Source organism: Pecten maximus, chromosome 1, assembly GCF_902652985.1.
Source record: "Pecten maximus chromosome 1, xPecMax1.1, whole genome shotgun sequence".
NCBI lineage: Eukaryota > Metazoa > Mollusca > Bivalvia > Pectinida > Pectinidae > Pecten > Pecten maximus.
In genome coordinates, this window is record NC_047015.1 from 56,699,212 (window position 1) to 56,771,300 (window position 72,089).

General features: G+C 35.1%; 1 protein-coding gene across 1 annotated transcript; it reads left to right on the forward strand.

The window, feature by feature from the left end:
• The first annotated feature begins 13,689 nt into the window (after nt 1-13,689).
• LOC117338949 (Golgi-specific brefeldin A-resistance guanine nucleotide exchange factor 1-like) lies at nt 13,690-56,572 on the forward strand. Its single transcript, XM_033900316.1, is given in 38 exon segments — nt 13,690-13,939; nt 15,271-15,450; nt 16,686-16,817; nt 17,276-17,394; nt 17,725-17,833; nt 19,153-19,262; nt 19,362-19,598; nt 20,596-20,778; nt 21,689-21,863; nt 22,444-22,664; nt 23,696-23,794; nt 24,185-24,379; nt 25,359-25,521; nt 26,101-26,235; nt 27,017-27,144; nt 27,654-27,856; nt 28,567-28,690; nt 28,891-29,016; nt 29,520-29,602; nt 30,597-30,660; nt 31,257-31,429; nt 32,421-32,520; nt 34,170-34,346; nt 35,115-35,182; nt 35,643-35,832; nt 37,124-37,239; nt 37,949-38,340; nt 39,234-39,400; nt 40,482-40,541; nt 40,543-40,723; nt 40,963-41,307; nt 42,072-42,202; nt 42,763-42,864; nt 43,194-43,307; nt 43,869-44,037; nt 45,188-45,340; nt 48,248-48,480; nt 51,603-56,572. Coding segments are annotated over 37 exon segments (5,679 nt in total). The 5' UTR covers nt 13,690-13,939; nt 15,271-15,281; the 3' UTR covers nt 51,636-56,572.
• The last annotated feature ends 15,517 nt before the right edge of the window (nt 56,573-72,089 follow it).

Genomic DNA, 72,089 nt, shown 5'->3' on the forward strand with positions numbered 1-72,089 from the left:
AGTCAAACATTGTTAACTCGATGTCGTCTGGATCGTGATAAAAAAAACTTCGACTTATCCGAGTCTTCGAGTTAACCGAGTTTCAAGGTGGAGATTTTGGTATATATAGATAGTAAGAAAAAAATCTGTAACATAAACGTATTTGATTTCAAATACTAACTGCAACAGAATTGTATTTATTATTAGTACTTATAACGATATTTTCATACATGAATATGTTCATATTTTACCTTAGTTTGTCGATTTTGACTTGTAATTACGGTTTCGTTAATATGCCCGTATTCTCTGCTGTTTTCATACCCAGACAAAAGTTGAATTACCAGTGAAATGGTAATTGTTACAACATTATCTAATTTGATCTAAAAAAAAGTATCCATTTACAGAAAGCGCGATAGAATTTGTTTTGCGGCAAATGAAGAAAAGCTATCAAAATAGATATAGATCGATCTGCATAGCGATGGAATCAGAAATCTTTTATGTCTTGAAAAAATAGGGATTGTCTTTCGGAAAATGGGGTTGAAATCACAGGGACCTGAGAATATATTACAGTCTATGTGTATTTGGACCTTCCCTATTGTGTATAGCACATTTTAAGATGTTTTTCGGGGGCTAGATTAAAATTTGGTGAAAATGACGCCCTCGAAGTTCATTATATGGACTTGAATTTTAATTTGAACTCCCCAAAACGTCTGAAAATTCGCTATACACACCAGGGGCGGTCCAAATACATGTATACTGTAACAACTTCCCAAGTCCCTGTGTTACACACCAGGGGCGGTCCAAATACATGTATACTGTAACAACTTCCCAAGTCCCTGTGTTACACACCAGGGGCGGTCCAAATACATGTTTACTGTAACAACTTCCCAAGTCCCTGTGTTACACACTAGGGGAGATCCAAATACACGTAGACTGTAACAAAATCTCAGGTCCCCGTGTTACACACTAGAGGAGATCCAAATACACGTAGACTGTAACAAAATCTCAGGTCCCTGTGTTACACACTAGGAAATATCCAAATACATGTAGACTGTAACAAAAGCTCAGGTCCCTGTGTTACACACTAGGGGAGGTTTAAATACACGTAGACTGTAACAAAATCTCAGGTCCCTGTGTTACACACTAGGAAATATCCAAATACATGTAGACTGTAACAAAAGCTCAGGTCCCTGTGTTACACCCTAGAGGAGATCCAAATACACGTAGACTGTAACAAAATCTCAGGTCCCTGTGTTACACACTAGAGGAGATCCAAATACACGTAGACTGTAACAAAATCTCAGGTCCCTGTGTAACACACTAGAGGAGGTCAAAATACACGTAGACTGTAACAAATTCGCAGGTCCCTGTGTAACACACTAGGGGAGGTCCAAATACAGTAGACTGTAACAAAATCCCAGGTCCCTGTGTTTGAAACTTGATTTATGAGAATATGGTTGATACATTTAGTTGACGACCATCAGTGACATTTAGATATGTATGTTTATATATGATAAACTTCCAACAAAGAACCCATTTTAACAATCAAGGATTGGAAATTGGGCTGTTATATGTTCTTATATAATGCCAAAACTTAAAAACTGCGCTATGCAATGACCACCCTCTTAAATGTTTAGTTTCTGTTTTTATCTTTTGATTTTAAAATAAGTAATTAATTGCGTCCCGAAGAAAGTATATCGGCTACACGTCCAGTATAATCGATTATTTTTAGGGCGCTGTTACTGTTTTTGGTCATTTATTGGAGTTACTAAGGTAAAATTTTCTACCATGGATGTCATTTTCTCACTTTCTGCGATATATCATCTATAACAGAATATCTAGATAGTAGAATTACTACTCGCTGCGTACTGGGGTTTGTGTCTTGTTTTCTGGGATAGTAGAACTGAAGTCGTCACTGTAGCTCTGTTAGAGCGCCGACGACATAACCGTAGGTGAAGGTCCGAGGTGCATGGTTCGAAACTCCCTACCCACGTCGGTTTGTTTTTCTAAGGAAGCTGGGAAACGGGCCGGTCTGTACCATCGTGGTTGTATCCTTGGGCAATACATTTTATCCTTATTTCTCTGGATTGCATACAACGGTCCTCTCGTATGTTGTTTAGTGAGGTAGTCACCAACTACTACAAGCATGATGTTTATTGTGGTTGCCACCAGCTACTACTGCAAGGAGTTGTCGCTTCAAGATGAATTTGGCTACTCATGATTCTAGAAAATGCATACAATTATTAAATGGATAATAGAACTATAATTAATATTCAGCTTTATAAATATTTTGATTTTGATTTTTTTTTTATTATTATTATTTATTTACAAATGCTAGGATGAAAGCCATAATTTGATAGTAAAAAAAATGCTTTGTTGCATTCTAGATAATAATTTGTTGATGTTTAAGTCAGAATCATTCTAAGAATGTAGAGATAAGGGGCACGATAGCCCAGTTAGTTAGAGGGCCGGCCACGATCACCTCAGGTGACGATCCGAGGTGTGTGGTTCGACGCTCCCTACCCGTGCCAACGCGGTTGTGTTTCTCGGAAAGCTGACGAATGGGCCTGTCTGTGCTGTCATAGCTGTGTCTTTGGGCAAGATACAATACCCAAATTGCTCTAGATGGCATGCAACGGGCCTCCCGTATGTTTTTTCAGTGAGGTAGTCACCAGCTACTACAACGAAACACCGGCTCCGTTTGTCAGCTTTCCCAGAAACACAAACCGACTCGGGTAGGGAGAGTCGAACAGCGCACCTCGGATCTTCACCTGAGGTTACGTGGCCAACGCTCTACCAATGAGCTATCGCCCCCTCCCCTCGTTCCCCCTCCCCTCCCCTCCACCAAATCAAAACCTTTGAAGAGACAAATATGAAAATGAATAACAATCAGTTTAAGAAAACATTGAAGTAAATTTAAATCAAAATTTTCATTTGGTGTACAACCAAATCAAATTGAACATTTGGTTTTGTTTATTTTGTGTAACGTCTAATTAACAGCCAGGGTCATTTAAGGACGTGCCAGGTTTTGAAGATGGAGGAAAGCTGGAGTACCCGGAGAAAAACCACCGGCCTACGGTCAGTACATTTTTTTCTTTTACCATGCAGGCAACTGCCCCACGTAGGTTTCGAACTCGTGAACCAGAGGTGAAAGACAAGTGATAAAGTGTCAGAACAACTTAACCACTCGGCCACCGCGGCCTCAAAAAATTGTGAACACAAATCAAGTTATAATTTTGTATTAAAGCATCAAGAATAGATCAATTAAAATTGCGATAATTTTTAAACTTAATTCAAGTAAAACTACGCTTCTCGTGCAGTGTAGATTGACATGTTCAAAGTGATAAACAAAATCTGATGTTTCATCCAGTACCTTCGTCAAGATTGGGATGACATGACTCATGACGTGGCATAGCGGTAGAGTAACAAGCAAGAACTTCACTTAAGAAAAAAATATTATCCGAAGGTAGTGCAAACAATTACATGGAACAGCCTCTCCGAAAAAGTAATATCATCGGAAAGTATTAAAAATGTTAAAATCAAAGAAATAATCAAGTGTTTATATTCAATGAGCTGTAAGCATATCAAAGACATAACTGTATATCTCTGATCTGGTGCGGATAATTTCCATTCTGTATTAGAAATTAATTAAATCTTAGCTAAACAAACGATAATAGACATTTGACAGGAGATATCCTTTCATATGAACTTATTTCATGGTTGTCCGTTGTCCATAGACAATTATAATTATCGCTACTCCTCCTGAATGGATAACGATAAGGAGACACGAATTCAACTATTGACTAACTAGGGCATGGAGCATTGTTTGTCCAAAATGAAATTTTGACCTTTCAAAAAACTCAAGATGGCCGCCGCCTTGAAAATCTTTAAAATGCATCCCCTGAGCAGAAATTCTTCTTTTTGATCGAAATTCTTCTTTTGTACTACGTATTTCTGTGGAGGGAACGAAGAACATCAAACAATGGCCACTTGTAAGGTAGCCATTTCACATTAAATCGTCTTTATACCGTTAAGAAAATCATAGCACCGAGCGATTGATTTCTTCGTTCCAGATATGAACCATGTTTTTTTTTTTTTTTTTTTTTTCACCCCAGCTTGCGTTCATTAATGCTCCTGTGATAGAAAACCCCGGGCCATGGTATAACCACAAACGCTAGCAATGCTACATAAAAAAACTGAACAGACAGTTTTACTGCATCTTAAGAAAGAGGACATACTCCTTAGGAAGGGAGATGAAGGGGTAACCTTTGTCCTAGAGTTTAACGGTACGTCCGAATCGGACGATTTGGCCTCTCTAACTCTTCCTGATACTCCCGGATACAAGAAAATACCCACAGTACGCCACACATTCCTGGGAGGCGTGTCGAGTTGTAATCTACGGTCCTCCACGTCGTCTTCCTCCGATAAACAGGACATCTATTGAGGCCAAACAGACTCCGGCAAAACGCAACAGAGAGAGGAAGACAGCAGAGGGAAAGGGCAAATGGACGAAAAGTTACGCCAGAGTCCAGGCAACAATGGAGAAGAGGCCGATTAATAAGATTCTAAATCATTTATATACGATAAATAAGATCCTCAATCATTTATATACGATAAATAAGATCCTCAATCATTTATATACGATAAATAAGATCCTCAATCATTTATATACGATAAATAAGATCCTCAATCATTTATATACGATAAATAAGATTCTAAATCATTTATATACGATAAATATGATTCTAAATCATTTATATACGATAAATAAGATCCTAAATCATTTATATACGATAAATAAGATCCTAAATCATTTATATACGATAAATAATATCATAAATCATTAATATACGATAAATAAGATTCTCAATCATTAATACACCATAAATAAGATTCTAAATCATTAATATACGATAAATAAAATCCTTACTCATTGATATACGATAAATAAGATCCTAAATCATTTATATACGATAAATAAGATCCTAAAACATTTACATCTACCGGCAGCTTTTCATTTCCTTGGAGAATTAAGTTTAAATCAATGACAACCTCCAGATTTAATTTTTGTAAATTTGAGAAAAGGGTTCGTCTTTGTAAAATATAATGAGGACAGAAAAAGAAATGATAGACATTCTCACGGGAATTTCCAACTTTCAACCATTCATTTTTTGATTGGAAACAGAAAATAAAAATCTGAAAACTTAAACCTTCCGTCCTTAGGGTGCACTGCTACACTATAAAGTATACATGAATATAAACTTCGTTGTGAGATCCATGTAGTAAGCGAGGTAACTCCTGCAAAATATAATTTAAAAAAGTACACGAGAGTGTGTCCGATTGAAAAACAAAGAATGTACCATCCTTCAAATATTTGAGCTCCCGGTTTATATTTAAAATGAATGAATGATCAAGTGCATACCGAAGAATTTCCATCATGCTCTATATTTTTGGTATTTTAGGCGCAGTTTATTATTTTTTTTAATGGTCGGCTACATAATTATATGTCTATTTAAATGTGAACATCCGTAAATCGCGTAACCTTGCACTTTAATGTAAACTTTATTGAGAGAGAGAGAGAGAGAGAGAGAGAGAGAGAGAGAGAGAGAGAGATGTGATCATATAAAAACCTTAATATTAGACGTTTAATTTTCTTTTGGCCCCGGATATGACGCGACAGGTGGCGTTACTGGTCAAGATGAATTATGTGATTGGTCAATGTAGCGGTAAATGCAAAATGTAGAAATGATAAACTTCCAACAAAGAACCCATTTTAACAATCAAGGATTGGAAATTGGGCTGTTATATATTCTTATATAATGCCAAAACTTAAAAACTGCGCTATGCAATGACCACCCTCTTAAATTTTTAGTTTCTGTTTTTATCTTTTGATTTTAAAATAAGTAATTAATTGCGTCCCGAAGAAAGTATATCGGCTACACGTCCAGTATAATCGATTATTTTTAGGGCGCTGTTACTGTTTTTGGTCATTAATTGGAGTTACTAAGGTAAAATTTTCTACCATGGATGTCATTTTCTCACTTTCTGCGATATATCATCTATAACAGAATATCTAGATAGTAGAATTACTACTCGCTGCGTACTGGGGTTTGTTTCTTGTTTTCTGGGATAGTAGAACTGAAGTCGTCACGGTAGCTCTGTTAGAGCGCCGACAACGTAACCGTAGGTGAAGGTCCGAGGTGCGTGGTTCGAAACTCCCTACCCGTATCCGTTTGTGTTTCTCAGGAAGCTGGGAAACGGGCCGGTCTGTACCATCGTGGTTGTATTCTTGGGCAAAACATTTTATCCTTATTTCTCTGGATGGCATACAACGGTCCACTCGTATGTTGTTTAGTGAGGTAGTCATCAACTACTACAAGCATGATGTTTATTGTGGTTGCCACCAGCTACTACTGCAAGGAGTTGTCGCTTCAAGATGAATTTGGCTACTCATGATTCTAGAAAATGCATGCAATTATTAAATGGATAATAGAACTATAATTAATATTCAGCTTTATAAATATTTTGATTTTGATTTTTTTTTAATTATTATTTATTTACAAATGCTAGGATGAAAGCCATAATTTGATAGTAAAAAAATGCTTTGTTGCATTCTAGATAACAATTTGTTGATGTTAAAGTCAGAATTATTCTAAGAATGTAGAGGTAAGGGGCACGATAGCTCAGTTAGTTAGAGGGCCGGCCACGATCCCCTCAGGTGAAGATCCGAGGTGTGTGGTTCGACGCTCCCTACCCGTGCCAACGCGGTTGTGTTTCTCGGAAAGCTGACGAATGGGCCGGTCTGTGCTGTCATAGTTGTGTCTTTGGGCAAGATACAATACCCAAATTGCTCTAGATGGCATGCAACGGGCCTCCCGTATGTTTTTCAGTAAGGTAGTCACCAGCTACTACAACGAAGCACCGGCTCCGTTTGTCAGCTTTCCCAGAAACACAAACCGACTCGGGTAGGGAGAGTCGAACAGCGCACCTCGGATCTTCACCTGAGGTTACGTGGCCAACGCTCTACCAATGAGCTATCGCCCCCTAACCTCCCCTCCCCTCCCCTCCCCTCTCCCCTCCCCCTCCCCTCCCTCTCCCCAAATCAAAACCTTTGAAGAGACAAATATGAAAATGAATAACAATCAGTTTAAGAAAACATTGAAGTAAATTTAAATCAAAATTTTCATTTGGTGTACAACCAAATAAAATTGAACATTTGGTTTTGTTTATTTTGTGTAACGTCTAATTAACAGCCCGGGTCATTTAAGGACGTGCCAGGTTTTGAAGATGGAGGAAAGCTGGAGTACCCGGAGAAAAACCACCGGCCTACGGTCAGTACATTTTTTTTCTTTTACCATGCAGGCAACTGCCCCACGTAGGTTTCGAACTCGTGAACCAGAGGTGAAAGACAAGTGATAAAGTGTCAGAACAACTTAACCACTCGGCCACCGCGGTCCCAAAAAAATTGTGAACATAAATTAAGTTATTATTTTGTATTAAAGCATCAAGAATAAATCAATTAAAATTGCAATAATTTTTAAACTTAATTCAAGTAAAACTACGCTTCTCGTGCAGTGTCGATTGACATGTTCAAAGTGATAAACAAAATCTTATGTTTCATCCAGTACCTTCGTCAAGATTGGGATGACATGACTCATGACGTGGCATAGCGGTAGAGTAACACGCAAGAACTTCACCTAAGAAAAAAATATTATCCGAAGGTAGTGCAAACAATTAACATGGAACAGCCTCTCCGAAAAAGTAATATCATCGGAAAGTATTAAAAATGTTAAAATCAAAGAAATAATCAAGTGTTTATATTCAATGAGCTGTAAGCATATCAAAGACATCACTGTATATCTCTGATCTGGTGCGGATAATTTCCATTCTGTATTAGATATTAATTAAATCTTAGCTAAACAAACGATAATAGACATTTGACAGGAGATATCCTTTCATATGAACTTATTTCATGGTTGTCCGTTGTCCATAGACAATTATAATTATCGCTACTCCTCCTGAATGGATAACGATAAGGACACACAACTTCAACTATTGACTAACTAGGGCATGGAGCATTGTTTGTCCAAAATGAAATTTTGACCTTTCAAAAAACTCAAGATGGCCGCCGCCTTGAAAATCATTAAAATGCATCCCCTGAGCTGAAATTCTTCTTTTTGAGCGAAATTCTTCTTTTGTACTACGTATTTCTGTGGAGGGAACGAAGAACATCAAACAATGGCCACTTGTAAGGTAGCCATTTCACATTAAATCGTCTTTATACCGTTAAGAAAATCATAGCACCGAGCGATTGATTTCTTCGTTCCAGATATGAACCATGTTTTTTTTTTTTTTTTTTTTTCACCCCAGCTTGCGTTCATTAATGCTCCTGTGATAGAAAACCCCGGGCCATGGCATTACCAAAACGCTAGCAATTCTACATAAAAAAAACTGAACAGACAGTTTTACTGCATCTTAAGAAAGAGGACATACTCCTTAGGAAGGGAGATGGAGGGGTAACCTTTGTCCTAGAGTTTAACGGTACGTCCGAATCGGACGATTTGACCTCTCTAACTCTTCCTGATACTCCCGGATACAAGGAAATACCCACAGTACGCCACACATTCCTGAGGGGCGTGTCGAGTTGTAATCTACGGTCCACCACGTCGTCTTCCTCCGATAAACAGGACATCTATTGAGGCCAAACAGACTCCGGCAAAACGCAACAGAGAGAGGAAGACAGCAGAGGGAAAGGGCAAATGGACGAAAAGTTACGCCAGAGTCCAGGCAACAATGGAGAAGAGGCCGATTAATAAGATTCTAAATCATTTATATACGATAAATAAGATCCTCAATCATTTATATACGATAAATAAGATCCTCAATCATTTATATACGATAAATAAGATCCTCAATCATTTATATACGATAAATAAGATCCTCAATCATTTATATACGATAAATAAGATTCTAAATCATTTATATACGATAAATATGATTCTAAATCATTTATATACGATAAATAAGATCCTAAATCATTTATATACGATAAATAAGATCCTAAATCATTTATATACGATAAATAATATCATAAATCATTAATATACGATAAATAAGATTCTCAATCATTAATACACCATAAATAAGATTCTAAATCATTAATATACGATAAATAAAATCCTTACTCATTGATATACGATAAATAAGATCCTAAATCATTTATATACGATAAATAAGATCCTAAAACATTTACATCTACCGGCAGCTTTTCATTTCCTTGGAGAATTAAGTTTAAATCAATGACAACCTCCAGATTTAATTTTTGTAAATTTGAGAAAAGGGTTCGTCTTTGTAAAATATAATGAGGACAGAAAAAGAAATGATAGACATTCTCACGGGAATTTCCAACTTTCAACCATTCATTTTTTGATTGGAAACAGAAAATAAAAATCTGAAAACTTAAACCTTCCGTCCTTAGGGTGCACTGCTACACTATAAAGTATACATGAATATAAACTTCGTTGTGAGATCCATGTAGTAAGCGAGGTAACTCCTGCAAAATATAATTTAAAAAAGTACACGAGAGTGTGTCCGATTGAAAAACAAAGAATGTACCATCCTTCAAATATTTGAGCTCCCGGTTTATATTTAAAATGAATGAATGATCAAGTGCATACCGAAGAATTTCCATCATGCTCTATATTTTTGGTATTTTAGGCGCAGTTTATTATTTTTTTTAATGGTCGGCTACATAATTATATGTCTATTTAAATGTGAACATCCGTAAATCGCGTAACCTTGCACTTTAATGTAAACTTTATTGAGAGAGAGAGAGAGAGAGAGAGAGAGAGAGAGAGAGAGAGAGAGAGAGAGAGAGAGATGTGATCATATAAAAACCTTAATATTAGACGTTTAATTTTCTTTTGGCCCCGGATATGACGCGACAGGTGGCGTTACTGGTCAAGATGAATTATGTGATTGGTCAATGTAGCGGTAAATGCAAAATGTAGATAAACAGTTAAAAACGAAACAAAGATAAGATTGTATGCGGTAAATGCAAAATGCAGATGAACGGTTAAAAACGAAACAAAGATAAGATTGAATGCAAGATGAATAAGCAGATTATCTTTTTAAATGACACATTATTAAAATCATATTCTTGATTCAAATGCAGTCTTATTATTAACAAAAATGATTCAAACTGATATAATTTTGGTATTCGTGCTAAAACGCTTTAGTTCTTTATTTATTTCACCTTCAGTTTTACATTATAACCACCAGCATTAAAACTATGCCGTTTATCTTTTTTTAAGATATTTCTTGTTTTGATCTGACCTTGACCTTTAAAATCATGATCACCAGTTTGATGTTCATTTCACTATCGCGTTCTATAATATGAATGGTTTATCTGCTTTCGTTTTTGAATGAAAGTGTTATCAAGATCAAGATCTGTGGAAATAAGAAAAAGAATAATGATAATGAGAAATATGTACTCGTTTGGCGGCACAATATACAGAGTTCAAATGAAATATATTGTATAATGTTGATACAAATATTAACTGAAAAATTGTGTAATCACAATGTATGAGATTCCGGATGAGGATCTACCGAAGTAAGCATTTAATGCCAATAACTTTTGCAAATATAGTCTAAACAAATTGCCATTGACGGAAGTATCGGAGGGGCGCAACAACCAGACAAGGCGACAACACAACAGTTTGAAATTTGCAAAGCTTGTACAGAATGTGTTGTAAAAATGGCATGTTGTACTTAAGAATGTGACCCCGTACGGGAGGTTGTCAGAACATGACGATCGTACTTTATAATGTTATCTTATAATCGACACGAAACTTCTGTGCCATTTGGTTTTTCAAACATAGAGAAGGTGATGAACTGTAAAAAAAAATAATATGCAGATTCGTTAGTCAAAAAGGGACCGGGTGTAGCGTATGAGAACTTCGAGAAAATTAGATGCGTTTTTACCTGAACGCTAGGAAGACTGATGAAACAGGACGAAATACGTCCCATGTGTATCAAAGGCGGCATAAAAAGGTCGGTGGTCCGAAAAAGTCATTACATGGTCTGCTTCTGACCTACTATTGAACCATAGATGGCCAGTCAAATCCCTGTGGGGCGAGATTGAGGCCCCTATACATTTTTACATGGTTCTGTAGTTGGTCAGTAGTCAATTTACCATATAAGGTAACAATGTCTGCCTGGTGTCGATGAACCTATCTACGTCAGACCAATAAAACAAAGTTGGTAAAGCGTCTAGTTCTGACTATTGACCATCAGCTATATGGAGGTCAGCTTTCAGCCAAGTCCAGTTCAAAGAATAGGTAAAAACATTCTCCTTTGTCATTTTTCCCCATGTCATTATTTGTCATGATTTGTCCTCGTTTTGTTCTCATTTGTCCTCAATTGTTCTCCATTGTCATTATTTGTCCTTCATTTGTCCTCTTTTATCATCTTTTCCTATCAATTTCAAGAAATCAAGGTTTTATCGTATCCCACTTCCCGAAAAAGTTGTATTTTCAAAAATAAAAAGAATTAAATTTTGAATGTGTTTTACCTATTTATTTATTCATTTATTTATTTTTTGTTACAAAACTTAATACATTCTAGAAAATTGTATTTTGAAACGAAGAAAGGTTATTTCGAAGCAAAGGAATCGTTTTTTGATGTGAAAAAAAATACGTTGTCCTTATTTGACCTCGTTTTGTCCTCATTTGTCCTCCTTTATCCTCATTTTTAATTTTCTGTCTTTTGTTTTCATTCTCCGTGACAGTATCTCGCTCATCAAGCCAATGAAATCGGGCGAATTACACGATTATTTTTAACTAGTAAAGATACATTAAAAAGTAAATGATAAAATAAATACTGTAATGTGCAAACATAAAAAGGCTTTTTAAGATTTGTCTCCCTTGGGAGCTGGTTACCGGGTACGACTGCGTGCATACCTCCCTGCATTTTTAGTTCTCTGGCTTGGTTTAGATATCCAGAAAAAAACAATTTAAACAAAAAAAAAAATAAAACATACTCAAAAGTCAGTTCTTAAGAATTTTTTTTTTTATTTATTTATTTATTTTTTTAATTTTTGTTGTGCACCAAGTCGCACGCATTGTTAAAAACTTGTCAAATACACAAAATACTCTACGTGTTATAGTTGTGCTGGAAAAGATGCGCTCGGAAAAAAAGCCGCTATACAGTATAAAATTTGACCAGAGACCTGCAAGACCATTGGCCTCTTGTTTTTTTCTGTGGAACCATGCAGATACATATACGTTGTACATACCTGATATTTTTGAACGGAGCAATGGGATGAAGGTGCCGTTTTAAAATACCGCTTTCAATCAAAATTTATATACGGGACCACAGGGACTTGGCATAAATTGTCAACTTACATTAAAGGTCCGTGGGTTCGAAATACTTCTATATGTGTCGGGTCCCTGTGCAGTGTACGCATTCTCAAGTAAATTAAGGTTTGAGACGACCCCGGAGAGAACATAAAGTTCGAGCTACGTATATTCTTTGAATAATGTTATTGATATTAATGGCTGATGTAGGAATCGGCCTGACCAGAACATAAATGAGAACTGATGGACAATGTCCACCGAGAGGAATTTACCTATAATGTATATATGTGTCAAATCCTCTAAAGAAAATTCGTTTTTGAGACGAGCCAAGGAAGAAAATTAAGTTCGAGCTACGTCCCTTGATTAATAGGTGTAGCAGGTAAATATCGGCCCGACAAGAAGGTTAATGAGAACCGACTTGTCCAGCGAAAGGAGAATAAACTGAAAATATGTGTCACGAGTGAATAATATGTGGGTCTATGGGTCTATTTCCTGTTTCTGTTTTAGCAAGCTTTTTTACCCCCCCCCCCCCCCCCCCCCGGGCTGGTGTTATTATTTGTAGCTGTGATTGTGATAGATCTATGTATAGTAGCAATTTTGCACAAATATGCAAGACGGTGTCAAGTTGGTAATTATTCTGTGAACTTATTCTGCAATAAGATTATAGTATAAAGATGAATTTTGAAAGAAATGAATACTAATTTTATAGCTGAATAGCTTTTTATACATAAAAATATCTCCATTTTCAAAACGATAAACTTGGCGTAGTAGGTTAATGTGGTAAATTGTAATACTTTCTTTTTATGTCTGTAAACTATATGCATGTTTTCTTGTAAATATGTTATTATATTGTTTGATTAGGCGGATGCCCTGTTTCATCAGATGTTATTATTAAACTTTGCAAGTCTGTATAAGCGATAAGATACATCCACTTACTCATCGTGAATTCGTTTTTACTGCACATATCATCATACGGCTATTCCGGAAAAAAAACCCACTTTTACCTCGGAATTCTGTTTCTTTATAACATACAATGTAGTATATTTTATAGTTAGTGTACAGTACAAAGTACAAATGTACGTGACGAAACAATTAAGGGCTATAATGTTAAGTTCGTTTCTTGGTTATAAAAGCTTATTGGTCAAACATAAGATAAAGGTTATGTGAAGAAAAGAAGATACTATTTTATATGCTTATGGTTACCGTATTAGACATTTGCTACAAAATCCTGATTTATTGATTAATATAATGCAGTACTTATTTAGTATACTATATAGCAGAACACAAAATGTTACAAAAGGTGAAATAGTTACTTCCCTTGGATATCGTCTTCATTGTAAGGAGGCGAGATTGTTCTCCACGTCACATTATGTGACATTAATCGTATCTGCATGTAAAAAATTGACGTTCCAGATTGTTTGACGCCGATTCATGAATAGCAAGATGTGAAGCTGGACACGCACTGTATATTGGATATCAAAGTGTTTAGTTCATTTTTACATCCGAAACGGATTATACTCGTCAAGATGTGAAACTATACTTTGGTCGGCCATTTTCAAGAAATTCTGTTTGGAATCGCCAATAATATTGTTTATGTATATCTGGTAGGTAAATCCAATGTATATATTGTATAACCACATACCAATAATTCAACATTATGCTGCTTTCGTCAATAATTTGTAATTTCAAACAAAATATTGTAAAATTTAAGGACTTGTAGATATCTAGAAAAGTGTTATCGAAATTTTTGACAGTCTCTTTAAATTACTCCCGACATAATGACATTGATTGATGTCACATTGTTAGAGAGGCTCGTTGACTACATTTTGATGTTAACAAAAAAGTGTTCTAGATATATTTCTTTTTGATAGCACAATTCTTCATGTTGTTTTGGAAGATCCTTATATACACTACAGGCTAGGCCTAGCCCTAGGATTTTTTTAAACCTCCACACGGCCATGGAATTTGTTCAATACAAGATACAATAAAATTAATTTTAAACTCGGTTATATTGAAACAGGCAACGTTAGCTTCTAGAGATATTTTCAGAATACTGTTACATTGTTAATCTTTGGTGAACCCATGGCCATATGATCTAGATTAGATGTGTTTATAACATTATTGAACATATGGTATTGGATGGCAACGTTAACCAGATCATTATATATATAGATAAAATAACACCCTACTACAATGTATATAATCTGGAAGAGTGAAACAATAAAGTGTACCATGTTGAAAAATCAGCCCAGTCCTGCTTTCTAGAAATGAATCATATTTCTAATCGATGTTGAGAAACATGCATGGTATGATTACTCTTGTTGTGATGTTTCAAACATGTCAGGGAGAAGTTCTCTGATCCTGATTTCATTATTATAGTGGTATTCAACTATAATTATAAATTATTTAATAGCTATGTAAACAGTAGCAAATCACATTAATTCCACCAGAAATGGTATACAGGACAAAAAGCCAGAGTTATGGTCGGTAGATACATGATCTATGTCCTTGCATTGGTTGCTATGATAACAGTATTAAAATTGAAATATCACCTGTGTATTTTTCTGTTGTACCATATTGTACATGTGTTACTGACAACTCACACTGACATGCATTGTCATTACATATGTCTATTGTTGCCTATCTGCTGCTGTTGTCCCATGTTCTAGAGGAGAATCATGCTTGACTGCATCAAATGCAACCAGTCACCTAGAACAAATATTCGTAGATACTCTGCCTACACTACTTTCTTACAACGGCCAGCTGTCAGAAATCGTCTGTCCATCGTCAAGAGCTACAATATCGCAGATAACCATGGCCAGTCACCATGCATGACAGCATTCTGATCTGCTGTCAGAAAATTAGTGACCTGCAGATTCAAAGTAATCATTGAAACTTTAATTGTTTATTTCTTAAAACTATCATTTTATTCCAGAACCTGTCAACATGGATCCACCAAAGAATGGTATCTATATTATACAGGGAGAAATCTCCCTGGTGGTCACTGCAATGCGACGGTCATCTCGCTGGTCATCACACAACCTTCAAGATGAGGAGGCTGATCCTTTACTTGGTGCCTTCTCACAACTTAAAGATGTTTTGAATAATATAACAGGTACATTAAGAAGTCCATACCCGTATCCTATGAAAAAAAATTTCACAAATCTCAGTTGTTAGATTTAAGGTGTGGCTTATGCATGAGTGTTGGACAAGAAAAAAATCTTTTACCTGATCAGCTCTAGGTAATATATAGGTAGCCTTTTTGAAGCATAGAAGATTAAAATGACCAAACTTATTTCCAGTCCATTCCAGTTATACTGATTGTCCTTATTGCGTATGAAAAGGACATTCACATCAATCAGCAATAATATTTATTACATTTTTACCAGTGAAATATGAAAAATTATTCATTCTATAAAAGTGATATTTATCACTAGTGAAAAATATCATATTTATCACTAGTGAAAAATATCACTTTTGCTGATTTGACCAATCAAATTAATGATGAGAAAATACCAAAATAATTGACCAATCAGAAAGCCTGACATATATCTCAGCACCTGGACAAGGGGAACTACATTTTTTGTTTACAAATTATCGCTGTAGGCCTAGTTAGCATACTTGGTAGGTTTTTCGTTGATAAAAAATGTAATAAACAGAATATCTAACAGTGTCTTCAGTAATACCAAATATATTTCACTCGTGTGGCTAATATTTAGATATTTTTCACTCATGCTGCGCACTCGTGAAAATATCAATATATTAGCCCCACTCGTGAAATATATTTGGTATTACTGAAAACACTGTTAGATATCCTGTATATATCATAATGCAATTGTAAATTTTAAAATTTCTCTTATGTATAATGATATATTCATCCAGGGATTTTCCTACAATAGAAACAAGGTCCATTAAAAGGACCCATTCCCCTAAAAAAATCATGTGAAAATTCCCAATTTGCCCCTGAAAAATTCCCAATTATGAAGTCACTTTTTAATGATTAAGTAATTTTCATCTACAAAGACCAATACAAAGGTACTTTTGAAATACAAAAAAACCCAACTATAGACTAAATGAAGATCAACACCTTCCTTTGTCAAGATGGCTTTATTACTACTCAATCAAAGGATGACTGCTACCTGCAATACATACACATAATATAATGATTAGTTATAGACAACGTCACATTTTGTTGCATAGAAAATTCCCGATTCAATATGGGCCCTGAAAAATTGTAGGAAAATCCCTGTCATCATTTTTAAGCTGTGTTAGCTGGATTTCAAGACACAAACTCAGTTTCATAAAAAAATACAAATGATATATTGTTTTTTTTTGCATGTAATGTTTAAGATTTGGACGAGATTGAGCCCAATGCATTCCTCGGACCGTTTTTAGATGTGATACGATCTGAAGACACAACTGGGCCAATCACAGGACTTGCTCTAACTTCGGTTAACAAACTTCTATCCTATGGACTCCTTGGTAAGTATTGATGATATGGAATGAAAATGTCATCTGAATCTAGTAAAGACAAATAGGTATATACTAGATTTTAAGATATATAATGATACTCAAGTGTTGAAATTTAAAATTTCAAATCTTTTAGTAAGAGAACCTCATCACTGTCAAATGAAATACTCTTCTAAAGTATAGAATCCCAAAATATAATTATAATTCAGTAACTGGTGTTTTTTATCAAAATTTTAGTAAATTTTAATTTGGGAAGTATGGTATGTTCCATGCTGGAAAATTGTAAATATTGATGAAGCGTGCACGTCAAATGTCAAATTCAAAATATTTGGTAAGATAAGATTATCTTCAAGGCTCTTTTTCAGTTTTTGAATATAATTTAGACAAAATAATTCCAGTTTCACATATGACTCTGATTTGATACAACGCTACATTGATTTTTGTGAATTTTTTTTCTAAATTTTGCTAAGAAGCCACCATAGATTCAACTCCAGCAGCTGTAGAAAACATAGCGGATGCAGTCACTCATGCCCGGTTTGTAGGGACCGATCCTGGATCTGACGAAGTTGTACTCATGAAAATTTTACATGTAAGAAATTTTGATTTATAATAATTAAGGAAAGCAAAAATGGCTAGATTTTGATTCTTTTTCCTTTGTCTCCTAAATTCTGTAAATTAGATTAAAATTAATCTCATAGTATATTTTGGTACACAACTTGAAAAAAAAATGAAATTTTAATAGTTTCGGCAAGCAATCAATTCAATAAGCAGACTTTTTATAAACAACTACCTATTTTATGGTCAATTTAATAACAATATTATTCTGGAAATCATTTTCAGTTTTTAATCTTCAGTTTTTCACATACTAAGAACTTAAAATATAAGATTAGCATATGAACGCAAAAAGGTTTCATTCTAGGTACTACGGACACTATTGCTCTCACCAGTGGGTGTCCTTCTTACCAACGAATCTGTGTGTGAAATTATGCAGTCCTGCTTCCGAATCTGCTTTGAGATGAGGCTTAGTGGTGAGTTATAAACAGTTGTAACACAATTATCCAGTGTAAAAAAAAATCCTATTGTGATATATCCGTGGATTTACTTTTATGCATATTGCTTATTATCATATTCTGCTTAATATCACACTTTCTTAAACAATCCTTGTTATGTAATCATGATAGTGGTTTATGGTTTAGTTTGTTTCAGAATTAGAATTAAGAAATTTAAAGCAGCATGCTAATAATTAGAAAGGACCCCAATTTTCTCATTTTGATTACATTTGTATATGTGTTACCGAATCCATCACATTCTTGGAATCCAGTTTAGGAAAACATTAAATGGCAATCGTTACAGTAATAATTTCTGTTATGAATGTGAATGTTTGAAATAAATTTCTCTTAATGTCACATTTTGGAATTATTGTAATCCTAAACAAATGAACTAATTATTGACCCTTTCCAGTTTAAGAACAGTGATGTTACAGTCAAATTTTGTTATTTTAAACTTCGATAATTTGAAGATTATGCTTAACTGGAAAATTCAGTTCCAATAGTGAAAATGCTATATAAAATATAATTTGTTATGCTAATACTTTGGATATATCAGAAGTTGTTTTCATGACCTCCCTGACCTAGCGATACCGAGATTCAGCGGTATTTGTTTTAATAGCAAGAATTATTTTCACCTCTTGATTCTAAAAAAAAAAACTAAAAAAAAATTAATTTCAAAATCTTGGGTTTTGCACAAAGATGCAGTAAAACTTGTTTATAACAAATTTCACAAGACCAGAGGAAATGGTTTGTTATATCCAAAATTCGCTTTAGGATTTTAAAAATGAATAAGGTTTAGCTGAGGATTTTAGTTCACTTTTTAATAATAATAATGATAATAAATTTGTATATCTAGCTTGTTATTCCCCTACCTGTGGATGGGAGGGTGAGGGGTGGGGGGGGTGGGGGGGGGGGGGGGGGGGGGGGAGCTTTAGGTTTCTTCTCCGTCCGTCTTGTATGTATGTACGTACCTAACATCAAAGTTTGTCAGCACTCTAGCAGCTTCATTCCTTGAGGGATTATGATCAAACTTCACAGAATGATAAAGGACCATAATATCTCGTGCAAGTTTGAGTTTCAGAGTTTTGAGGTCAAGGTCATGGTCACTGTTGCTATTTCTAGCGGGGTCTTGAAGGGGACATGTCTTGCTTTAGAAATACCTAGTATGCTTGATTATCTGAAGTTTTACTGTATTATACATACACAATGATTATGTAAGAAGCAATATATATCTGATATATAGTTTATTTTCAAATTGGTCTCTAAACGTAAACTGATTCATTCTTTTGTTACTTTAGAACTCCTGAGAAAATCTGCGGAACATACTTTAATGGACATGGTTCAGCTGCTCTTCTCCCGCTTACCTCAGTTTAAAGAGGACCCCAAGTGGGTGGCTAGTATGAAAATGGTAAGTTGATGTGAAAATAGAGTGTTTTTTTATGTTACTTTATGTAATAGAAAAAAGTGTTTCTGTGTTTTTGTTTATACTGTATTCTTTATTCTATAGTTAAAGATGAGAACAGGGGGAGTTGACCCCTCGAGGCACGTCAGGAAGAAAAGATCGCCCCGCCCCAGACAGAAGCGTACCTCTCCAAAACCCAGCCTACAGCCTGGAGGTCCGGACAGAACAGAGAGCGGGGCAGCTGAGGCAATTAACTATGTAAACGCCCCCAGGGAGAGGCTCGCTACTACTCCTGGTACCCCCGGGGATGAGGGGATCATTGACATATCCAAACAGTTCCAGGTAAAAGCATTGTCAAAATAAAAAAAAGAGAATCGGATCATTACAACATGACGGCTCTGGACTCAATTTTGACTTTGGTGACTCTGTTAATGTCACAAAAACTTAAATTTTCAAACAAATGTTTTAAAAGAATTTTTTTCACATAAGGTATTCTTTTTATACCTTAATGCATAAAGAGAAAATTCAAAAATATATTTCCATCAGATTCCTATGGCAAAGTTCATATAATTTTCACGGATAAACTTCTTTGACCACATGGTGATCCTGAAATAGTCCAAATTTTTTATTGGATATCAAATTTTTCATATTAAGGCCTATTGATAAGATATATATTTTGTATCATATTTTCTCAAAATATTGAATATATTTGTGGAACATTTTAAGATCTGGGTCAACGAATGATGAAATTTTTCATGATATCTAGAAATTTGATTTAATGTCTGATTATCTTTAGGGCTTTTCCGGTAAAACATCTATCCCACCCCAGGACTCCAGGTTTTGTTAAGAGGGTACCACCCATAGAATTATTTAATAAATTACATAGAAGTAATAGGAAGGTAATCCAACCATGTATAGAAGTGATTTAATGTGGAGTCCTGGGGTCAGGTAGATATTTCAATGGAATAGCCCTGGCTTACATTAAAAAAGAGATAATACAAAAAAAAAATATGTCAAATAATGGCCAGGGGTTAATAGAAGAAAGGTTTTAATTTAAAGTTAATGTTGTAATTTGATGAGTGTCATAACAGTATGATTTAGTCGAGTAAAGTAACGATTCAAGTTTAGACTAGTAGCTAAAGACTTGATGGTACAATTTGTAGTTGGTCAGGATGTTCAGTGAAGGTACATTTAGTTGTATACATACTTTTCTCGAAGACATTCAATAATGCTGACAGAAATTTCATGTTGAGTGTTACCAAGTGAATAAAATTTTGAATGATGAATTTTAATTGTCTGGTAGTTACGTGCTAACATCAGATATTACTGTGTTACCCAGGATGCATCTGAGAGAGAGAGACAGGATATGGAAAGTGAAAATGTTGAAACTCTCCAGGCAACAGATGAAGATAAGCCACCTCCAGGAGAGGAGAGCTCGGAACAAGGGGAAGAACAAATCGAGAGCTCAGCTCCTCATGTCACACTGTCTGTACCCGAAGAGGAAGAAATGGTATACAACCGAGTAAGTACTTACTCATACTTATTTGGTGACTCTTTGTCACCGAGTGAGTAAGCTCATATACAACGAAATCAGTAAGATGTGTGTGTGTGTCCATCTTTGAACAGCTTGAGGACAAGTTAAGTTATCATCAACCCAGAAACAAATTTAGTTCATATTCACACCATAATATCACAACATTGAGTTCGGCACATGATTAGATTTCAGTGATCATTGGTCAGGAATATTAATTAACCCTTTCAACCCTATGAAATTTTGATGGGCTCTGTCATTCGTTTTTCATTTGAAGTCCCAATATGGTCAGTCTGGGTGAAAGGGTTAAAATATCACACTTAACGACTTTCAAAATATAACATTCATTAACCATAAAACAGATTTATTGTATTGTTGACAGGGTTGATGGCATTTAATTAGTGAACAGTAGTTTTAATGTAGAGTTCCCAAGCTGCATTTGCCCACCATATATGTTGCTGCCATATCAACTATGGGACTGTGGTGGCCGAGTGGTTAAGGTGTCCCGACACTTTAACACTAGCCCTCCACCTCTGGGTTGTGAGTTCGAAACCTACGTGGGGCAGTTGCCAGGAACTGACCGTAGGCCGGTGGTTTTTCTCTGGATACTCCGGCTTTCCTTCACCTCCAAAACCTGGCACATCCTTAAATGACCCTGGCTGTTAATATGACGTTAAACAAAAACAAACCAAAGCCATAGCAACTATAACAACTAAAGCCACTGTTCACTACTTATATTAACATTGCCATTTATACCATTTTCGTCAAACTGTACCAACATAAAAACTATCGCCATAACCGACTGGGTGTTATAGCCTGAAGCCGTTTACAGCAAATGTATATACATCTATATGATAGCGAGCTCGCTGTGCTTAATTCTGTTATCGTTCTTCCCTTACAGAAGTGGAGTGAACCGGAGCTGTACAATGAAGAAGGAGACCAAGTCAGTCTGGTGTCAGAGGCTGGAGACGACAGCGAATCGGTACAGTCTGCTGCAGATGTGTCGGACAGTGCGGCCCAGGACGACTATGTAAACCCTCGGGGTGTAAGATTCACACCCCATCAGTCCAGAGAAGGTAGGATTAATATCTTTGTCAAGGTTCACTTTGAGATCCAATTTGTGTAGATTTTGGATTAATTTGGTATCTCCTAACGTTATTTGTAATTTGTCGTCAGAATATAGTAATGAGTGACTTCCAATTGTTGGTTTAGATTTTAACTTACAAGTGAAAGTATGGGCTTTTAAGTTTATATTTTAGTGGTTACTGAGCATCATTCACGAAGGTTTGAGACTGTGCATGATAAGTCAACCAATCTCTTATTATAGTAAATTTCTTATTATAGTACAATGGATACAATTCATTATTAAGTTGTAAACTGATTCAAAGTTTTGTCATCAAAAAACGCCAGAATAGGACATCAGAATTAATAGTAAGAGGCCTATAAGTAGATATTTTGAAGTCTTTGAAATTATTCATTTGAACATATTTCGCAGTAAATCATATTCCAATTTAATTTGTGCATTTTCAGGAAAATATTTACACTTTATATTCAATGAAAATATCAATTAAAACCTGATGTCTAACATAATTTAATATAAGATACAAGAATTTAGAACAACATAGCTGATGTAATTTCAATTTGAAATTTCTCCAGGATCTGCCCCTTTGATTCCGTATGGTCTGCCGTGCGTTAGGGAGCTGTTCCGGTTCCTGATTTCCCTGACCAATCCAATTGACCGTCACAACACAGATGTTATGATCCACATGGGACTGAGTCTTCTGACCGTGGCCTTTGAGTCCGGAGCTGACCACATCGGACAATATAACTCCCTATTGTTCCTGGTCAAGGATGAAATGTGTCGACACCTCTTTCTGGTAAGCCTATCAGGCAGAATTTGTGACGGTGCAAAATTTGTCTAACCTCTGTAGATTTTGCTCTATATGCCACATGAAAGGGGCCACGATAGCTCAGCCGGTTAGAGCGACGGCCATGTTATCTCAGATGAAGATCCAAGGTGCGTGGTTCGATTCTCCCTGAGAAACTCGCCAGTCTGTGCTGTCGTGGTGTCCTAGGGCAAGACACTTAACCCTAATGGCTCTTGACGGCATGTGACGGCCCTCTATATATTGATACTAGCTGTTAACAGGGTGATAAACTGAGCAAACAAACAAAAAAACAAAAATATGCCACATATACTGTAACAACAACCAAAAAAATCTCCATGAAGCTAATTTTAATTACTTAATATCTTTTACTATGCCTACTTTGGTTCAAAAAGTGGACAGGCAAGAAATTTTAACATTACGTACACATTGTATATAAATATATAGAAGATATTGAATGGTTTCCGAGTACGTACACATTGTATATAAATATATAGAAGATATTGAATGGTTTCCGAGTATGGCAGAATATCAATATTTTTTATACGTGTTTCCACTTTGACTGGAAAAATCACCAAGTTTCAGTCACGTGATCATGAATACAAAGGTTAGCTATGATTGGTCAAAAACGGAAAAAATTATATTTTTTTTCTGTAAAACTTATATTTTCACTGCAAAATCTTAAAATTTCACTGCTCATAGCTGCAGTGAAAATTTAAGTTTTATTAGTTTGACAAATTCCTATATTTCACTGGCAAAAATGCAATAAATATATATACATTGGTACAAATTAAATTTTTCATCCAACACATTTTGAAGACAATTTATAAGTGAAGCCAACCGTACATATAAGATGCATTGTAATTGTACAATATTTTGTTTTCTTATTCAGAATATTTTTATTTGCTAAGTTTTGAAAAAAAAAAAAAAAAACTATTTTAAATTGATCTGTATATAATGTACACTGTCAAAATGTCTTATATTCTGTAAATGTGACAAAATCATTTGTCTTATATATTCAGCTGTTACAGTCGGAGAGGTTGTCTCTGTTTTCTGCCTCCCTGCGTGTATGCTTCCTTGTGTTTGAGTCCATTAGAAGCCACCTGAAGTTGCAGCTGGAGGTACAGACTTTATCACATTGTTCAAATCCTTAAACAAAATATATCAATTTAAAACTTTTGCTAGATTTTAGAAACTGCAGGTAAATAGATAATAGCACCAGAATTCATATTCTGCTCAAAAGTTTATATATATTTTTATTTTATTTTTTCCTCAACTGCAAATATTACGATGGAAGCAATAATTTGATTTTGCAGAAAAATGATAATTTTTGTTATTTCATATATTAAATGCTTTATCAATTTCTAAATAATGATCATTTTATATGTAAATTTAATTTAGAAAGTTGTTTTAAGTTGGAATCATTATGATTCTAAGAATGTAGAGATATCCCAGTAATAATCACTTAATATTTAATAGATTTTTTTTTATTTCTCTAAATATTTTTTCAGATGTACCTGACAAAACTCACAGATATCATTATTTCCGAGTCTCCGAGAATATCCTTTGAAATCCGTGAGATCGCTCTGGAATCTATTGTTCAGCTCTGGAGGATTCCCGGCCTGGTCACGGAGCTCTATCTGAATTACGACTGTGATCTTTACTGTTCCAATCTGTTTGAGGATCTCACAAAATTACTTTCCAAGGTAAATTATTGATTTATTAAATAGCTGACACACCTAATTGTTCTTTTCTGAAATAGTACTGTGTTAAAAAAAAAACATAATACTTCACCACAATTTGAAATCAAAATAAAAACAAATGCTCTTGATTGTAGTACAAATAGAATTAGAAAAGCAAGGCATCTTTTGTCCCCTGGCCGAGACATACCACAGTCTACTAAAAGTGATAGTTGTTGTTCCTCAACATTTTAGGGAGTGGGACAACTGCCTTGTCAATTGACATTATACTGTAACTGGATAAGATGTCTTTGGCTATACATGTATGCTTCAGTGAGGTAGCACTGTTCAGTCGACATCGGTATCGTGCTATGACAAGGAGACCAACACAAACATACTGTAGCCTCCCAAAGCACACACACATACATTACACGCTTGAATCTCAAACACAAGGGAGGTCTCCCTTAAATAACCGGGGCTGCAGTGGCCGAGTGGTTAAGGTGTCCCGACACTTTATCGCTAGCCCTTCACCTCTGGGTTGCGAGTTCCAAACCCACGAGGGGCAGTTGCCAGGTACTGATTGTAGGCCGGTGGTTTTTCTCCGGGTACTCCGGCTTTCCTCTACCTCCAAAACCTAGCACGTCCTTAAATGACCTTGACTGTTAATAGGACGTTAAACAAAAGCAAACTTTAAATAACCATAGCTGTTGATAGAATGGCAATAGAAAGCTTTTATACCAAAAAATCTTAGTCTTCATCAGCACCAATGTCAATCCAAGTCAAACTCAGTAAATATATCATATTTGAAATGAAAACCATTGTTTGGAAGATATGTGACTAGTGCATTCGACCTTCTAAGTAGTCATCTTCAGAACTATCAAGCTTGAAATATTTCATATAAAAGACTACCTTAACTTTTGGGGTCTTAATGAAAAGTAAAAAAAATATTTAGGAAAACATAAGTCAGTGATACAATATTGTGATTTGATTCTGTTATCTGCTTCAGAATGCATTCCCTGTGCAAGGCCTATTCTCCACCCACCTGTTGTCGCTGGACGCTTTACTGACCGTAGTGGACAGCATCGAACAGCACTGTCACAGCCGCATACTGACCACAACAAAGAAAGCCACGGACACAGAGGTCAAGGTCACAGAGGAAACCAGTGAAGGTAAAGAATTGCATTGACCATTGGTCAAAAGATGTGTAGTATCATAATCTGGTCAGTAATTAGTATTTGATGAATACTGTATAGTAATTACACTTATTTAATATGAAGGAATCGGCAATATACTGTTTGTTTTAAGCCAATTTAAGAAAATCTTGTCTATCTAACATGGTTGAAAGTTTTTAGCGTTATGTAATGTAATACAGAATTCATTGAGGCTTTGGAAATAATTTCCCCATATATTAATGCAGAAATAGTTATTTCTGATCAATATTTTGAGTTTCGATGTATTTATAAATATTACTTGACATTTATGGATGCTGTTAATTAGCAAACATATTAAGAATAATTTTAGTGGTATTCTCATTTTAGCATTTTATCTGTGGAAAATATTCCTCTTGATTATGATCATATTACTTGCAGTTTCTTTAAGTGTATTGTTTTAGTGTAAATACTGTTGCTACACTAATTTTTCTTTGCAGTAATCTGTTTCATTTCTGTTGTGCATTAAATTTGAGTCCGCAAAAAAAAAAAAAAAAAATCAAAAAGAAAATCTTTGAAGTATTGAATCTAATATTTCAGGTGATAAGACAGAAGAGACTCCCCCTGTTGAGGGTACAGAACAGACCAAACCAAGTGCACCCTTGCTAGGGCCCCCCACGTCGGGATACGCCATGGGGCAGAGAATTCTGCAGTCAAAAGAACAGACCCCATCAGGTAAAGAAAGGGACTGGTAATGCAGATGGGAGTGGGAAGGCTCGTTTTATTTATTAATCTTGTTATTCTAAGTTAGGTGAGAATTTTGTTTCTATAATTTAATCTATAGGTGAAAGTGTTTTTTTTCTATAATTTCATCTATAGGTGAAAATGTTTTTTTTTTACAATTTCATCTATTTGGTCAAAAATATTAATAGGAGAAACCATTACTCAAATTTATCAATATTATGCAAACAAATTCAGAAAACTCTGTTTTTGAAAAGATAAAAATCAGATGCACTGTCTTTCTACAGTTTCAAGTATAGTATGATGAATTAACTCAATATCAGATAATCTTTCTTTGTTTCAAAATCATTATTGATATGTCCATTTATAGATCAAATTCCCTGTAATTGGTCCTTTATGAACACCAGTTATATTCGATTCTTGTATGATTATTGTGTGTGAGTACTTTCCATTGAATTCGGTTACATGGCCTTCTGATTTGCAAGAATTTTGCAAAAAACTTTGATAGTTGATTTTTTTCATTCTACAAAAAAGTGATGTGATTTTCACCATGCAACCTTGTTTCCCTGGTATTGACAGGTACTTTATCTTCCAAGACGGCTATATGGTATAAAATTCTTGAACCATCTATGACATTTTAGCTACACACTTGACTATATGCATAAAGACACTATCAGATAAATATCTCTTAAAGACAAGACTCACTCTTAATCAGAGTATTCAAAGGGAGATAATCCAGCTGACATTGAGCTGACTTGTATTTGTTCCTGTACAGATGCACTAAAACCTGTCAAAGTGAAGGATATGGGGAGACGGGGTCCACAGATACGACCAAACAGGATGAAGGCGTCGGTCAAGATTCCGGGGACAGAAGAATTGTCCACAGTCAAACACAAGAAAAAGGTAGGGACAAATAGATACATTTCTAATAGCTCAAAGGGAAATGTAAATCAACTTATTGTTATTTATCGTTGTTTTTACTTACCAATTGGGGAAACTGCTGCCTATCAGAAATTGGGATTTTTTTGTACAACAAAAGAAATTTTAGAGAAAAATGGGGACAATGGAATGCTGGATTCCAATCCTCAGATTTGAAGAATTTGAGATTTTTTCTTTGCTCCAGTTCAGGCCCCCCCCCCCCCCCCCCCCCCCTTCCCCCTTCCCCCTCCCCCCTCCCCCTCCCCCTACCCCTTGCCCCAGTATAAAAATTACCTATTAATATTGGCTTAATTGTAATTCACTCTTAGCTTACTGTTTTATAGATTGACAATTCTACATAAAAAAGTGAAGAAAGGCTTATTTGTGGATGAATATATCTAGTATAATACTGTTGATATAATCTAGATTATGACAGCTAACGAGATACTGCAGCACAAACTGTAAATATCAACAACATCTCTCTTTCCTTACAGGTTTATTATACAGGCACAGAACAATTTAACCAGAAACCCTCTAAAGGTATCGCCTTCCTCCAGGAACAGAACCTGTTGAGTACCCCACTCGACCCGGGAGAGGTCATCACCTTCCTAAAGGAAAACCCACGCCTAGACAAGGCCATGATTGGCGAGTATATTGCCAAAAAGGCAAACGCCAAAGTCTTGGAAGCCTTTGTCAAGTAAGTTTTGGTTGTCTTGTACGGTATAATCTTGAATTATGTTAGTTTGGACTCCTGATTTGTGTCAAACATAAATTATTGATAAAAGTGAAAAAGTCAGACCATTATATATATGTGCACAACCTTAAGTTTGAAAAATAAAGTTAACAACCATCGTACAGTTCAATTTTATTTAGAAGAAAATTTTTATATCTTGGGGTTATTTCAGCTGTGGTACAGCTTCAATTTGTGCGACTTCATTTCGTATTTTTAAGTCCCCCGAGAATTCCTTTATCAAGCGTGCAATCTTCAGTGACATGGATTCGGCAGCAGCTTTTCTGATATTTTTTGCTAACCTTTTATATCTAACCATGTCTAACTGAAGTTAAGTCAAGTTCCACAGATGTTACAGACCCATCAGCCCAATGTTTAACGTGTAAATAAATTTGTGGAATCTTCATTATTTCTCTTTGTTTTTGTTCGTAAAACAAAATTGATGTTGATATCTCCAAACCTTTTTTGTGATAGTGATTAAAATTAAAGAATTAATTATAACCGATTAAAATAAAATAAAAATATCAATTATAATAGAATATAATTTAGAATTTAATTTGAAATAGAAATATCGATCATATGATATAAGAAATTACTTAGGAAAGATCCATAATATCTTTATACATTTTGTACCTGGAAATGTGATTGGATATTTGATTTTATTTTATTTCCACCAGGTCGTTTAACTTTGAAGACTTGCGTGTAGACGAGGCTTTGAGGATGTACCTGGAAGCATTCCGTCTACCTGGAGAGGCCCCAGTCATTTCCTACCTCATTGAGCATTTCTCAGACCATTGGCATGTTAGTATGTTACAGGGTTGAATTCTGTGATTATAAAGTTTTAAGTCTGTGGTTGTAGGGTTCAAGTCTGAAATTTGTTGGCTTCTATAAATTAATAAATTAAGGAAATTGAGATATTGAACATCTAGAAAACATGATTAATGATCATGCTGTGATTAATTAGTGACAGGATTTAAAAAATTATATTTGGACTGTTTCAGAAAAGCAATGCAGAGCCATTCGTCAACGTTGATGCTGCGTTCACACTCACCTATGCTGTGATAATGCTCAACGTCGATCAACACAACCACAACGCCAAAAAACAAAACGTTCCCATGACTGTGGAGGTATGCTACTCAGGAGATATAGATAATCTGTTAATCTTTTATTAATTAGAAGATTTTTGTTAGGATGCTGAATATAGATAATCTGTTAATCTTTTATCAATCAAAAGATTTTTGTCAGGATGCTTGATATAGAAAAATCTGTTAATCTTTTATCAATCAAAAGATTTTTGTCAGGATGCTTGATATAGAAAAATCTGTTAATCTTTTATCAATCAAACGATTTTTGTCAGGATGCTTGATATAGAAAAATCTGTTAATCTTTTATCAATCAAAAGATTTTTGTCGGGACGCTGGATATTTATAGATATCGCGCCACCAGTAACAGGCTGTTAGATCAGTACTTGTACATGTGTTCCTTGCCTACAAAGAATTAAATGTACCTTCAAATTAAAATTTTATTGAGAAGTACCGGAACTTAAGATAGACCTAATAAAAAAAATGTTGATGTCGTTTCATTGTTATACAGTAATAAGAGTATTTAAAATTTTATAATTTTTTTTCAGCAATTTAAGAAGAACTTGAAAGACTGTAACGGTGGGATCGAGTTTGATCATGACATGTTGGAGGAGATTTATAATGCAATCAAGTAAGACATTTAAAAACATATTAATGATCTCAGTAAAGGTACAGACATTGTGTGTGTTACATCTGATATATCACTAGCGGATCCAGAGGGGGGGGGGGGGGGGGGGGGGGGGGGGGGGGGTCCTGGGGGGTCCCCTTTTTCAGACGAGGAAAATATTTTTATAGACTTAAAAACAACGTGTATGCTAACCACCACCCCCTACCCCCACCCCGCCCCCGCTTATCGAAAATCTTCATTTTCCGAAATTTTGGCCCCCAGACCCATGGCCAAAAAAAAATTGGCTCGCGCCTATGGCACTCACATTACCATTAAATTACTGGACCCCCCCCCCCCCCCCCCCCCCCCCCCTTTTCAAATTTCTGGATCCGCGCCTGTATATTAGGTTTATTTAGATTTATTTTGTTTAACGTTCTTTTAACAGCCAGGGTCATTATACTCTAGTGTATACTGTACAGTAAATTAGTGTTATAGGGACCAAGGAAATGATCATATAGTAGAGATATATATGACAAAAAATATAAAAAAGTAAAATAATAAAAATCAAAATAACATGCTACTATTTGTTTATTATATATGATACCCTCAAAAGTTTCACACACCATGAAACTTTAAAGTTTGATTTTACAGAGGAAAAAAACAATCTTTAATATGTTATAATTAAAAACGAAATGCACTGTTTGCCAAAAAATTGAAAGCGTATGATTTATATAACTATCATTTTAAAAAGTTGAAGGATGTATGATTATATACAAAGTACAGGTATGATATGTAAGGTAACATGTACCCTTAACTCAGTTTATATTAAAGGTAAAATGTGTAAGGTAGCATATACCCTTAAATCTAGTTCAGAGAATGTGTAAGGAATGTGTATAACTTACCCTTAGCTCTAACACAGTCTGAAAGTTAGCATCCATCTTTAACGTTAGTTAAGATTAGAGGTAGAATATATAAGGTAGCATATACCCTTAACTCAAAATACAAATTCATATTTCAGAAACGATGAAATTGTGATGCCGGCAGAACACACAGGTCTAGTCCGGGAGAATTATCTGTGGAAGGTTAGTAAAATATTCACGGTCAAGTCTGATTTATAATTGATCAGATTTATTACTGATTTTTTTAAAAAATTTATTGTTCAATTATAACAGACACACTACTTTGATTTGTTTCTTAATGGAGAGGCAGGCCATGACAATCTAATGATGAGAGTAAGGTTGATAAATAATAAAATCTTTCTGAAATTTAATGCTTAAATCATTTGATGTTAACTGGGGGGAACAATACAACAGTGGAATGCCACTGAATATATATTTAATTTCATACTTTTATAGATTTCAAACATAGTTTATGGTCAGTAAATGAAAATATGCTGCTGCAACAATTGTGTAAATGATATGATTAGATAGTGCAGCCCTAAACTGAACCTTTATCTTTGAACTTTGTGAAGTGATGTAGTTGTATACATATTTTCTGTTTTTGGTGTCATTATAATAAATTCATGAAGGCAAAACTTTTTTTCATGCATTTTTTTTTCAGGTTTCACAAAGTCATGTCAAAATGATTTAGGAAACTGAAATTTTTTTTTTCTGCCATCCTTCTTTAAAAATTCTTTTATTTTCAGATTCAAACTTTTTTTCTTAAACATATGTTTTAGGTACTTCTTCGGCGTGGTACTACAAAAGACGGAATGTTTGTTCATGTGCCTTCCGGAGCCTTCGACCATGACCTTTTCTCTCTCATATGGGGCCCCACTGTCGCAGCACTGTCATTTGTGTTTGATAAGAGCGGCGATGAGACGATTATACAGAAAGCTATCGCAGGATTTAGGTATGTGTCCCTGAAATGACACTCGATCCAGGATCTCTGATCACATGTTTACTAGGCTGTTTGGATGCGAGATAGAGAATACATGGTCAGTGTCTAAAAATATGAGCTGTATTTTGGCGATGGTAAAGATAGACAAAAAGTGGCAATCTTTGGCGGGACGAAATAGACAAAAAGTGGCAATCTTTGGCGAGCCACTTTCGTCCCGAGCCAAAAGTACGGCTTATATTTTAAGACACTGACCATGTATTCTATTTATCCTGCAACAGTCATAAAAAAATAATCATTTTGAAGTGAAACGATATCAATAATAATCCAAATATGTTCGCCTTTTAAACGTTAAATGCTTGGAAGTTGGCTAATCGAATAGACGCATGTGATAAGATTCCAAAATACAGCTGTTTCCATCACTGCCGTATACAGCAAAAATATATACGGTGGGTGTATTCCGACAATGCGGTGGCAGTTGCAGGATAAACATCTATACTGGTTGTATGATACAGTTTTCCTGTCCAGTAAAAGATATTTTATATCAAATTACATCCTGTGGTTTTAGAATTGTAAGAGAAATACAGAAAGTTTAACAACATCATATTGTTTTTTAAAAAAGAAGCCATTGATACAAAACGTTTAGATATTTTAAATCAAGAAAAATATTAAATTGATCAGTTTACATAATTTAACAATTTTGGAATATGAAATATCAAATGACAAAATGTCTTGTCTTTAATAGATGAAATCTTAATGCTTCTCATTGTAGTACTTTGCAGAAAAATTTCAAAAAGAAATGATTAATAAGGATATTTTATTTGACAATGTATTTGCTACTATCATACCACCCCTTCAACACCCAACCCAGAAAAAAAAATTAAAAAAAAATTGAGTGAACAAAAAATCAGAAAATGAGGATTATCCTATTTGATTTATTTGATATTCACTTTCTTGGAATATATTATGTAACAAGATTCACAAGTTCCCTGAAAATATTTTTCAGGAAATGTGCCATGATTTCAGCACACTATGGAATGAGTGACGTGTTTGATAATCTAGTCATATCTCTGTGCAAGTTTACGACACTTCTCAGCTCCGTCGAGGTACGTCAACATTCTGACTGATTTATTATAGTCAGTCTAGAATAATCGTAAAGAAAATTTGTGTTCTTGCCGTCACATTTACAATTCTTCATTAAGGTAGGTTTCTCTTAAGTTGAAAGGCTATATTCAGTAGAATCTACGGGTGATGTGTTGTTTAAAGAATCTAAATTCAATATTATGTACAGTCAAACTTCGATGTTTCGAAGTTCAAGGGACTGACATAAAAACTTCGAAACAGCGGGACTTCGAATTATTCATGGTTGACAATAGATCGATGTTTTCTTGATAATGACCATATATGTTAACGTTACATGTCCTCGGTGTCTTCGTGATGATCGTCGCCTGTCAGGCTCAAAAGTTAATTTATACCTCAAACACAACAAAATAAAAATACTTTTCATTAATTATACCTAAGCATTTTATTAATTAAACAAACTATGTATTGGTTACAAAACACTTATTTCGCGTTTAACAGATAAAGTAAAAGAAGTACAATGCACACTTAGGTAAGTCGTTAGGCTTTTCTGCTAAAGACACGTGCGGTTACGTTATGTGCATATAAAATACGGAATGCCGATCGGTTGGAGAATGCATGATTGAATGACAAATAATCGATTTACTTGGTTATTTATGTATAAGTTTGCAATGTGACACTTATGAGTTAAGACATCGCTAATTGTTTGTGTTTAAAATTGGTCCGCTTGTTTTATAGTTCCGTAAAATTTACTCACCGACCGCTGATTTCAATGGCGGCGAAGATTATCAGAGACGACTACCGAAATGTTTTACCGGAGTGATTAAATGTCATGACTTCTAAATACACCTTTTATCTATCAATTTGGTCTGATTATTAATTAACCCCATGATCGGGAGTGACAACACACGCTATCGTTATCCCTATTGTCAGTCAGGGCATCTAGGGGAGTAATGTGAAATCTTGCCGCAGGGGTCACGACCAACACCTGTCCAGTGGTCAGTACAGGTAAACTTTTGTTCGAATCATGAGATGTCAATTACCTATGACATCATAGTTAACGGGCCATGAAAAAAGTTCGATACATCGAAAACTTCGATTTATAAAAATTCGAATCATGCATAGGTTCGTTAGTAGCGTTATATAGTAAGGAAATTCGGGACCAAGCAAAAAGTTCGATACATCGAGAAATTCGAATCAACGAAGTTCGAATCATCGAGGTTTGACTGTACTTTGAAAATGTTATTCAATTTTATGGAATGAAATTGTGTTGGTTGAGCTGTAAATAAGTAAAAAATGCTGTTCATATTTTCTGAGGCATTTTAATAAACTATATAAGGTACGACGTAACTGATACTTTGTATTTCTTTGTATTTCCATGTATCCATACTTTGTATTTCTTTGTATTTCCATGTATCCATACTTTGAATTTCTTTGTATTTCCATGTATCTATACTTTGTATTTCTTTGTATTTCCATGTATCCAGAATATTTCATGCAAATATTTTCATACACATGTATGTTGAACCATTGTGAGATTTGATGAGCTTTACAAAAGATTTTGTATTATATTTTGTTTTCCCGTCATTTCATACCTCAGGACATTATTTTGGACACCTTCATCTGACAATTTTTCATATTTGTTCAATTTTATTGTTGTTGTCTGTCTCTTCAGAGCCCTGAGAATTTACCAATTGTGTTCGGAGGCAACCTAAAAGCCCAACTGGCGGCAAGAACAGTGTTCGGTCTGGCCCATCGTCATGGCGACATTCTACGCGAAGGCTGGAAAAACATAATGGACTGTATGCTACAGTTGTATCGTGCCAAACTTTTACCCAAAGGTCTAATAGAGGTACGTAGGAGGAAGAGGTTCATTCTCTAACATTTCGTAAGGAATTTGATTCTGTATATTACCATGCACATGTTTATAAGATGGATTCGTAATATCTGTCATCATCTCAGAGGGTTGATATCAGGATGCAAAGTTTAATTACACGAACTCGTGAGAACTTTTAACTGAAATTTTAGTAAATGCAATAATTTGTATGTAAATGGGGCAGACCATCACTGCGCCATTGAAATATTCTTTTATAAGAAAGTGGATGTGGCGCAGGGGAATAAGCTGCGGATATTTCTAGCTAGGCGATTGGATGCCGTAGGTCATGAGTTTGAAGCCCGGTCAGGGCACAAGTTATAAATATTGTCTTCCTTCGTCATTTGTGTTAACTATGTTATATATGTAATTATTAGTACAATGTATCATATGCACTATGTGTCGTTGATTGGAACATCAACTTTTAGATTTCCTGTCGTAGTTGTACTGTGATGAAGATTTGTATATAATTATAAATAGAAAGCATTTTCTGATCTTTGTACTTTTCTCGTAGTAGTCTTAAAGGATGAATTGATCAAAGGAAGGGATGTTTCAGAAACCATAACATAGCACTAGCTACCATTTAGGACAAGATGATCCTTTCCATATTATTAATATAATATCTCAGAATTAAAATATTCCTCTCTTTGTACACAAATAGACTTATAGATTTGGAATTTGAAAAGCGATTTCATTCCCACAGCACAATATTATGGATATTGTAATGTGTTCTTCTTGTTTATTTAGGTGGAAGATTTTGTTGATTCCACGGGGAAAATCAGTATAATTAAAGAGGAGGCTGCCACTAACCAAAGGTATGGTTATCTCCCTTGAGCTAATCTAATTCATCATGTAAAACATTTCAATTTTGAATGAAGAGTGAAACTTTGTCTAAATTTTGAAATATTTGTTTCTTGGTAAAAAAAAGGAAAAAAATCATATTAGTGACAATTAATAATGGATTATTATGTAGATCTTTTAATAATTTAATTATAATATCATGAAGGATTTTCATTAATGATATAGGTATGTAGATAATTTATTAATAGCAGTTTTTGTATTGTTGAGCATGTAGATTAGAAAAGTCCCTACTTTATATACCAGCTACTAAGTTAGAGTTGATATGTGTTTTAGACAATGTCCAATGAAAACAAGTTTAAATAAGGAATAGATTTTAACAGATCACATTGATATGATTAATTTTGGATCAAATTTCTCTCTGTATCACAGATTGATGAGAAACATAATGAGTATTTTCTAATTGTTCTTTGACAGATCGGAGAGTGGCGTATTAAGTAGTTTCTACTCCTACTTCACATCCGAGTCACAAAATACGAAAGGTCCGACACCAGAAGAACAAGAGGCTAGTCGACAGGCCCAGAACTGTATCCGCGACTGTCACCTAGAACAACTTATCACAGAAAGCAAGTTTCTACGCGAGGATTCTCTACAGGAGCTGATAAAGGTAGCCACAGAAAAATGGAGTCTTACTGGCTGTCTTTAAGGTTCATACAGGGTTCAAAACGGCCGTGAATATAGGTTTTCCTTAGACACCCTAAAGTAAAGTTACACCTAAAAAGTGTCACATTTTAAGGTTAGGTATATGAAAGCCTCTAGATTAACAAGTGAATAAGCCTCTGGAATTGTGCAATGATTACCAATCATATTATATTAAAAGTATTTTCAAATTTTTCAGTTCAATTCGAAGTATTTTAAATTACTGTCTGTGATAAATTAAATACACATTACAACTATTTAATATATGATGGTGATTTTATTATAACTGGACAATTAATTAACTAACAGTTACACCTAAGAAGTGTCATATTTTTTATGGTTAGGTATATGAAAGCCTCTAGATTAACAAGTGACTAAGCTTCTGGAATTGTGTAATGAATATCAACCATGATATATTTAAGAATTTTCTAAAAAAAATAATGCTTTAGTTCAATTTGAAGTATTTTGATTTACTGTCAGTAATAAATTAAATACACATTACAACTATTTAATACATGGTAGTGATCTCATTATAAATGGACAATTAATTAACAGTTAAATCAACAAAGAAACAAGACAGCAGGATAAATTTGATATATCTTCAAATTATGATGATAAAAAATATAAAGTGTTAGACACCCTCCTCCAAGGATGAAACCAGTAATTTCAACAAAATGTTTACTATATGGAACTCAGCAGAATTTCTTGTGCTGCAGTATTCATAGTGCTTTGAGAATGAATGTGTTACTCCCCTAGTAGGCTCTAAATCATGATATAGCCATTGTTTCAGTTGAAGTCTTTAAAAGCCTACTCCTCCTGATCACTTTATCATATTTCAACCAAATTTGTGATATCCAGAAATTTCAGTGCAGCAGTGCATTTGGATACTGAGCTGTCTGTCTTGATACTGAGAGGACAGAGCCAAAATGGAAACATACTAAATAGAAATTTTAAGTGAAGTAAAAATTTTGCAGATGTTGCAGGGCTTTTTCTAGGTGCTTTTTGGGGCCGTTAATTATTTCATATTTAAGCCAAATTCCCAAAATTTGCAGTTCACTCCTGAAAAAATCTTTCCCATTTCTCCAATTTTCTTCCCAAAATGAGACAAAAAGGCCCTTTCCCAAACCAGTGAGAAAAAGCCCAGTGTTAAATATAAGACATTTCTAGATCCTCTAGGATCCTTTTTCTTTGTTTTTCAGTTTTTAAAATGTTATAAGGTTTTTACTAAATTTTCTTCTTTTTTTTTCATGTTTCTCCAGGCGATGATCTTTGCCTCCCAGGGTCCAGAGGCCCATCATTCCATGGGAACTGTATTTGATGAAGATGCATCTGTATTTTTCCTCGAACTTCTAGTAAAAGTCGTGCTACAAAACAGGTAAATTGACTTGTTTTTTTGACAGATTTCTTTAATGTCAAGTCAAATTACAAGTGATTAAATGCAATATTGGTGTAAAAATTTGTTATTTCATCATATTTCATTGCAATTGTAACAAGAACACCCTATCATACTTATACCTTATAAAATTTGACTGTCCATTGTTGAATAGTGGTAACAAAAACTAAAGTTATGAAATATTTTTACTTGTTACAGAAATTTGCGAATTAATTGTGTTTCTTTTAAGTTAAACATAACTTGTTAATTACATGTGTTAATGACTTTGTCTAACAGACAAAATCTGATATTGTCTAATAGTAAAACTTGATGGGATTTTATATAAACAAATATGATTTGTTCACACCACAGACATCAATACATTTCAGAAGACTTGAAAATTGTTTTGATACAGAAATTTTATTATTAATAATTAGGGCTATTCCAATAGAATATCTATCCCAACCCAGGACTCAAGGTTTTGTTGAGGGGTACCTCCTAAATAGTTTAATAAATTACATAGAAGTTATAGGAAGGAAATCCAACCATGGATAGAAGTGATTTATTTTGGAGTCCTGGGGTCAGGAAGGTATTTTAATGGAATAGCCCGTAATCAAAATTAAGATTTTAAAATTTTAAAATTTTGATACAATTTTTTTTTAATTTTCAAAATATGGTAAATTTATGCTAAAGCTTAAGATATTGGTTACAGGGATAGAGTAACTCCGGTTTGGCAGGGAGTTCGGGACCATATATACAATTTAACTGTGAATGCTGGCGATCATACATTCCTAGTGGAGCGAGCTGTTGTTGGAATTCTAAGACTGTCAATCCGACTTTTACGTCGCGAGGATATTGCTTCTCAGGTTTTAACCTCCCTACGTATACTGTTGATGATGAAACCAAGTGTCATTCACAATGTGGCGCGCCAAGTATCGTTTGCGCTTCATGAACTTTTACGGACTAATGCGGCCAATATACACACGGCCCAGGATTGGTATACTCTTTTTATGCTGCTGGAGGTGGTTGGTGCGGGAGCGAACCCTCCGCCTATACTACAGACGCACGCTGAACGGGAACTCCCGGACGCTCTCTCCGATGCTGGTGGGTAACAAATGTCTTTAAGTTCAAAATTCAGGGCAGGAAATATTAAAATTTTCTTATTGACCCAAAGTTTGTCTGAGCCAGTATCTTTAAAATTGGTATTACATGATTTATCTTTAATACTACCATCTATAGGTGTTCTCAGTTATTTCATTGATAAATATTGCCACCTACTAGTACTGGTGACCTGACACAATTTCAGTGGAATAAATATTTCCATTCACAAAAAAATTCTCAAATTTTTAACCAATCAAATTGAATTTGATTTTTCGTAGCTGCATTCTTCAATCTAACTTTGTCCCCTGATCTTTTATTCTGGTTGAGACAAATTTCAGAATTAAATGTTGAGGTCATTTATTAAAATTAACAAGATATAATGTAAAATGCATTCTTATGTAGTTTTATAATTTTTCTAAGCAGAACTTTGTACTTAACATTTATATGTATTTATCTTATTGAGCTCCTATGTATAAACAAACAAAACTGAACGACAATCCTTCTTGCACTTTCACAGCTCTTGCTGCTCTTCAGGAAAGGGCTAGAAACTTTGTCGTTAAGTTTTGTTTGAATTTTTCATATGTCCAACTGTACATGGACACAAACTTTTTTTCTCAATATATGTATATATCCAATTTATATCAATTAATCAATCCATTATTTGTTCGAGCTGCTGGCATGAATTTTCATCCATGAAGATCTTAATGCTTATCACTATTGACAGGATACCATCATAATAAAAATTTTAAAAAGTTCAGCTCAACTAGTCCAAAAGAACAGCTGTAACCTTATCTTATGGCATGGCTCCCAATAAACCAAATTGATTTATTTTGTAGTAACTGAGAGTTTGTTGAAGAAAGGTTTCACTGAAGATAATCACGTTGCTTATTTTGTAGGTGCCCAGAGTGATAGCGAGGTGCCGAGCGGGTCAAATCTAACCGATGGCTACCTAGAAAGGGGCTATACTTCGGACAGTGAACTGTACGAATCTCAAAGCAAGAACCATCGCAGTCCGTCCCCACTCGAGGTCAGACCGGTCCCTGAGAATGGAAGTTGGCTCTTGGTTAGTATTGACAATAGTTATATTGGAAAATGGCCTTATTACTTTAAAATTCTAAAAACTTTCAAATTGAGTGATTTAAAGAATGGTTTGTTGCTACAAACTTGGTTTGGTTTGTTTTGTTTAACGTCCTATTAACAGCCAGGGTCATTTAAAGATGTGCCTGGTTTTTGAGATGGAGGATAGCCAGAGTATGCGTACCCAGAGAAAAACAACCGGCCTACGGTCAGTACTAAGCAACTGCCCCACGTAGGTTTTGAACTCCCAACCCAGAGGTAGAGGGCTTGTGATAAATTAAAGTTTTGGGACATCTTAACCTCTTGGCCACCGCGGCCTGGTTGTTACAAACAATAAATGGCAAAATGATGTTTTTCAATCATGACCATTGTTGTTATATATAACATATAAACAAAAACAAAATCATTTGCTATATAGCACACACTGTCATCACATAGAATGCACTTGTACTGTTATTTATTTAAGCCTTCATGTTGACTATTTATACCATCTGTACACAGTCTAAGATGTTTTCTGATTAATTAAAATAGGCCTTTGGCAAATAGATTATTGAACAAGGGGATCATGAACATCAAGATAATGATATTCTTTGTTTATCTACTAAATTTGTGTACATGTTCCATGTTCTATGTCTATATGTGATCGTTTGTAATTTACTTGTGTCTTGATAAAGGGGCAGATTGCCTCAAAAATTCAACAACTTACTTGTCTGTACTGTTGTTATTACTACATGACTGATTATATAAAAAGATTGTGAAGTATGATCCCTACAGATGAAGTAATACATAAAGAAACAGAAAAAAAAACATGACAACATGTCTTTAGGACTTTCGTCACATCTTGGCAATTCTTCAGATTCTGAAGTATGATCCTACAGATGAAGTAATACATCAAGAAAAAGAAAAAACTTGACAACACGTCTTTCGTACTTTATTCGTCTCATCTTGTCGATTCTTCAGACAAGAATAAACAGTCTGAAGAAGTACTTACATCGTGCTGTCAAAGTTTTTCTTTTTCTTTCTAGATATACATGTATATATAAAACACTTTTGTCTGTCTTTAACAGGTGAACAAAGAGAGTCAGAATCTAGGGAAGGAGGAGGAAGCAGTTCCAAAAGTCCAGCCCTCTCTCCAACCAGTATACTATAGAACTTCCGGAGGAACTCTGTTACTGTGATAGCAAGTCTCTCATCAAGTCCTCGGAGACACTCTCCTTCTTGGTACGCGATGCGGCTCACGTCACGCCACTCAACTTCGAGAGCTGCGTCCATGCCATTCGCTCATTTGTGGAAGCCAGTATCAATGGAGGTTAGTCTGTGTCTTAAAAATTTGCTTGTTGATCGTGAAATTCAAGAAACAAAGTTTGATTGCAGTTAAAACATTTAGTTTATGGTAAAAAGCTGAAAACCGTGAGTCAAATGCATATTTACAAAATCTTTGGTCTCTTTCCTAGAAAATTTATAGTGTGGGAGTTTTAGAATTATAAATCTTGAATTTTGTTTCCTGAAGTGAAATATTAAATGCATTTATTGAATTTGTTTTGATAGGACGTCAGCGGACTTCAGCACCTGTGAGGCACACAAAACACGGGAAAGTACCCCATAAAGTGTCCAAATCTAAAAAGGAACAAGATAAAATGAAGCGTTCACACTCGTCGCCAACACACCTACACAATATGGTCTCCTCTGATGATGAGGGGGAGGGAGAATCAACAGCCGCTGGCCTTCACTCGCTGTCAATCCAGCTGTTGGATTTAATGCACACCCTCCACACTCGGGCCGCCTCCATTTACACGTCCTGGGCCAAGGAGGATCATTCTTCCGAGGAGTGTGAGGCGTTCGATGCTGGTCACAGTTCTCTGTGGGTCAGGTGTTGGTGCCCTCTACTCCAAGGTAAGGATATCTTAAACATTGACTTTGTAAAGAACCTTGTATGGGTCCAGTGACAAGAATATTTCAGCAACTTAAGGGGACTGTATTTATAAGCCCAGAGGGTGAGTTCAAATTGGGCAAAAATGGGAGAGGGAGCATATCTCTGGTAAGATCCTTTGTAAGAGGGAAAGTTTTGTCAGTTTTGTTGGTCATCAGCACAAAGTTTGTCTCAGGCCCGCTGGCCCAACCCTTACCCTCATCGGTCAAAAAATTGAAAATTATATAATATCACCTTGACAATCAATGAAGTCAGCAAGCTAATGTGTCATCTGTTTTTCCCTTCCCTTTGTGAGATTAATTGTATCTAGCTAATTGCTGGCCAGCCATAGTCTTATAGTTGAGATATCCCTCACTACTTTATGAAAAAGCTGTGAAATATCAATGAAATACCCATAAAATTAATATCAAAGCATGCAAATGTGTCAAAAGGATTTTTTTTCATAACTTTGTAATTCTGTAAAAGTATTCTATGTAAAACTCCTTTTTTATGCTACCAAAATTTCAAATGTAATTCTGTAAACGTATTCTATGTAAAACTCCTTTTTTATGCTACCACAATTTCAAATTTTATGCTGTAGATTAAGTATATATGATGAATGAAAATTATTCTCCATATAGAAGAAACGAAATTAAACAAAAGTTACAATTCAATCAAATGATTGAATTTCCCTGCCCTTCTGTTTTAAAAAGAGCTAAAATTTGATTTGACAAAAATTTTGTTGTAGGAATTGCCCGTCTGTGTTGTGATACCCGGCGACAGGTTCGTAGTCAAGCTTTAACATACCTACAGAGGGCGCTACTGGTACACGATCTTCAAACACTATCAGCAGCAGAATGGGAGGCATGTTTTAACAAGGTAATGTATGGAAGAATATTCACCTTCAGATTGAAGAGACTGAGAATAATGTCTACCAACAATTTTGAATCCTTTTGTGATTCTAGACATCTTCTTTTCGATCATGTGTTTTTTGAAGTCGGTGCTCTTGTAGAAGTAGAGAAGCCTTTCCTTAGTTCATTATAAAAGGGACTTTTCATACGGATATTTTAAAAAGAAAACCTTTTTATGTAACATGATAACAGCTCAACAATTGGGCCTTCCCCAAATGACTTAATCAGTTGATAGGATGTTAAACAATTGTATAAAGTAAACTGACTCTTTGGTCACTGACTAAACTGTGTAATTTGAACATTGTATATTTTGCATAAATAGGTCTACTCCACATTTCTGATTAACGCTCAGTTTCGGGCCATTACAAAAGAAACTCATTTCAGGTTCAGCTGCGACTGTTAAACATTTTGCATGAATTGAGTCTCCTCAATCATTTCTGACTAACACTCATATTTGGGAGAACTTTTTTCAAGTTTTTTGTCACAGTATCAGTGTTAAACCTAACAAGATATTTCTGTTGATTTTAGGTGCTGTTTCCACTTCTGAGTAAGCTACTAGAGAATATCAACCAGCAGGATCCGACCGGTATGGAGGAGACACGCATGCGGGCCTCGACACTCCTGTGCAAGGTGGGCCGTCCATAAGCATGACCTCTGACCTCTCATAACAAAGGGTTTGGGGGAGGGGCTTCCATAGGAAAGCAGTATTAGTTTCAGTTTAGAGAGGAAAACCTCCAAGTTTGAAACTTTCCTTAAATTCTATTGACAATGTATTCCAGAGTTAAGGTTTGTTGATGAAACTGGGGCCGGTCCGGATGGATATTGAGGAAAAAATCATCACAAGTTGAAATTGATGAACATGTATTTTTTAAACATTAATTAAATAGTGATATTAATAGTGTTTAACAGATATGGAATATTTTCTTCTGACCTACTTACCTGACATTTTATAATTACAGGTGTTTCTGCAGCACCTAAGTCCACTTTTGTCCCTAAGTACCTTTACCGCACTCTGGCTGACCATACTGGACTTCATGGACAAGTACATGCATGCAGACAAGAGCGACCTCCTGGTAAATTTTTTGATCTTTTTGTTAAAATCAGGAAAAAATTTATAAGATATGGAATATTACAGATTTTGAGTCGGATTCAATACAAATGCAATATAAAAAAATTTATGAGGAAAGAAAATCTTACAAATTATTCTATCTGCATACAGCAACATGTATTCTAACTCACTATTCTAAGCTGAAATTCCTACTTATAAGTCCCCTTCAGGTGAAACTTGGGGGACTATAAGGTTTCCTCTCCCTTCGTCTTGTCCGTATGTATGTAACAACAAACTTTGTCAGTACACTGGCTTTATTTCTTGAGAGATTTTGATCAAACTTCACACAATGATAAAGGACTATAATATCTCGGACTCTTTCTAATTTCCGGGGATTTTTGGTCAAGGTCATCGGCCACTGTTACTATATTTAGCAGGAGCTATTTTTAGCTTACTATTTTACTGGAATATCCAAATAGCTTATTTTCATCACTTGGAAGCAAACCCCCCATCGCTGGAGAAAATGTTGTATCATATGATCATATTCCGAATTATATCCACGTTTATCTGCCATATTTGTCCTCAGCTGGAGGCGATCCCTGAATCACTGAAGAACATGTTACTGGTGATGGACACTGCGGGGATTTTCCAGACCATGGATGGAACAGAGTCCCAACTGTGGAAACTCACCTGGGACAGAATCGACACATTCCTACCTCACCTGCGCCAGGAATTGTTCAAGTCTCACCAATCTGGTAAGTCAAGAGTTGATCGATTTACATTTATTTTTTACAGATTAAAGAACTTCTTATAGTTAACCGTTAATTTCCAAACATATTACCCTCTTCCGGAGGCAACTAGCAGGTAGCAAAATATTCCTTTTTTTTTTTTTTTTTTTGAGCATTTTGTACACATATTTCTAGGCAACCTTTAACAGCAGATTACCAACAGGTAATATACTTCATAAATTTCTGCAAAAGTGACGATTCATTTATTTTTTGGAGATCTTAATCTTGGTGTGCAAGAAGTCACTTAATAAATCATTGTTTACATGTATTGACTGTAAACTGTTAAAATGGTCGTCAGAATTTGAATTAAAAGAGATAAAAACAAGTATATAAATTTGTTCAAATGAATGACCTTGACCTTCATTCAAGTTCACAGGGGTCAAGTGACTTTTTCTCAATATCCAAGAGGCCAAAGGAATATTTAGATGCCTTTTTGCAAACTAAGAAATAAAACTAAACACCTAGTTCATTTTGTGTACACATTTATGGAAAAGAAAACACAAATAGCCCAATTAACGTGAAAGCCTGCGAAAGATATCTTCAGGTGTAATCTATTTGTCATGTAAGACATTTCTGATAATATTTGACATAATTTTGGATGTATTTGTAACAGTGTTTTTAATGTTGCGCAGAAGAAGGAGGCTTGCAAATTAATCTAGAAACTGTTCCTTTTATAAATGTGAATATTTTATTTGTATTTTATAACTAAGTTATTCATTATGTACAGTCTGGCAGATACTATATATGAGATAATCATTTATGTTTAGAATATGTTTATCTATTTTATTGTAACTTTTATCAGTATTTTATATTGCCAAAATCCCAATGGCGGGGGTTGTGTGATCTGTCGGTAGGGATTGGCCCAACCACTCTCGTATTTCTCCCGCTGTTGGGTCTGGGTACATTCTGATTGCAAAATATATTTTTACTCTTCCTCATAATACTGTTTTTAGAAGCTGGAACACATTTATATGATCTATAGTGTCTCATAAGTCACCAAGTGGCTGGATGTTAATATTGGTTTTTTAAGTTATTGTGCCTCAAATACTTATTTTATTATGTAATGTATTAACGTGTGACCATTAAATAAACTATTGATTTGATTTGATTGTAACAGAAACAAAGAAAGTGATTCAGACCCAGCCATTGAGTGAGGTACCTACCCCCACCCCTACAGACGCTCCTGCTCCACCCCCGGGGACTGCACAGGAACCCCAGAGACAAGAGGAGGTACCCCTTGAGGGTGTAACGGTTGTGAATAATGACACAGGTAAAATTATGTGATTTTTTTCGTTAATTATCTAATTAGTGGTTTGATATATTCAGATTAATTAGTTTGCTTACTGTTAATTCACTGCTTCGCCAATTTGTTGACACAAATTTAGCATTACTTAATCAGAATTCTGTATTTCCTTTTTCAGATCTATATATTTTCCGTTTCATTAACTATGATCACAAATTTATAGATTTTATACCTTACTTGAATTGAATTTGAAAAAACCCCAGCTGAAATCATTAATCATACACTTTCAGATCAATTTCGAGATATATAATGTTAATGGCAGTATGCATTTTAATGACTTTTTAAATAATATTTAGAAAATGATCAGGTATATATATTTTGACAATATTATTAATATTTCATTATTATAAATAACTGTTACCTAAAAGACGCATAAAAAGAATTTTTTGAAGGGATTAATATTTATTTATGTTGAGTTAGAAGATATATAATTTTATATATATATACTGTTTAATATGTAATATTGTTGCTGTGAGTTTATATTCTGAATAAATATAATTTTGTTTGTATAGTGGAACTAGGAATATTCACACTCACCTTCTCCATAAAAGACTCATATTGAAGTGCACATGTACCAGGAGATCACGAAAGTCAATATCAATAAAATTGAACTTTGCTTGCTTGATGACCCTGAAAAAGCAGTCCTAAACATAAACTTTATATAATAAAGAGTCTACATTATAATATACTGTGAAAAAATCATTTAATTTTGAATTTTAAAATAATAGATAAATTTTGCAATGATTAAGGGTTTGTTGCCATAGAATGGTGAACTTTGTAGTCATTTTTAATGGCTGGCTGTGTTTTGCTCATGTATATAATTTACAAATAAAAAGATTATTTATAAACAGATGTTTTGCAGGCTGATGTAGACTTGATTAATTTTGTCTTAAAACATTAATGAAGTCTTCAGAAAACCGAATTTCTTAATAATTTAAAAGAGTGGCGTCATGATCAAGACATTCTGTCGTAACATTAGATCACAATATTCCTGATTCCACTGCACACAGAGGTCCTATATGTAACAGTATACTAACACCATTCAATTAATTTACAAGCTTTTCCTATAAAATGTACTCGTTGACAAACTGGTTGTACAATCATGTCGGCAAACACAGAATCATTATCATGGCAAACAGATTTATTATGGATTCAGCTGGTTACATTGAATGTCTCAATGTTGTCATAATTTGTTTTTCTTTGTAATTTATAATTTTTCCGTTTTTTTCTATTTTTAAGACTGATGTTTTCAGTTCCTTTGTAATTTGAATTTAAAGAATATTTTATAGTTGACAACATTTGGCTTGGCCTTTGATGGTCAGTGTCCTTGCAAATTTTAGATATCTTGATTTTATACTTTTCATATAAAGTGTGTGGGGGGGGGAGGTCTGAAAAAACATTACAATTATTGGCCTAAATATTCAAGGCAGGATTATTGTAGCAATGAATTCAAAGATGAGTGAAATTACATATATGTCTTAAATGGAATTAGCAAATTAGTGACATTGATTTTTAAAATTATCATCAGAAGTTTTGAAAATTGCCCATTATTTTTGCCCATTATTTTAAGATGAAATGCTTTTAAAAATCCAGTGTCTTTATTTACCAGACTGAGTATTTCTGGCTTAAATTTCATAGGAAATAATAAGCTGAAAAAAGTTTATTCCATTTATTATACGATAGGAGGTCATATTTCTAATAAAGGATGAAAAATTAAAAAAAATTGAAGGCTCGTACAGATGTAGACATTTATTTTATACATCTGTATAGAGCTGTGTTACAATGTAGGTAGCTGCCTTATTCTCTTAGAAATTGACTCTTTTCTGTATCTGCTCACTAGAATATTATCTCTGAGTGTAACTTTGTAAGTCAGGACATAACATGTTATTGATTGAGGAAAAATCTTCATAGAATTTCTGTAGTAGAACATTCCCTGATCTATCCTTGTGTCTCTAATGGCACACCCACAATGCTTTTTGTAGAAAACAAAATGTAGAATTAAGAAGTTAGCTTGGTCATAATTGAACAGAATGCTTTCAGCACTAAATTAAAAAGAGCTCAAATGAGGTTTAAATTCTGTGAAAATATGTACATTTACAGACCTCTAATTGAAGTAATTTCTTATTGTATAGTCCTGCAGTGAAAATGAAATGCCCATTAAAGTCAGGGATTTTCCTACAATTTTTCAACTGGGTCCAGGGTCCATTGAATTGGGAATTTCTATGCAACAAAATGTGACATTTGGAAAAGCAAAAAATAGTGAAATTCATACAAATTTCAGTTTATCTTTTATGAATATAATCATATTATTTTTTTTCATTTTGTTATCTATAGCTTCTTTTTTTTATTTTTCAAAAGTACCTTAATAGGTCTTTGTAGATAAAACTTACTTAATCATTCAAAAAGTGAGTTCAGAATTGGGAATTTTTCAGTGGCAAATTAGGAATTTTCACAAATTTGTTTTGTAGGGGAATGGGTCCTTTAAACAGACCCTATTTCTATTGTGGGTAAATCTCTGAAAGCTATAGATACTTTTGAAGATATCTATGTCCTGGCTTACAAAGATTTTATTGTATATGAAGTAAAACATGTTCATATTAGACAAAGAAATAAATTGCCCGATATCATTTCAAAAAGTTTACATTACACAGTTCATACTCAGGTCAAAACATGCTTTAGATGTATATTTGAGGGTTGACTGAAAATATGATGACTGTAAGAAATAATCCTTTTAGATAATATTTTGGGTTTAGTTATGAACATGTTTTGCTTTGATCATAATTTGCTTTGTTCTTATAATATTCCTTTGTTCTTGTTCAAGTTATTTTCTGTGATGTTTTCTTTAAACATATGTTTGGTTTGTTCTCAAACTAGGACTTCCTTCAGCTGGTCTGGAGCATCACCCCCCGGGCACTCTGACCTACCCCTACTACCAACAAACACAACAGCCCTCCCCACCCTACTTGCTCCACACCCCCACTCCCCTCACAAACACGCCCCTCCTCCTCACAGAGACTGACGGGGGCACTGCGGCCATGTCCAGGGTACCGCTGTTACTTAACCCAGATATAATGCAGGGTACGCCCGTACCTTATATTTCTCCACAAGTAAGTCCTGTTCACTCTATATAATTGCCTGCAATTGTCATCGAACATTTCTGCACAAATTGCCAAAAAAAAAAAAAGGCCAAATTACCAAGGTTACGGTGAACTCTGACACTCTGCTCCATTTCACTGGTTTGTGGAACATCTTTATTAGTCAGTTAATGAATATTCAGCAGACACGATGAGCTGTAATGAATATTCAGCAGACAGGAGGAAGGGCTGTACTGAATATTCAGAGACAGGATGGGCTGTACTGAATATTCAGCAGACAGGAAGGGCTGTACTGAATATTCAGAGACAGGATGGGCTGTACTGAATATTCAGAGACAGGATGGGCTGTGCTGAATATTCAGTAGACATGATGAGCCACACTGAATATTCAGTAGACAGGATGAGCCACACTGAATATTCAGCAGACAGGAAGGGCTGTACTGAATATTCAGAGACAGGATGGGCTGTGCTGAATATTCAGTAGACATGATGAGCCATACTGAATATTCAGTAGACATGATGAGCCGTAATGAATATTCAGCAGACAGGAAGGGCTGTACTGAATATTCAGAGATAGGATGAGCCATACTGACTATTCAGAGACATGATGGGCTGTACTGAATATTCAGTAGAAATGATGAGCCACACTGAATATTCAGTAGAAATGATGAGCCACACTGAATATTCAGTAGACATGATGAGCCATACTGAATATTCAGTAGACAGGATCGTCCATTTTAAATATTAACTCACTCGGGAGTCTTCTCTGAGCTTTTCAAGTTTTTTCTATTTGAAAACAATAGAAAACAATTTAAAACCGTACAAAAATCAAGAAAAGAATATTGTGAAAATCAAATAAAATTATATATAATGTTAATTATTCGCTTTTAACTTTATCAACTTATAAGCATAATTTGATTATGCATTCGATTTGGTAAATTGAAAGTGGTAATACAAAAAATTCTATTTACAGACAAGATTTTATCATACATCTGCTGCATATTTTGTCACACAATATGTGTATCTACTTGTTCTTCTGAAAGCAATTTCGCTCTGTAAATTTGCTGTTTCTGAATATAACTTCATGAAACCAAATATTTGAAAAGTGCAAGACTATCCTTTTAGAGGTCAGTGTAGGGTCAAGATCACTAAAGATTGATTCGTTTGATGGTTTGTGCTCTGTAACTGAACTGTCTTTTACCTTGACTCCATCTTTTACTTCAAAACTCCAGGATGTGAGGTACATAATGGATTTTCTTTATCCTCAAGTATTCCCCAACGAGGTCTTTCATAAAGAAGTTCAATAAGTTGTGATTCATGACCAGCAAGGGCCTATTTACATGTATACAGAGAAGACAGGTGTTGTATTACAAAGGTTTCTTTCGTCAGAGGTTATTTCAATAATGTATTATTATATAATAGTACATACATTTTATGTTTTTAACTTTTTTTCCTACTTTCAATTTGATAATATAAAAGTGATAAAAGAAGTTTGCAACACTCACCAAGCAATGCTAGTACCCGTATATTAGACACACTGCTTCAATATATTTTTGAATTGTGCTGCTAATTTGATTTGCATTTATTTATTTCACAGTTGTAAATATCCAAATAAGAAAAGACAAGCACTTTGGGGGTAAACAAAAATCCCTAAAACCCCAAACAGTTGAAATGCTTCACTCAAGAAATTTTCATTTTTCGTTGAATTATGGTATAACATAAATTTATCACAACTGTAGTGTAAACTAAATTGAAATTCATAATCTTGATGAATTTAATTCAAAAGAAAATCTCATCAATGTTGTTAGGTTGAATAGTAAGACTTGCTTTACAGTGGGAATACTTACATTTACCTAATATCATATCACTTTTAATTATTTGTATTCAAATTAACTTGATTAACAAGGTGGCGGTTAACTTAATTAACTTATTAATTAATCCCCGTAATTTGCATTAATTCATTTGACAAGTGTTTCACATATTGAAATAGTTAATAGCTTACATGTTATAACATTCTGAGTATAAATTAAAGAAGTAAAAATGATGTACATGTAGTTCAAAGCAAAATTTACTGCCTCCAGTTAATTAATGCAATCAACAGTATGTTGATAATTACCTATCCTTCTTTTTAAATTTATTTGTTAAAATATATGAACTCTTTCAAAAAATAGTTTTTAATTTTTGAAAATTTATGTATATGAATTAAAAAAGTTAAAGAAGAAAGGAGGAAGGGGGATAATTCATAACATTGTATGGTAAATTAACTGAGGAATTCTCCAGATTTATTTTAGGTGGATCATGTTGAATATTGGCAAACTGGACAATTATTCGAAAAACTTGCATCGCCAGTTTTCTCGCCTTCGTAGATTAAACAAGATAAATTGTTTCCAAACATCCTATTTCAGTTGTACATGCAAGATATTGTGCAGATTTAATTTGAGAGAAATTTTCTCACATATTTTCATATTACTATATACTCTTACAAGTACTAAACAAAACTTAAGATTGCTATCAATTTTGTTTTGTAGACCTTCAGTAATAAGTTGGTTATATTTTTGTAGACTTCTAAAAACTGATTCTCTGAGAGGCCAGTTCCTTTATCGACATTACGGCTAGTCGAGCCCTCTGAACTCTCTTCGTTGTCTATCCTGTAGCAAAAGTTGAAGTTATTCTGCTAGTTGGCTTCAACTTCTACATTTTATTTGCATTAAATCCTTTATTCCTTTCTTATGTAAGATATTTTGATTTGGAATATAACAGAAACACTTCAAATTACTATCTGTTAATCTTGAATAGCTGTCGAACAGTTCTCCCCAAAGGATTTTTGACATGAAGCAGTTTCATACCTTAAGGGATTTGGATCAAACTTCAGACACTTAAAAAGAACCAATATCATTAATGAGGGTCAGTAGGGGACATGTATTGCTTTAAATTAGCAATTCTCAGTATACTTATTTAATGTGCTTATTTTGATTTCATATTCCTATTATTGTAAAATGTTTATTATTTTTCATTCAATATAATTTTCCTTTTTTTTAATTTTATATTTTATTGTCTTAATTACCATTTTCTTTTCTTTATAAATGTAAGTAATGATTGTTTAAGGAAACAAATTTTAACTTTTAATTTTGCAGAAAGCAACAGGATTGATGACAGAAAACCCGTGATAAATTCTCCGTCTCATGCTAAATCTACAGGAATCTACCCTGTACACGACGTGTGATACATCTTATGTGATACAGAATTCCATTGGACAGAGAATATGTAACAAGACATGCCATTGGTCCACATTTGGAATCACAATGACAATGGCCATATGAATTATGGAAGACTATCAATATCACAAGCAAAATGTTACACAGCTTTTTATTGGATTCATCAATGACTTGTAACACACAACACCATTGGCTAGTTAGCTGGTTAGATTAAATACTCTATGATTTCCATTGGCCCATAGAAATTTCCCATTCATCGTGTAACATGGGATGCCATTGGCTCAGTTTGATGTTACACTGCTTTCCATTGGCCTTTACAAATCTTTGCCAATGTACAATTGGAAACTGTTGGAACAATCAAATGGATTGAAGGCAAAGGGTTGTCTGCATAAACATTCAGATCCATGTTCCTTTGAATTCTGCCAATGGTTGATAAGAGATTTCTGTCTCATTGAATCAGGTTTCCTATAAAACAGAGTTTACCATTGGACAATTTACCAGTTATTCTTCCAATCAGAGAAAAGCACTAATTAAGCTGTATGTGATATATAACACTGCCAGCCATTGGATGATATAGACGTAAGGCTTTGTTATTATTTGGTTGGCAACGGTACAGCATGGTGATGATGCTATGTGTGAATGAACGCCTAGAAGATTGGTATATGTGTATATAACAAAGGACACAATTGGGCATGAGTGTCTGTCACAAGTCTTCTGATTGGTTGATACAAATTTTATTTCTACATTTAAGACTAACAAACAAATTTCTGTACAGAAAATATTAGCTTGTTTTATTTGTCAGAATAGAGTGCAACACTGCATATATTTTGTTAGTGTCTGGTTGATATATTATAAAACAGTTCCTGATTGGTTCTATACAGAACATAAAACAGTGTGTGATTGGTCACTGTGTATTTGAAATGAGAGACAGCATTTGATTGGTCGAGATAGAATAGACATTATAATTATAGACTATTTGATTGGTCAATGAATGGATTTTGATTGGTCAATGAATGGATTGTAAGGCAGATGTTGATTGATAGATAGACAAGCCCCATGTCATTTTCACAATTGTCTGAATTGAGAGAATTTTCTCAAAAACAACACCTTTCAGCTCAAAGTTTATATTAACAGCTGTATATTAATCATGTATTATATAAAATATTCCTGTAAAATAATTTAATGAATTTTCTAGTACCGGGTATTATTATTCGTTTTTCTCTTGCAAATAAAGGCATATCTTGTAATTGTGATGCATTCTTGAATTAAACTTTATTAGCATTGTTGAAACTCGCGCAGATATCTTCAAATTGCATTTGAATATACATGTAGTATTGGTGGAGATGAATTAGCTGGTTGTTCACTTGACAAGAAAAAATTCTAATACGAAGAAAATTGTGGTGTTGTATGATTGTGAAAGAGTGGTAAGTGTTAATTTTTTAGAGAGCTGGATATAAATGTGTGTCACAGATACATTTCCAAAGCTGAAATAAAGCAGACAAATATTAATTGTTAACTTTTAAGCCACTGCTTTCATTACGAGGTGCCAATTTTATTTTCCTTAGCTTTCCAAGTATAATTAAGTTTATTATCTGTTAATATATCCCATATTAAATATGACGTATAAAAATCGAGTTATGCGGAATTTGTTTGTCCTATGGATGAATATACTTATGTTCCTTAAAGGAGCTGTTTTTTTTCATTTTTGTTTTGTTTTGTTTGTTTTCATTTTTTTTTTTTTTTTTTTGAGAGGAGGGAGGTATATTGATGAAATTTTCGGTCAACAAAAAAAATGAACTGGATATAATTTTAGACAAATATACAGATTTAAACCTGTGTTCTTAGGCAATTGAGATCAGAATATTTTCTGTAAATGTCCACATTTATGGAATTGACTAACTCCCCTATTTTTTTTAGATTTTAGTTAATTAGAATCTTAATCAGTAATTAAAATTCAAAATGTGTTAGCTTAAAAAAAGTAGTTAAAACGAACTTTTAACTTAGTTTAAAAAAGTAGTTAAAACCATCTTTTAACTTTAGATTATTGTGGCTCTTTTTTCTGGCTTTTGGAGTTTCTGAGCGATTGTTAAATAATGTAAACAGTGTCAGGAAAACTGAATGTGGAGAAACTTGGTTTTTACCCAAAATATACAGCTAGAAGGGTGTAGAGTTTGATGTAGTTGGAATGGGAAGGGGTAAAGAAATTCTTTGAGTAACCTGGATAGCAATGAAACAGAGTTCATTTGTGAATTATTTTAAGATAAATTGTACATTTGTAAACTAGATAATGCATGTAAATGTAAACAGAAGAGAAAGATGTGGCTGAAGGAGAAATTGAGCAAGCGTTGTTGGTGAAAAGGAGAACTTTGATTTTTTGTATGTACAAGAAGTTATCTACAGAACTATTTTACACAATAAATGTTCAACTGCTTGTATATAGATCAGATAAATTATTGTTGTTGACAGAAAAAATTGTAAACATGTTAATTATTAATATCAATTATTTTGATTGTTTGTGTTGTGCAATATTTGATTTTATCAAATTTTCCGGTATTGCAAAATTATCCATTTTCTTTTCAATTTTTCGATATTATATTTTTTAGAAATATTTTATCACAGTTTTCAAATCTGCTTTTATGGGCAATTTTGATATTAACATGATAAATCAATCAGATAATTTCACTTACTTTGTTTGAAATGGATCGTCCGAATAAAAAACAGAAACAGACGGGATAAGAGTATAACTGAGCTTAAAATCCAACATAAATCTGGTGACAGTTTTATGGAGGAAGTTAGTCTGGCAAAACAAAACAAAATATTTAGATATAAATTTTGTAATTTTAAATATGATAAGTAATTTCTAGATTTAAATGAATAGATATAAGAATTACAAAATGTAAGATTTTTGCAGTATGAACAGAATTTTATTTTCGGGAAAATTAAAACAACACTTCAAAATTATTTTTCAAAGTTTAATGCACATACAGTATGTGTCATAGCACATACCATTAGGAAAAATTGTTAAATTCTTACAGTTTTGATTTGAAGTTTGTATTGGATTTGCAGTTTACAATTTCTAAAATGTCATGGTTGTACAATATGAATGTATTCCAACGTCAGGGTATTAGAATAAGAAATTATTATTTTCCGTATCCGTAATCCAACCCTTAGTGTTGTTACTCTTGGACAACTAACCCCTCACCAACAATATATCTTCTTATACATTTCTGACAGTAAAAGTGCTTGTTACTCATAAGTGTAGTCCAAACATGCAGTCCACACTGATAATTACCGTAATCATTCGTTGGCCTTCCATTTGGGGCCGCGGTGGCCGAGTGGTTAAGGTGTCCCAACACTTATCACTAACCTTCCACCTCTGGGTTGCGAGTTTGAAACCTACGTGGGGCAGTTGCCAGGTACTGACCATTGGCCGGTGGTTTTTCTCCGGGTACTCTGGGTTTCCTCTACCTCCAAACCTGGCATGTCCTTAAATGACCCTGGCTGTAAATAGTACGATAAACAAAATAAAACCTAAAACCTGGACTTCCATGTACTCTTTAATATATAAAATAAACCTGGTTTAATTCAAAATAATGAAAAAAGAAAGTTTCAGAAAGGAATAATTCTAGAAAATAATTCTAGAAAATTTAGCTTTTTCCAGTGGAGAATTTCCCAAACCATCTGACTGCTGCAAAGTGATAATTAACTTATTGTGTACTTTACGGTAATTGGTTTCCAAGAAATACATTCATTGAATGGCTGTCAGCATGTTACTATTTATAGTTTCATCACATTGTCATATGTTTTGGATATAAAAACGGTTGTGTTCATCTTGAGATTTTAATATTATGAACATTATCTAGTTTTGGTGCCGTATTTATCCACAGATAAGCCCCCCTTTAAAATTTTTGTAGAATCATCAATTTTGAAATGTTAAGTTAAATATGGCTCACAAATAAAGGGCTTATTTGAGGACAAACATGATATCTGATTACATAACTGTTGATTTGTATTCGTGGGTATTTTGTTCATTTTAAAATGTAAAAGAGACTATCTAGGTTTTCCACCATGTAAAATGACAACCTTCACAAGTAGGATAATTTGAAATTAAAAATCTTTTTAATCGACATGTAAATCAATATCAATTTTATTTTAAATCTGTTGCATCATTAAAGTTATGATTTCTCTTTAAACTAATTAATAATAATTATTACTTCATTCAGCTTTGATTGACAAAATATTGATGCAATTTTAAGGGCATATAAGTTTTAAGATTTCTGTATGTATATATGTAAAAAAAAAAAAATCCCAAAAACTGAAGTGTCTTTGTTCGGTTTATACAGGTTTACTGTTCAGTATAGACAGTTCATCTTTACTCAGTTTATTCAGGCAAGTACTCTTTAGTTGGTAGGTTTTACTGGTGAATTATTTTTCACAGGTGTTCAATTTAGACAGGCTTCAGTGTTTAGTGTAGATAGGATGTCACATGTTGGACCTAGTTATTAATGTCCAATCAAACAGCTTAGACTGTTAAGTTAAGTTTATGATGCTTTAATAAACAAACTTTACATATTTCTGCATTCTGGCAAGAATTTCTCTTAATTCCATTGAACTTGTTTATTCTTTAACCTTTAACTTTGACCTATTGTTGGGAAGCTGAATGTTTAACCTTTGACCTCCCAGTTCAACTTTGACTTATTGTAGGGAAGCTGATTGTCCATTGTTCTGAGGTCAAGCTGGCCCATAAAAATGTGTTGTAATTCCTTACTATTTATTATTGTTGATGTTTTGTGTGTACCTGTGATTCTTAATATGTGATATATATGTATATCAAATATTGCACTATACCCAATGTCCTGACATTGAAATAAATTTCAAGGTCAAACTACCAGAAGAGTTTGTTGTATTTTGTTTTGACTACCTTAAGTAAGGATGCTACATAATAATTGGTTTTAAAGTAAATTTGTTGTAGTTATCTCCCTTGAAACTTTCCTCTGTCCTCTATCAAACTTTTAAATGCCTAAACATTTATTTGTATTGATATCAATCCAAGAGCAACTGCCTCTTATAGCTAATATATAATGATGAACTCTCAACTTTACATATTGATTGAAACAGAGATAAACTTGCAAGATTGTTTCATATGTTGAAAAGATTTGAAATATGCAGAAAGCAAAGTTTTTCTGTTTTTAGGTCACCTGAGACGAAGTCTCAAGTGACCCATTCTAATCGCCTTTTGTCCGTCGTCGTCCGTCGTGCGTCGTCCGTCGTGCGTCCGTAAACTTTTTACATTTTCGACTTCTTCTCCAAAACCACTTAACAAAATTCAATGAAATTTGGCAGAAAGTTTCTATGGCTGAAGGTCAACCAAAATTGTGAATTATATGGTCCCCACCCCCCAGGGGCCTGAGGGGTGGGGCCAAAAAGGGTCAAATTGACTAAAACTTCAAAAATCTTCTTCTCTACTCTCAGATATGGTGGAGTCAAACACTCTTTATAGATGAAAGGGTCTTGTGGTGCTTTACCAAAATTGTGAATTGCATGACTCTGGGGTCTCACGTTTTCCCCTGGGGAGGGGGTAAACTTTACTATAGTTTATATAGGGAAATCACATTTTTGACTATTATTTGTTGGATTTGTATTGGAATTCATTCTAACTTGGTTCAAATTATCAGCATGGGATTACAGTTTGATGTTATGTACATGTTGGCCTTGGTTGACCCCCAGGGACTGGTGGGCGGGGCCAAAAAGGGTCAAATTGACTGAAATTTCAAAAATCTTCTTCTCTACTCTCAGATATGTTAGAATCAAATACTCTTCATAGATGAAGAGGTCTTATGGTGCTTTACCAAAATTGTGAATTTCATGACCCTGGGGTCTCACGTTTGCCCCTGGGGAGGGGGTAAACTTTACTATAGTTTATATAGGGAAATCACATTTTTATATTTGTTATATTTCAAATCTCAGGTGACCGTTAAGGCCCTTTGGGCCTCTTGTTGTTTTTTTAGGTCACCTGAGACGAAGTCTCAAGTGACCTATTCTATTCGCCTTTTGTCTGTCGTGCATCTTCTGTCATCCGTCCGTAAACAATTTACATTTTCGACTTCTCCAAAACCCCTAAACCAAATTCAATGAAATTTGGCAGGAAGCTTTTATGGCTTAAGGTCATGAAAATCGAGAATTATATGGTTCCCACCCCCAGCTTGGGCCTGAGGGGCAGGGCTAAAAAGGGTCAAATTGACATTTTTGACTATAATTTGTTTGATTGCTATTGGAATTCATTCCTATATGGTTTACATTATCAGCATGGGATGACAGTTTGATGGTATACACATGTTGGCCCTGACTGACCCCCAGGGGCTGATGTACATTGCTAAAAAGGGTCAAATTGACTTAAATTAAAAAAAAATTCCTCTCAAGATCCAAATAAGGTAAAATCAAATACTCCTCATAGATGAAAGGGTCTTATGGTACTTTACTAAATTTTTGAATTTCATGACCCTGGGGTCACACATTTACCTCTGGGGAGGGGGTAAATTTTACTATAGTTTATATAGGCAAATCACAGTTTTCACTATATTTTGCTTGATTTCTATTTGAATTCATTCTAACTTTGTTAATATTATCAGCATGGGATGAAGCTTAATGGTATACACATGTTGGCCCTGAATGACCCCTAGGGGCTGATAGGCGGGGCCAAAAAGGGTCAGTTAAATTAAATGAAATATTGCAAATCTCAGGTGACCGTTAATGCGCATGGGCCTCTAGTTTATTTTTTTCAAGGACCTGTTTCAGGTTACATTGATTTTTGCCCACTAGCCAATTTAATAATTACCAGATGATATTTGTAGTACTATATGGGACAACCCATGAAGTATGTTTAAAAAATTCAAAAGGTCCCAGGGTCCTGTTCTATGACCATATTAATATAATCCTACATGAGAGTGTGACAGGGTTCCATTTTAGTCAAAACAATGTATATTTAACTCTTTTTTTTTTTTTTGCTTCAAAACGTTATCATTTTCTTTAGAGTGATGTTTACTGCATATCACAGATGCATTTATGCAACAAAAAATATTGATTAAAAAATTACACATTTTTAAGCCAACTTTAAGCCATGTTCACTTTTTACGGAATTGGTACAACTACTTCCCTTTCTTGTGCACCCACAGTATTCGGTAATTATTTGGACCATTATGTTAAATATCTATGGTGAAAATTATAGAAAAATTGGAGCCTGTATAGTTGTCATTTATACAACAATCTGCAGGGAGGTACCTTTCAAAAAGAAACCAAATCGGCAGAGCCTGTCTTACCTGGTCATGTCAAATTTGTTTTGACATCAGCTTATCATTATACAATCAATGATAATGGTAATCTTTGAGATCGAAAAAATGTGTTCACCTTCATGTAGTTGTTCATTTACTAATGTTTATGTTGTAATGTTTTCTGAATTTCTAATCTCTGTGTTTCAACCCTCATGAAATTACAAAATGCTATCTCTGAATTTTCGGACCGAGGGCGGGAGAGTTTTTGCATCTGTTAAATGGACATAATATCCAAGGTAATACAAGATGGATGCCACATGAGCACACATCCTTGATGTTCTCTTCCCACCAGCACATACACAATAGTATGATTGACAGGATCATCCAATGCATCACAATCAAACTGGATCCAAACATTGTACTTTGTTTGAGACCTGTGACGATGATGGATTTGACCTCGGATGATGTCATTTGCATGCTGGTTTACCCTAATTTCGTAATAACATACCGGCCAATCCATGGCTGACAGACATTTTATCCCTGGCTCAACTTTCTATAATATACACAGGGGATGTTTCAAACGTCTTTTTTTCAATCGGTTGGTTGTTCCCTATAAATAGTCTGTAGTGTCCTTGCTTTCAAGTTCAACAGGGTTTATCCGATCGACACGGTCAATTAAGTTTATTATATAAAAACAAAACATCGTCAATATCTATATATATATATATTGATGAAATTGAAGGACTTCCCCAAGTCTCTGTTACCTGTTCTGATAAGCTCAAAAAGAACTCAGACGGCCACACTTTGTTCCCATGGGTGTGCCAATAATCTTTTGGAATATCTGGTCACCAAAACGGTGTTGTCGATCTGAAATTCAATCAATCTGACGATTTACTCTTCGGCGTAATTTCTGTGGGCCCTTGAATCGTCGTTCACCATGTACTTAACGAAAACTCCCATCACAAGTGCAATGGAGTTATACTTGTATAAAGAACGGAAGAATCAGAGGTTTTGATAGGTTTAAGGGGCATCTAAACAGCAGATCAAAGCAGCCCTAGTTTACAAGCCTATACATTCCTACTATGGTGCAATTTAAGAGAAATGAACTTTTGGTATGTATCGTAGCAGGCCTTGTGACTTGCTTTTGACATGCAATGTGTTAAGCTGTTTGTAAATTTCATTTCAGCAAAAGATGCGAAAAATGCATGTTTTAGGGAGACACATAGGTAGCTCATTTGTATTGCATATATTGCACAAAATAACTATGTCGTTTCTGCTCACGAGTGTCTAAAGATCAAAATAGGCGCATTGGTTTGACCGTATTTGACTTTATAATATGTATAAACACTGATTATATTTTGACCTTGAAATGCAAATGGCGGTTGTGAATACCATCACACAAATATGGCATATCAGGAGGCATTTCAAACATCAAAAATGCTCTTATTAGACAGTATAAAGAACTCTAGACATGAGAAGAAGACTGCTTTTAGAAAAAAAGTTTAACCATTGAGTTTGGGGTTAAATATGAGTATTTCTGAAAAAGGCCCAAAATTCACCAGTTTTACAATTTGTCTTAAAGGGTTCTTCTTACTATGATCAGATGTCTTAAAGGTTTGATATAGGAGTATCTTTATTGATTGAAATGCCTCCCTTTATGTCATATTTGCGTAATATTATTCACAGCCGCCATTTACATTTCAAGGTCAAAATAAAGAAAGTGTTTATACGTACATAAAGTAAAATCCTGTCAAACAAATGTTCCTACCTTGTTCTGTAGACACTTGTGAACATAACAGCTTGGCTATTTTTCAGGTTTGGTTATTTGGCCGACTTAGAATTATTCCATGCTACATTGTACCACAAAGTAACACTATAAAAGAAACGGTCAACATCTACAGCAAATTATTGGTGTTTTGAATAAACTACATGTCCTAATAAACATTTTGGTATATTACATGAATATTTTTGTGCAATATTTTAGACATCTATTCGTGTTTGAAATTTTACATTATTATGCTATATAGATGACCCTTATGGAACGGATGTTCAAGATTAACCGAGACATCTTTTAGAGTTTTCAAAAATAAACCTTCTGGTATAAACATGGTCCTAATTGGACTACAGCCAAGGATTGATTGAACTAATAATGGCTGTCAATAGTTTTGTTGAAGTCGTAGTTGAAAAACTACTCAAGACAACAATACAACATTGTTGATAAGGATTTTCATGAAATTTATTAATCCAATATAAACGAAGTTGGCCGGCATGTATTGTCAAGAAGGTAGACAGATTGTAAACTTTGTGCTCTGTCCTCATATGACACTGGATGTTACAAAGATGTCAAATATCCTTTATTCTTTTAAACTCATTTCTTCTCAAATGTTCAAGCAAACACTGCAACAGCTGAACTTAGATGACATGAGGACGAATCCTTCTGTTACTTTTGGTTTGGTTTGTTTTTGTTTAACGTCCTATCAACAGCCAGGGTAATTTAAGGACGTGCCAGGTTTCGGAGGTGGAGGAAAGCCGGAATACCCGGAGAAAAACCACCGGTCTACGGTCAGTACCTGGCAACTGCCCCACGTAGGTTTCAAACTCGCGACCCAGTGGTGGAGGGATAAAGTGTCGGTACACCTTAACCACTCGGTCACCACGGCCCCCCCTTCTGTTACCTCTTTGAAATTTCAAAGTGTCAACATATTCCATCAAATGTAATGAAGATGAACATTATAATATTGGATTTCGAGAGAAGCAAGCTAAAGCAGGCTATTAGGAAGTTTTATGGAAACAATCATGATTTCCTATTCAAATAATTTAATACGGTTGGTTAAATACGCTGTGTACCCCTCCTGAATGCCTCGCTATAATTATTCTAGCACATGATCGATTAAATTTAAATCACCGCTAGGGATCGAACCCGGGACCTCTGGTTTACTAGTTTTACGCTCAACTGATCGAGCGAAAGAGAAGATCTCTCTGGCCGAGCGGTATATTGCGACTAGTATTTACCAGGTAACATTGTCACTGTCGATTTTGTAGAGTCACCGTGTAGTTCTATTTGGCTTCTTTTCATTGATTTGGATTTATAATAGTGGTTTTGTTAACATGTCACTTATTCCTTTCCTTGCGTAACTTGTTATTTATTCACCGAAAAGGTTATTCACTATAATACCTGAGGAGTTTGATTCCCCACTTTCTTGTATCTGACATCAAATATGACCACAACACATCACCCGTCTGTATACCTACTGGTCCCTGTCCTCCTTTGTTTGTATGAAGTGTTTTTATGTACTTCCCTGCTCCACTTATCAGTTCTATTGTGTTCCTTGTAATGTCAGCAACAACAATATTTCCCTTGCTGTCATATATAACTGTGTATGGATCAAAACTGACTGGTATCTCCGAAACCTGCATCCCCTCCCCCCGGAACTGTATCCCCTCCCCCTGGTAGTGAACCACGGGCTGGAGTGTTGGGTTGTATACAATAATGTGACGCCTGTAGTTTCCTGGATCACTGCCGTCTCCACTGATAAGTTTACTACTCACTACAGCTATGTTACCTGTGACTTCACACTCTGTAACTGACTGAATGACTCCCGTTCCTGATCTTTCTACAATGCCCGTATGTAACACCTGACCGTCCACCGTGTACATCACCAACTTGTACCCCTGTGTTCCCCATGTACCCACCACTACCCGACCCTCCTTAGTTATACACATACTTGCTGGGCTATCCTCTGTAGTGAACCTTTCGACTGGTACCGACGATACAGATATTTCATATATAGTTCTCTCATCCATACAGCAGAGCCACAGACGACCTGTGTTGGGGTCAAGACTGATGTCTGTGAGGTCACTTTTGTGTTGTATCTCTTCTACGACTTTAAATTTGTTGGAGAAAAATGTCTTCTTGTTTTTGATCAGTTTTATACTTTTTGTGTGAATGTTACAAATCCATGCGCTTTGGACAGATGTAGGACAAACTGATGTGATGCCATAGTTGTATAAGAACTGCGAGATGACAATGGGACTGTTCAGAAGTTTGTAAGGAACTGTTCCAAGGAAGGACTGAGCCCTTGGAAGCGTGTTCGAGGAATTCGGTGTCAAAGCTAGACTTTGGTTAAAGCGGACGTCCATCGCCACTGCTGCCTCTAGATATTCAGCCGAAAACTTCATGTTCCCCATGGCCTGCTTCATGTGACTTTGTCTGTCTATACCTGGAGTAAACTCTGTCATGTCTATATGAGGCCTCGGTGGAATATCCAAGTCAAATTCCCGGATTTCTGATACCGAATCATACAAAAGTGCGACATTTCCTGTCTGGAGAGTCTGTTTATACTCCGATGAGAGTTTCTTCAAAGTATTCATCCTTCTCTCCAAATGTGTTATGTGTGTCTGGAGAAGATTTGTAGTAGCCATTTCGATCTTTTCACATGTTGCTTTATAATCCGAAGTGATCATGTCTAAATCAAGCTGGCACTGAGCTCTTTGTTTTTCAATATTTTCATAAATGTTTCTATATTTAGGTACACATTGTAGAAAGTTCCCTCTCAGTTGACAACATTTCCTGATTAAGCTTGGGGATTTTGTCGTTGTCTGTTTCATTAATAAATTCCTGAAGTGTATTTTTCTGTTCATGTTTAATTTGGGTTAGTTCCCGGAAACTGTCTATGTGTGTTTTGTGAGCGGTGATTGAACATCTGATGCAGATCAGTATATCGCAATCCTGACACAGAAGAACTACGTCGTTGTCCTTGTGGCTAGGGCATCTGGAAGTCCCTTTAACTCTGATTGGAAATTGCTGACGGAGAACTGATCTTCCGTGCTTTGTTGCCATGCTACTACACAGACGTTTGGCGCTCGATGGATATACAGCAGTTGATGAAGGATGCTTACACCTTTTCCTGTGTGTCTGAATAAAAAGGAAACGACAATAGACGTAATTCAAATACATATCTAGCAAACAACTGTAACAACATTATGAAGTTTTTGCAAGGGGCCAAATCTGGAACGTCTATCCTACTAGACTTACACTTAACCGATCGATCTCAACAGAAATTTTCTTAATCCAAGCATTGTATCACGGTTAGTATTTAACAGCGTTACAAAACGGAATATCTACAGGAAAAATTGATTGAGTGCCGAGACAATCTGGTATAATATTAGTTGTTTAAACCCCTTCAAACTTCTTTTGACCACCAAAACCAAAATCGGTAAAAAAGAAGGGTTGTAACGAACTTTGGTATTGAATAGGTTGACGACAGTTCAGTGAAATGTCGTATACATAAACGTTGTTTTCCACAGTCCAATGCACCAGAATATGTTTTCTCGTCAGTTATGACGGATCATGTTCCTTTTCTTTTTTTTTTATTATTTGTGCAGGTTGAATAAATTGCATTACATACTGTGAATGTCAAACTCTAGTTGATGAAGAAATGTGTGTAAAAAGTAGAAATTTTCCCATAGTTTCATTTTGTTTTCTCATTTAAAAGTGTTTTATAATTTTAAAAAATACTATAAGGCCAAATAAATATAAAAAACACCGACTGAAATCTGTCCAGTTATGTTGTCTTAGCATCCATGTCATTGTTCTTTCTGAAATACTTTAAGGTTGTAGCAATATTGGTTCAAGATCACTGGGTCAACATTATTGCACTTTAAGCTCTAAGGGGCCGCGGTGGCCGAGTGATTAAGGTGTCCCGACACTTTATCACTAGCCGTCCACCTCTGGGTTGCGAGTTCGAAACCTACGTGGGGCAGTCGCCAGTTACTGACTGTAGGCCGGTGGTTTTTCTCCGGGTACTCTGGCTTTTCTCCATCTCCAAAACCTCCTAAATGACCCTGGCTGTTGATAGGACGTTAAACAAAATAAACCAAATAAACCAACTATAAGCTCCAATTTCTTCTGTGGTCAGTGGTGTAGCACGTAAAATGTATATTGAGGTAACTTTACTGCATTTCTTTTCTTCTGATGGAATCTAGCATAAAACTCCATATACGTGCTGCATATTGCTGTATATTCTAAGGTTAAATAAAAACAAGCCGAAATCATAACTATAATTAAAATGTCTTTAGGAAGGTGCTACTTTATGCAAATGATTTTTGTTTGTTTTCGTTTAACGTCCTGTTAACAGCCAGGGTCATTTAAGGACGTGCCAGGTTTTGGAGGTGGAGGAAAGCCGGAGTACCCGGAGAAAAACCACCGGCCTACGGTCAGTACCTGGCAACTGCCCCACGTAGGTTTCGAACTCGCAACCCAGAGGTGGAGGGCTAGTGTTAAAGTGTCGGGACACCTTAACCACTCGGCCACCGCGGCCCCATTATGCAAATGAAGTATGTAAGACTTCAGTATGGAAGCATATTGTGGTCACCAGTTAACATGTCAATATAAAGAAGTCATTGTTTACTTGTTAAGCTGCTTCTCGTTCTGTCGACTTTTACTTAGCGACTTAATGAGCTTTCTCTCGGAATGTCGGCATCAAAAATCTTTTTTGACAGGAAAAAATGTTTTGCATGACTCATTTCATCTTCCATGGTATAAAAAGACATGTCGACTTTCGTCATTACGTTAGTCGAATTTATTTCACTTGTCGACTTAAGAGAACTTACAGTTTTAAATATATGGTGTCACCTATTACCAAGTTAGTAGGTAAATTCCTTTGTTAGGTTAGGCCACAATAAAACAATTGGTTTTACCACCTATGCTACTTTAAAATAAACTTTAAAATAAACTATTTCCATAACATACAACCACATACATGTATATATAAAAGGTATTAAACTTAGTTTCCCGTTGTCTTGCCTCGCCTCGGAGACAAATGAAACGATCGAACCTCAAACTTAAGCTGATTTACTGAGCATGAATCCACGAATACAATCATGCACGCCATGCATAGAATAGTCGAGCAATAAAGTAAACAGGTGAGTAATACATGTCTATTGGGCCTTTGTATTGGATTCTTTATCGTGAACGAAATATACATCTAGATATAAGCATAATATATAAAGTAATGAATACGTTTATTATTAAAGTACATGTATTTGATATACCCAGGAGCAGCGAATTTGAGATCTTTAAAAATGTAAGGCATAGAGTTAGTAATAAAGTGATATACTACTGAAGTAGATTCATTAAAAGTGAAAACTATTCAATATACATCACGGGCTTGTCATTATCCTTAGAGTGTCAGATGAAACATATTTATTGTTAATGGGTTTTTTTTAAACTTATATGTAGATGTTTCTGAAAGGACAGTATAGGTAAAGTGCAGCTACAAGTGACTGACTGGATATAACGCTATATGTTATATTCTGGTATGTCATAATGAGATGCACTTTTGTCTAAATTAGTGTAATTAAATTAACAAATTAAGAACTTATAATTACATTATTACTTACCTGCTGTCAAAATTGGATTTGACAATCACAAATTGTTCTTACATTCTGTCAAAACTATATTTCGTTTTCAGGAAACAGGTTGTCATGTTTTCCCAGCTCCGAAGCATGTGTATCACCAAGACTAGGAAGCATGCGACACGCTGGGTTGATGTCTATCTGCAAAACATTGATATAACTCTGCTGAAGCAGGTTTATAGCTGTGGTGCGTATTCAAATCTGCACAATAAACGATAAGATGTGAAATATGATATTCCTGGATAGAGAATTTATTGTATGATATACATCCTGGTTCATTTTTTCCCCACAAGATTTATGTTATGGTACATAATATCATTTCTTATTTGTCATCGTGACAAGATAAGGTGTAGTCACGCAATTGTAAAATATCATGTGCTAGTTTTGACTGGACTGGGTCGATCATCGGTGACCAGGTAGCTCAATTGGTAGAGCATCCGGCTAGTGTTCGGATCCTGTTCGAACCCGGTGCCGCTACATTCTCCTCCTTTCAAAATTGCCCACTAAAATACCACGGTGTTGGATGTTCATTGTTTCGAGGGCGAGACTTGAAAGGAGGAGTTGTAGCGGGAATTCGACATCGGTGACCAGGTGCTCAATGGTAGAGCATCGCTATGTTCGGAGTACCGGTCTCTGGCCGCTACATTGTCTCCTCCACATATTGACTAACTTTTCTGATTAGCCAACATTTTTAATCTTGTAAAGTGGTGATTTTGTCTATACCATGTTGAGTCTTAAATGACCAAATGACTACTTTCATAACATTTCCGGATTTGTATAATCGTTTTTAATATCTATACATCTCGCAAATCAATTAATGAGTAAATAGTAGACATACCAGGTCTATTGTAGTATATGAGTACGTGTTACAACAACAGAATGTTTTAATTGTAAACACGCTGTTCCCAGGTAAACAAATTCTGGATGGCAACTACGAAGGGTGTTTTCTTCAAGCGATTGCCATTGCTCTGCACTCCAGCAATGCAGATTTCTTCCTCGCTTTTCCTAGCCCAAGTTTCCTCTGGCCCTGACACCACATGTGGTCTACAGACATGGTACCAGGGCCAGAAGAACCTCGGAAACTCGGGCTACGCTTTTCCATGCTCCAGGTAACTGTTCAGTTTGAAAGGAATACCATTCAAAATTGAAGAAGAAGAAGAAGAAGAAGAAGAAGAAGAAGAAGAAGAAGAAGAAGAAAGAAAAAAAGTAACTCTTTCCCTTTACAGTAAGCAAATGCATGCTTATTTTTTGGGGGAGCAAAGCTTATTTTCGTTCAATATGATCGAAATTAATGACACACCCTGAGCTCCTCCGTCCATTAAGTAACAATTGCCTATACAGACCGATGAAAAAGGCGTCATTCACATAATTAAGTAGAAACAAATGTGTAGAAATAACAATGCACAAACGTCATCTTTATTAATCGTACCTTCTGCACATTATTGGATATTATATTAGCTAAACAGCATGCTATCTAATTTTAAGAAAGATTTCTTTTTCCAAACGGAGTTTCAGTGTTTACCTACTCGGGGTCATCCCATGAACAGCTGTATTAAGATCTATGTGTAGGTTTCCCGGGGTCACCCCACGAACAGCTGTATTAAGATCTATGTGTAGGTTTCCCGGGGTCATCCAACATACAGCTGTATTAAGATCTATGTGAAGGTTTCCCGGGGTCACCCCACGAACAGCTGTATTAAGATCTATGTGTAGGTTTACCGGGGTCACCCAACGTACAGCTGTGTCAAGATCTATCTGAAGGTTCCCCGGGGTCACCCCACGTACAGCTGTATTAAGATCTATTTGAAGGTTTCCCAGGGTCACCCCACGAGCAGCTGTATTAAGATCTATGTGTAGGTTTCTCGGGGTCACCCAACGTACAGCTGTATTAAGATCTATGTGAAGGTTTCCCGGGGTCACCCCACGAACAGCTGTATTAAGATCTATGTGAAGGTTTCCCGGGGTCACCCCACGTACAGCTGTATTAAGATCTATTTGAAGGTTTCCCGGGGTCACCCCACGAGCAGCTGTATTAAGATCTATGTGTAGGTTTATCGGGGTCACCCAACAAACAGCTGTATTAAGATCTATGTGAAGGTTTCCCGGGGTCACCCAACGTACAGCTGTATTAAGATCTCTGAAGGTTTCCCAGGGTCACCCCACGTACAGCTGTAATAAGATCTATATGAAGGTTTCACGGGGTCACCCTAGGTACAACTGTATTAAGGTCTATTATAATGGTTTCCCGGGGTTGCTCGCGTACAGCTGTATTAAGATCTATGTGAAGGTTTCCCGGGGTCACCCCACGTACAGCTGTTTTAAGATCTATGTGTAGGTTTCTCGGGGTCACCCCACGAACAGCTGTATTAAGATATATGTATAGGTTTATTGGGGTCACCCCACAAACAGCTGTATTAAGGTCTATGTGAAGGTTTCCGGGGTCACCCAACGTACAGCTGTATTAAGATCTATGTGTAGGTTTCCGGGGTCACCTAACGTACAGCTGTATTCAGATCTCTGAAGGTTTCCCAGGGTCACTCCACGTACAGCTGTAATAAGATCTATATGAAGGTTTCCCGGGGTCACCCTAGGTACAACTGTATTAAGGTCTATTATAATGGTTTCCCGGGGTCACCCCACATACAGCTGTTTTAAGATCTATGTGAAGGTTTCCCGGGGTCACCCCACGAACAGCTGTATTAAGATATATGTGAATGTTTCCCGGGGTCACCTCGCGTACAGCTGTATTAAGATCTATCTGAAGGTTTCCCGGGGTCACCCCACGTACAGCTGTATTAAGATCTATGCGAAGGTTTCCCGGGGTCACCCCACGTACAGCTGTATTAAGATATATGTGAGGGTTTCCCGGGGTCACCCCACGTACAGCTGTATTAAGGCCTGTGTAATGGTTTCCCGGGGTTGCTCGCGTACTGCTGTATTAAGATCTATCTGAAGGTTTCCCGGGTTCACCCCACGTTCAGCTGTTTTAAGATCTATGTGACGGTTTCCCGGGGTCACCACACGTACAGCTGTATTAAGATCTATGTGAGGGTTTCCTGTGGTACCCCGCGTACAGTTGTATTAAGATCTATGTGAAGGTTTCCTGGGGTCACCCCAAGTGAAGTTGTATTAAGATCTTTGTGAAGGTTTCCGGGGTCACCCCACGTACAGCTGTACAGATCCATTTTTTTTTGGTTTCCCGGGGTTTTATATTTCATTGGTGAGCACTCGAGTATTCAATTGGCTTAAAAATATTTTTTGCTATTTCTTATATGTTGATAATTATTATTGTTAATATTTACAAGTTGATATTATGTTAATACTTATTTGGTATTTCTCGTCTGTTATTGCTTATTATGCAGGCGACCTCTGTTCAGTAAAGTGTTCATTTCAAATCAATAACGTTTGTTGATTAATGGTATCTCCACTGAGGTAATAATTTAGATACATTATTATAAATTTTCTCTAGAACTGATGACTTCTGTTTTGCTTGACAGTCTCACTAAGTCTTAATTATCAAGTAACAAATAAGGAATAGCAAATAAGGAATAGCAAATAAGTAATGATAAATAGGTGGTAACTAAAAAATTCCCCTTCAGGGCTTCCGTAAATACTTAGAGCAAACTGCAAAATGAATATATTGTATCTAGCCAAATAAATATTGCAACACATACTTTTTTTCAGCTCCAGCTTTCGTTTACCTGTGCGTTACAAGGAAGGCTTTAACTATACTTAATACAGGTAATGTAAGACATGGATGTTTATCTACCTGAATATCTATTTAGGTCGGCGACTTGTTATACACTCTCTAGACACGTGTTGGATATAACCACCGTGTTGTATATACACCATCTACGGGTAGTTAAACGAAATAGATGATATAAAATGTATACCTCAAATAAGATATTACCAGCTTTAGTCACCATAACACAACCAGATGCGACTTTTTAGATTACTCTGTTTTCTAACTACTCACAGTAAAGAATATATTTGTCCCAGGAGTTACCGATTGTGAGAAATTGACGGAACCGTGACTTTAAGTGACAATACAAACTTAATGTACTGTAAAGTCACTAACTCTGGGTTTGTACCGGGATAGTAATTCAATGTAAAATGGTTCTTTTGATCGGAGCTGTCAAATGATCTTACGAGAGATGAGTAGCAAAATTGAAACACACAATTTTACTTACGAAAAATGACAATAAATGAAATTAGAAAAAAATGTCTTATATATGACCAGTTCACATTAAATAAACATAATGATATTTTGAAAGATTTTCCATATGAAGGGATAGTACATTGTATAAGAATGATTTGTGCATAGAAACTAGTACGATGACGGTAAGAAAAGGGGTTATGATCAAAATGACAATGCTGCAGTTTACATTAGAGACACAAACATATATAAAGTCCGTCGTGGAAGGAAAAGTAAGGACAGAATGGACACCAACCAATATGTGTCCAGAGATAATGGTCTTTGTATCTTCGTGTTCTATTTATTTATTATTTATCTATTTATTTATTTATTTATTTTGTAGAATTATCTCACAAGCGAGTTATAACTGAAGTTTACATGAATGAAATGATCTTTTATTGATTGATAGAAAACTGATCAACAGTTGCATGGCCTGAACTAATCTCGTTTCCAAACAATACATATTTATTTATTAATATATGTCCCGATTTATTTTTGGGATGCTTTAGGTTGCAAACTGATATTTCATTCATGTAGTTACCTGTTGCAATCGCTATGAAAGCTGCGAATGCCTTGACCTGCCAACATAGCTTGTAAACATGTTGAGGGTACAGGTGTCCTTAAGGAGACAAGGAAGTTGTCTCGTGCGTTAACAGGGAAGTAGAATTATATAACCTATTTGTGTTTTATAAACATAGTCAGTTTAAATGCCGAGTTAATCGTGGTACCAAATGAAGTAAGCAATGTTTTATGATTCACAAAAGGAGCGAATATATCGACATAATTGTTAGCAATGAAATTGGCATTTTCAACAGATTTAAATAAATCATTTAAACAAGACTTTGGATAAAAAAATAACGTTTCTAAAGAGTTGAACAAAATCTTATCACGAAATGAGTACGATTTTGTATCTTTATTTTCACATACCAAATTTGTTTGAACATATTTGTCGTAAAGGAATTTTGAATTTTCAATTAACTTTATCTTCCTTGGGGGCGCCAACAAGTGGTGAAGTCTAGGTAAAACATGGGGACATACAGCCAGTTAAAGCTCTGCTTAGTGTTATTAAAAACATATTAATACCACAAATGATAGTGAACAGAAAGTTAAACGAACGAGTTCTTACTATAGCTAGTTAAACGAAAATATCTTTCCTTTTCAGTTTTTTCTTATAACAAATTGGCTTGATTTTGAAGAGAGTCATTAACCTAAGCTGTTTATTATCTGCTTTCCCATCCTGAGTTTGCGCGTCATAGCTGATTTGATATCCAATGCCTTGTCACCATTATCAGGAATTCTATGACAGATTGTGGTCACTGGTGGAGAAACTAACAATGCAAGGTTCCTAAACATTATGAGCTGACGTGTTTGATGTTCGTTGATATCTGCGATTGCTCCATTTTTACTACCCTTGTTCTCACTTCGAAAATGAGACATAATATGACATTGCTAGTTTCAGCGATGAAGCAGAGAATCATACTCTTTTAGATCTTCATTTAAACATATATTATGTTCGTATTTTGCTAT